Raw genomic sequence first — 60,948 nt, forward strand, 5'->3', positions numbered from 1 at the left:
CTTTTGCTACTCCTCCATCTTCAGTCTGCTCAAGGCCCTAATTGGATGACGAGATGACATTAGATTGAACCAATGATCAACTTGCTCCAGGAGCCACGCTGTAGTTGTGTAGGACAGAGGGCGTTTTTCTTGCTGCACCATGTGTTTCAGCCCAGCACTTGTTGCCTTACTGAATACATTTAGAGCAGGACCAACCTTCATCTTGTCAAAGTGACTTGGCTCGATGGCTGCAGCTGACGGATGTGGAGCTATTTTTAATGCCATCCCTTCCTGAAAGGCCACTAGGTCTTTAATAGGGACCACTGAAACCTCATTAGAGAGGAGGTTCTCTTTGTTTACAATGTCCTCAGGAATTTTGAACACATGTCCACGGACAAGGGCACTTTTCAAGCTCTTTACCAGATGTGGGACATCAGCAGGGCCGGCCCTTCCATTAGGCGACATAGGCAAATGCTAGGGGCGCCGGCTGTCCAGGGAGACGCTCACGTGCATGTGGTTTTTATTTTTATTTTTAACAAATGAACAATTAATAAATGTGAAAACAAGCAAAGTCCACATAATCATAATTTCATTGTTTAATAATATTAGTCAAATTAATAATTCTTATAATAACAACACACGACACCTATCACCCGCACGCCAACCCGCCCTCCCCCGCGCGCTCTGCGCACCTCGTTACTGTTTCTCTATACACCACAGAATGAGTGACATCTCCCTGTAAAGACCTCAAAAAGGCAGAAAAACAGGTAATATAATGGTAATATGTGGTGAATTAACACTATACCATTGGCGAATCGTCAGGGACTTCAACGCCTTCTCTGAAGGTTAATTGATCTTAAAAAGGATGCTTTATCTATTATATGTAATATATGTTAATAACACTTCATCAATAATTTGTATTTTTCCTATAAATCGGCTTTCAAATCCACTTTTCGTACTTGTGCTGGAAAAAAACCTCAGCAGTGAAATAAAAAATCTACCAATCAGAATATTTCACACCGTTGTTTCTAGGTAAAAGAGAGAAAGGCCCTTTTACATTGAGAGCTTTTATTATAGATTGGCAGTTTTATCAACCAATCATATTATCGAATTAAAATCGTGGGGGCGTGCTCCAATGGTCTCCTTTTTATTTGAAACAAATCCAAAATGTTGCCAATCTGTAGCTGTTGTGTTTTTCTTTGAAACCAGCTTGCTTGACTCACAACACTCAATCGTCATTGTGGCTTTTTCCCCTCTGTATGATCTTAGTGAAAAGAGTCATCATACTGCCCAATCCTAGGAGGTGCTATGATTAGCTTAGCTTAAAATAAATACATACTAACCCTCTGTTCATTGCGAATGCACTTTTGAAATAATAATGTTGCAGTAGGCAAATTGCCCTGATTTGCACTGGTGGTAGTTTTTTTATTTTTATTTTAAATTTATTATTAATATTTAAAAGTTGTTCTCTGCACTACGTTATGTAAAATAGTTTTAAAATATTTTTTGTGCAACACCTTTATATTTATTGCTTGTTATATGGTAATATTTAAGTCATTCGCTTTTTATTTGTTTCTTTAATAGTGACACAATCAACACAATGATTGATGATGCAGGGGGCACCAACCAAAATCTCGCCTAGGGCACCACATTGGTCAGGGCCGGCTCTGGACATCAGGCATGAAATAAAGTTGTCTGTCTGGTGTTGATGGATGTGGCCCAGATGTTTTATTGAGGTTGACCCCAAAGGATCTCCACATGGCCTGCTTAGGGCTGCCCATGTCAGTGGTGACGTTGAACACATGTAGCCCTATGGATGCTGCCCTTTGTATTAATTCAATAATTATTGGCCTGTACTGTGCTCTGTTGGTAGTATTGCCAGTGAAATGATATGCCACTACTTGATATGCCACTACTTGCTTCCACCATGTTTGTGCTTCCAGCCAGCATAAAGACACAAGCATGTGTTGCTACTCCTGTGTGACCTGGCAAAGTCACATCACCGTAGAGTTTGCCGGTAAGCATATGCAACTCCACACTTGGTGTGATTGCCATTTCATCCAAGGTCAACAGACATTCCCGTTCAATCTCTGTCAACCCATCTACCTTCAGTTTAAGGAAATCAAACACCTCTGTCAGCACACCAGGCTCAAATCTAACGCATTGCATCCTTCTCTGTAGGGTTCTTATTCCTGGCAGGGGAAATTGCAGTTCCTGCAGGGTCTTGTAACCTGTCCCACCAGCAGTAAAGCCAATTTTCAACGCCTTCTTAATTGTCTCATTGCTCCATTTCATCCCTTTTGTGGTTAGTCTGCCTAATGCTTTCATTTGATCTTTTGAAAACGTTTTCTTAAGTTTTGTGTCCCTAACTTTCAGTGTCTCTTGAGAGTGGCATTTTCCTTCCTTATTTTTTGTAGTGCTGCCTTTGTTTTCCTCATGATTCTTTCTAGTCTCTTTAATTTTTTCAATAGCTCTGATTGGCTGGCTTCTGGCTGATGGTTATGCTGACTGGCTGCTGGCTCACTGGGTTGTATTAGCTCTCCCTGTCTCTCCTCACTAGCCATGTTCTCTCTTTGTTCAATCTCACTTTCCCTTCTCTCTGTATCCTCATCCCTTATTTCCTCAGTTTTTGAAACTGCTGGATATAAAAGACATATACTATTTACTGTGATTACCTTTTAAATATTCTATCACTTAAAGAAATAATATAATTATTAGGAGTTCATACTTATTATACACTGCTCAAAAAAATAAAGGGAACACTCAAATAACACATCCTAGATCTGAATGAATGAAATATTCTCATTGAATACTTTGTTCTGTACAAAGTTGAATGTGCTGACAACAAAATCACACAAAAATCATCAATGGAAATCACATTTATTAACCAATGGAGGCCGGGATTTGGAGCCACACACAAAATTAAAGTGGAAAAACACACTACAGGCTGATCCAACTTTGATGTAATGTCCTTAAAACAAGTCAAAATGAGGCTCAGTATTGTGTGTGGCCTCCACATGCCTGTATGACCTCCCTACAACGCCTGGGCATGCTCCTGATGAAGTGGCGGATGGTCTCCTGAGGGATCACCTCCCAGACCTGGACTAAAGCATCCGCCAACTCCTGGACAGTCTGTGGTGCAACGTGACGTTGGTGGATGGAGTGAGACATGATGTCCCAGATGTGCTCAATCAGGTCTGGGGAACGGGCGGGCCAGTCCATAGCTTCAATGCCTTCACATTGCAGGAACTGCTGACACACTCCAGCCACATGAGGTCTAACATTGTCCTGCATTAGGAGGAACCCAGGGCCAACCGCACCAGCATATGGTCTCACAAGGGGTCTGAGGATCTCATCTCGGTACCTAATGGCAGTCAGGCTACCTCTGGTGAGCACATGGAGGGCTGTGTGGCCCTCCAATGAAATGCCACCCCACACCATTACTGACCCACTGCCAAACCGGTCATGCTGAAGGATGTTGCAGGCAGCAGATCGCTCTCCACGGCGTCTCCAGACTCTGTTATGTCTGTCACGTGCTCAGTGTGAACCTGTTTTCATCTGTGAAGAGCACAAGGTGCCAGTGGCGAATTTGCCAATCCTGGTGTTCTCTGGCAAATGCCAAGCGTGCTGCACGGTGTTGGGCTGTGAGCACAACCCCCCATCTGTGGACGTCGGTCCCTCATACCATCCTCATGGAGTCGGTTTCTAACCGCTTGTGCAGACACATGCACATTTGTGGCCTGCTGGAGGTCATTTTGCAGGGCTCTGGCAGTGCTCCTCCTGTTCCTGCTTGCACAAAGGCAGAGGTAGCGGTCCTGCTGCTGGGTTGTTGCCCTCCTACGGCCTCCTCCACGTCTCCTGGTGTACTGGCCTGTCTCCTGGTAGCGCCTCCAGCCTCTGGACACTGCGCTGACAGACATAGCAAACCTTCTTGCCACAGCTCGCATTGATGTGGCATCCTGGATGAGCTGCACTACCTGAGCCACTCGTGTGGGTTGTAGAGTCCGTCTCATGCTACCACGAGTGTGAAAGGACCACCAACATTCAAAAGTGACCAAAACATCAGCCAGAAAACATAGGTACTGAGAAGTGGTCTGTGGTCCCCACCTGCAGAACCACTCCTTTATGGGGGGGTCTTGCTAATTGCCTCTCATTTCTACCTGTTGTCTATTCCATTTGCACAACAGCAGGTTAAATTGATTCACAATCAGTGTTGCTTCCTAACTGAACAGGTTGGTTTCACAGAAGTGTGGTTGACTTGGAATTATATTGTGTTGTTTAAGGGTTCCCTTTATTTTTTTGAGCAGTGTATATTTGTAACCCCGTTTTGTCCCTTGTCTCAAGAATCACTGATTTGTAATTACACCTAAGCTGTAAGGTACTGGAAAATATTGAAAATAGAAATTGAAAGAAAATAGACATTGAAAGTGCCTGACTTTGACCAGGGAAAAGGTGTATGAAAGGTGTATACAAGCCAGGCTGCATCAGGTTATTGTAGCAGCCTGGCTGATTTGGTGTTTTGGTTAAAAAATTGGAAGTTGTGATATTACATGTGCTACTCAACTTTGGAATGTTTGGTTTAGAATGTTTGGTTGGGAAGGTGGAATGTTTTGATTTCAATTTTGATGCTGAAAAGCTCAGAATTGGTTGTATGAGATTTTGCTCTGTGACTTACAACCCTTACAAATCTTACAAATAAGATCTGATTTACTTTCTATTTTTTGTAGATCTTTCTATCTTTCTATCCTTTCTATTTTTCACCTTGAGAATGAGTTTTTACCCCTGCAGAATTGACCAGCCAAGGCCTGGGCAGGAACAAAACAACTTCATAGACACACCAGGTTGTACCACTCATGGTGAGAAAAATACATTTTCATATACTGTACATAATTTTATACTTCTATGTAAGACAGTATATTTAGTTCTTATGAGTATGGATTTCCATAGGCTTATTCATAATAATAAAAAATTAAATATACACATTTATGTAGTAGGTTTCTAAGGTTCAGAAAAATAACATGTATATTTATTCTATTGATGACTGTCAAGCTCTTTATTTCATGTGTACAGGATAATATAATTAATGGAGCATGGGTTATTTCTTTGATTTCTTTGACTCAATTTTCATAAATCCCACCATGTGTTAACATTGTCCATGTGGCCATGAATAAAGCAAATAAAAATAAACATTTTTAAAAAGAAACAGATTTCTAACATCACAAATTCTTAAGCATTCTCCCCACATTCTAATGACATCACATGGCACCATAGCCCTTCTTATAATTACTTGTTCATTGGGAAACACTTACAAGGCATTTGAGCCTCACTGTGAGGCGTGCTGGGGTTCACTTTACCTGCTGTGGGATTTTCAGGTGTGTCCTACAACCCCCAAGAGCCAGTGATCCACGGCGGAAGTACGGCCGGACCCTCAAATGTCAGCCATGTTAGCATGCCTGTAGAAGGACCATCTATATGGGACATCCACCAGCCCACAGGTCCACTCCACACTGGTACTGTGTAACACTGAAGATTACATGCATATTCAACAAACCAAACAACCATGCATGATAAAGTATAAAAAAAACATTTATTTGTTTGTAAGGTCTGGCAGAGGTGCAGAACCATCAGCTTTCTGCACATGACCTGACCAGTAAAACATCAGTTTTATCAGAAAATGAGACATCACATAGTCTTCAACATTGTAATGAATTCACATGGCACTGTAGCCCTTCTTATAGACCTGATGATCTTAACAGTACACGCTCATGCATCCTCTGTGCCCTGGGTTGGTGTTTTGCATTTAGGCCCTGACATGGAGAGGCAGAGACACCTTGCTCAACCCCATGTTCAAGGCGAGGTTCTGAGGCAGATCCTCTTCTTTCATATAGACATTGATAAGATATTTTTACTAGGCACGCGTACTGTTTTTACAAACATTTGTGAATGGGTCACTCTCAGGAGCTCAGTGCTTTCCAGCGTGGAACTGTGACAATATGCCACCTGTGCAACAAATCCAGTCATGAAATTTCCTTGCTCCTAAACATTCGACAGTCAGCTGTATTATAAGGAAATGTGAATAACAACAACTCAGCCATGACTGCCAAGTGACCATGACTACATATTTGTATTATGAAACATGTGGACAGTATTTATTAGAAACAGGGGAAGACAAATGAACGAACCAGATGGACCAGAGGAAGACAAATGAATTTGAATGTATTTCATTTTCCATTCATTACTTTGTTGTGATATGTTTGGTGTAGAGTAGAGCACTTTAGAGTGGGCACCTTGACGACCCACATACAGTGTGGGTGTACTGTGACACTCGTTATCTGCTAGGTGGGTGTGTTTAGTCTAAGGTGATAATGCTTCGAATCATTGTTATACCAGCATAGTATAATACTGATAATACGGGTAATACTGATAATATGGATTACAGATGTCATTTTTCACTATTTTAGTACACCCCCAAACAATCTAAACAAAACATTGTCATGCTGCTTTGCTGGCTTCTGATACCTCATCTGGACTGCTGCCAAAGCATATATCTATTAATCTTTGTAATCTATGTAACATGGCTTATTTAAGTATTGGGTATCACTTGGCCAGTTTTAAACAATGCAGCAGCAGTCTGTGTGATATAAGGAGTTTGTGCTTTGTACCCACTTCTGTGGGCAAGGACAATGTGAGCTTACAAGCAAGACTAGACTTGAATGTTTTATTGCAGTCAGTTGATTGTGCCGGACCTCCGTGAAAAAATATTTTGTTTTCCACTCTTTTTTAGACACTCGGCACTCCGTGTCCACTTTTCTTTTCTTTTCTTTGCTCCTCTCATTTTTACCAAAGGGCAAAACGGCAGCAGGAAAGTTACACTCCAACGGAGGTCAATGTGTCTGGATTAATGCGCCATCTATTGGGGAGACGATGGTATTGCAGATGAAAGCGTGAAAAGGGGAAAATGACGTTCTTACTATCATTTAGACAGGTTTGGCGGGTCGGATTAAAAAGCCTAAGGGGCCGTAGTTTGCCCGTGTATGGCCTATACAAACTAAATTGTGTTGGGTAATTTCCACTTCCACTGAGCTAACACATCCTACCTTGCATGTATCTTGCGATCGGAATTACTACTACAAATAAGCATACACACACTATATTTGCTCATATATATAATTCTCAGATATAATTATCGGGTGTGTTAGTAATGAAAGGCGTGGGAGTTTAAAATAAACTCTAGCTTCCGAACAAAGGCCTTATTCAACAAAATTCCACACTAGAGCCAACGGATGGGACTATTAACTTTTTTTAATCCACCTCACAAGTAGGAGCAATCCACCGAACACAACGCGAGCTGTAATCTCGCCACTCCACAAAACACAAACCCCCCAAATGTCAAAATAAAAGACCCCCAATATAAATGATGCATTAACACAAAATGGTCTCTAAAATTACAACTAAAATAACTAAAAGAAAGATGAAATTGTATTTACAGTGCATATAGTACATATACATTTTCTTCAAGCACACGAGTTACATTTTCTTCAAAGAAATGATTTAGAAATGATTGAGGATGAGAAAGAGAGGATGCTCACATTTAAAATTATAATTGCAGAAAAGCATGGGGAAACAGCAGTGATTAATATTTCAACTAGCATTTCTATTATATATCTAAATTTATTTGTATTTGATTATATTCTGTTTGAAATGTGGAATATGTTTTTTTTACTTGTATAATTCAGCTGTGTCAACCATTGGCTAATGTTAAAATAATCCTTATGTTACTTAAAGGTTACATAAACATTGTGTTCTCTTCATTTTAGCTGAGCGCAAGAGGAGCAGAAGCTGCAAGTTGTCTGCAAAGCGAGGGCGAGAAGAGGAACCTCTGAGGCGGAGTAGGAAGAGGAAAGGGGATGCTCCTCAAGACTTGACACCCCACCCCATGGAGACGCGGGCAAAGAAGAAGAAGAGAGAGAAGAGAGAGGAGGAGTGCAAAGGTCTGTCTAGAATAGCACCCTCAACACTACCAGCATTTTACACCTGCTGAAATTTATTTTGACTGAATCTTATGTTGTACAATGATGTAACTTGTTTTTGTTTCATGTAGTGAGCTTCAATTCACGCTACACTGTGGGAGATCTCCTGGGCACAGGAGGATATGGCTCAGTGTATGCAGGAGTCCGCAAGGCTGATGGAAAACAGGTGAGCATAAGCACACAATACAAGAATGATTGTGGGACTTAATTTCTGTTTTAGATTGTGATTAGAACTTTGAAAGGAGCTATGAGTTTTCCCTAGAGAGCCTTTCTTATTCACATGGCAATCAAGTGGTCAAATCTAATGTGCCTTGACCTTTTTCCACTTTTTGAACACAAAGATCCTGATTATACAATGTGATAAGCTTGACAATCTGTGGATGAGTATTTATCAGACTCCAGATTTATGAGTTACATGAGAAGCTGTGGCTACCATCTGCAAGCCCTTAGATATATGTTAAATGTACTGACTGTTTTGTGTAAACAACTTCACTTGCTGTGTTTTTTATGTGACCAGATCGCCATTAAATTTGTGCCGAAGCATCACACAGAACGGTTCATCACTGTTGTAAGTTCAATATCTTTACTTATGTAATATTGGAACAATGTCTGGAATTTTTAGATGGGTAAAACTGCAAAGGGACTATAAACGCAAAGCTGTTAATATTCCATTCAGTGACTCCTCCCAACACGAATGGAAAACAGTTCACTTTTTAGATTCAGGTTTCATCTAATGATTGGTACCAATCCAGATCCCTTTCATGTTGACCTGCTAACCATAATTCCACTATAAAACTTCAAACCCATACTAACCATGTGTTCCCTAATTTTAGCCCGGCGAAACTCGCAGTCTCCCCCTAGAGGTGGCTTTAATGGAGATGGTGTGCAAGCCACCTCGTTGTCAGCATATTGTGGAGCTGCTAGAATGGTTTGATTGCGACTGCTTCATCTTGATTCTGGAGCGACCCATCCCCTGCATGGACCTGTTTGATTTCTTGGACTTGCACCAATACCAACTACCTGAGCCACTGGCACGATTGATCATGCGTCAGGTGGTTCAGGCTGTCCTTCACTGCCGTGACCGTGGAGTTCTGCATAGAGACGTCAAGGAAGAAAACCTTCTGGTCAACACCGACACCCTTGACGTCAAGTTGATCGACTTTGGTTGTGGCGATCTGCTTAAGACCGAACCCTACAGGCGCTTTGAAGGTTATTCACCATAGGAATGAAATGTGCACCTCAAGTTAAAAAATGGGATCAAATTAGAGACTATTATAAACTTGTTATTTTGTTACTGATGATTCTCTCTCGTTGTCTTAGGCACCAAGGTATACCGCCCACCTGAATGGCTGATTGACAGGACGTATGAGGGCCGTCAAGCCACCATCTGGAGTCTGGGTGTGCTCCTCTACAGCATTATCTGTGGAGATGTGCCCTTTGAGAAGGAGGAGGACATTGTTGAGGCACACCTCTGCTTCAAGGGAAACCCATCCAGAGGTGAAAAGGCAGAAGCATCTTCAAGATAACTAGAAATTCTAAATTGCAAAATGATCATTTATGTAATTATTTCATCTGGTAATGTAATACACAACCACAGATTGATAAAATGTACTAATGAAGAATGGAGAATTGGCAATACAACATTTTGTAACCGTCTTAAAATTATTAAAAAAGACTTCTTCAATCTTTTTAGTTTTTGTTAGTGATGGAGGTTTCTGTACAGTTCTGTCATTTAAAAACTTTGAATAAGCCATTAGAACAGTCAGATCAGAGGTTTCAGATGGTAACTGATTTTCTTTCTCAACTAATCCCGTTGCTACACACACAGACTGCCGCCATCTGCTAACATGGTGTCTGCAAAAGGACCCTGAAAAACGTCCTGTGCTCGAGGATGTTCTGGCACATCAGTGGTTTTCAGAAGGCCTTCAGAACTAAGTCAGGTTAGTAAATGGAACTGGGCATGAGACTAGAGGACAGCCACCAAATTACATAGTCTGGGCCACTGATATTGAGTAATAAGCAAGGTGCAATGTAATATTGGATGAGCTTATCAAGTTGTTGCTTATGGACCAGAAAAATCTGGGTCAGGCATAGTGTACTATATAACAATTGAATGCTCTAAGTGGTATATGCTTATATGTAGTACTTTATTAATCAAAAATGCAATTTAGGATTGTTCTATCTGTACTGTTCCTCTATTTATTCTGAGTTCTAAATTGATTTTTCCCCCCTATTCCATAGATTCAGTTTTGAGGGCAGCAGATGGAGGCAGTAAAGGTGTACCAAACACACTAGCTGCCCTAATGATGCCTTGCTGGCTGTGTCAGGGCTGGCTTGGATGCCACACCTTCTACCTCCATAAGAGGCACTGAGTCAGTCCTAGTGCATTCCCGTGTGAATGTTTCTCTCCACCTTACTCTCTTTCTCTTGTTCTCTCTCTCTACCTTTTACTTTTACTTATTCGAGTATCTACCTCCTGCGCCACTTCTGGCCCATCTCAAGTTTTCCTCCAGTCTTATCTCTTCCTGTCAGTTACTCTTTTATTTTGGGAAGGGTTTTGTTTTGTTGCGGCGTTCGCCTGTTGCCGGTCACTTCCCCTGGCGTCCTTGGTTTCGTTTTACGCGTTGAGTTTCTTCCGCGTTCTTTCAGTTGCCTTTGTTATTTTCCTCCCGTGTCTATACGGTTTAGTTTTGCCTTTTCACATGTTGAGTATTTCATGTTGTTTTCCATTCTACGGTTGTGCTTTATTTTTACGCGTTGAGTTTTCCGCATCCTTTTGAGTTGCGTTTTGCCACTGTGTGTATGCATAGTGGTTTTATGCTGTGCTTTCTGTTTGTTCGCGTGTGTTTTATTTCATACACACAGTCCCAGTGATAAGCATTCATCCTTATTGGCTTCTAACGGCATTTGGGTTCAATTCTCCCTTCATTTTCTTACGGTGTGTACCGGTCTGTACACTACGGTGGCCGTGAAGTGCCAACCACAACGATACTTACTAAGCACAATTACAAATGACAAAAACACAATGTCATTAACAAAAACACAACGATATTAACTAAACACAATTACAAATTACAAAAACCCAACGACATTAACAAAATCACAACATTAACTAAGCACAATTACAAAGTACAAAAACACAGCGACATTAACTAAGCCCAGTTACAAATTACAAAAACACAACATTAACAAAAACACGACATTAACAAACCGGAAAAGGTAGGTCCCAGTGGGAAAGCCTGGGAAGTTGTTGATTGGACAACGCCACAACCCTGTGGTCCCTGATCCGTACACTCTGCCCGATCCGTACCGAGCTTGCGTGAGAAAATGTGCGCATGCGTGTTGCGATTGCCATGCCACCACATTGGATTTGAAATGAAATGCAGATTGTAACGTTTAATTTGAAGGGTTGAACAAAAATATCTGATAGAAAATGTAGGAGTTGTACACATTTCTTTACAAACACTCCACATTTTAGGAGCTCAAAAGTAGTTGGACAAATAAACATAACCCAAACAAAAGATTTTTATTTTCAATATTTTGTTGCGAATCCTTTGGAGGCAATCACTGCCTTAAGTCTGGAACCCATGGACATCACCAAACGCTGGGTTTCCTCCAATGCTTTGCCAGGCCTTTACAGCTGCAGCCTTCAGGTCTTGCTTGTTTGTGGGTCTTTCCGTCTTAAGTCTGGATTTGAGCAAGTGAAATGCATGCTCAATTGGGTTAAGATCTGGTGATTGACTTGGCCATTGCAGAATGTTCCACTTTTTTGCACTCATGAACTCCTGGGTAGCTTTGGCTGTATGCTTGGGGTCATTGTCCATCTGTACTATGAAGCGCCGTCCGATCAACTTTGCAGCATTTGGCTGAATCTGGGCTGAAAGTATATCCCGGTACACTTCAGAATTCATCCGGCTACTCTTGTCTGCTGTTATGTCATCAATAAACACAAGTGACCCAGTGCCATTGAAAGCCATGCATGCCCATGCCATCACGTTGCCTCCACCATGTTTTACAGAGGATGTGGTGTGCCTTGGATCATGTGCCGTTCCCTTTCTTCTCCAAACTTTTTTCTTCCCATCATTCTGGTACAGGTTGATCTTTGTCTCATCTGTCCATAGAATACTTTTCTAGAACTGAGCTGGCTTCTTGAGGTGTTTTTCGGCAAATTTAACTCTGGCCTGTCTATTTTTGGAATTGATGAATGGTTTGCATCTAGATGTGAACCCTTTGTATTTACTTTCATGGAGTCTTCTCTTTACTGTTGACTTAGAGACAGATACACCTACTTCCCTGAGTGTTCTGGACTTCAGTTGATGTTGTGAACGGGTTCTTCTTCACCAAAGAAAGTATGCGGCGATCATCCACCACTGTTGTCATCCGTGGACGCCCAGGCCTTTTTGAGTTCCCAAGCTCACCAGTCAATTCCTTTTTTCTCAGAATGTACCAGACTGTTGATTTTGCTACTCCAAGCATGTCTGCTGTCTCTCTGATGGATTCTTTCTTTTTTTCAGTCTCAGGATGTTCTGCTTCACCTCAATTGAGAGTTCCTTTGACCGCATGTTGTCTGGTCACAGCAACAGCTTCCAAATGCAAAACCACACACCTGGAATCAACCCCAGACCTTTTAACTACTTCATTGATTACAGGTTAACGAGGGAGACGCCTTCGGAGTTAATTGCAGCCCTTAGAGTCCATTGTCCAATTACTTTTGGTCCCTTGAAAAAGAGGAGGCTATGCATTACAGAGCTATGATTCCTAAACCCTTTCTCCGATTTGGATGTGGAAACTCTCATATTGCAGCTGGGAGTGTGCACTTTCAGCCCATATTATATATATAATTGTATTTCTGAACATGTTTTTGTAAACATCTAAAATAACAAAACTTGTGTCACTGTCCAAATATTTCTGGCCCTAACTGTACATACACATACATTTTATATATATAGTAGGGGTCTCAAAATCCTCGTACCTGGGGGCCGCTGGAGGTAGAGTCTGGGTGAGGCTGGGCCGCATCAAATATTCCACAATAAAAGAACAATCCAATCTTCTCTAACTTAATTAACATTAATAACAATTCAGAACATGAACAGTTCTTCAGAACATTGGCTCCTCTTTCTTCCTCCTACTCCTTGCTACCAGAGACCTGGCAGCACTTCATCTTACACAGCTGAGCCACATCTGGCTTGAGGGAAGAAGCAACTGAGACCCTCAGTATGGCTTGAAGATGCTCATCAGTAAGTTTGGACCGGAACTTTGACTTATTAAAGTTCATGGTGGAGAAGAGCTTTTCACAGAGATAGGTACTTCCAAAAAGGCACATGGTCCGCTTGAACATCTTGGAAAGCTCAGGGAAGGTGGGGGGCAATTCTCTCAAAAATTGTCCAAGGTTCTCTGCTTTTCCACTCACCTCCCTGAACTTGGCTTTGAGTTCAGAATTGCACTGCAGGTCAATTAGCTCCATTTGAAGCTCAGGAGGAGCATCTTTCACACCGAAGGAGAAGGGATCAGCAAAAATCTTTTGAAGTCTGCAAACCTGTGATCAAATTCTTCCTGCAGCTTTACAATGGCATCAGCATACTTCTCACCACTGAATGGTGTGCCTGAATCCATGAGTGCCTTGCATGCTGGGAAATGGCAGAGGTTTGTCTGAGAAAGCTGGGCTTTTCACAACCCAAGTTTTGTGGAGAATGCTCTGATGTTGTCATAGGCAGCACTCACAAGCTGCCCCTGGCCTTGTAACTTCTTGTTCAGTACATTCAGCTCCGGTGTGATGTCAACCAGAAAAGCTAAGTCCATGATCAACTTGGGATCACTAAGTACAGGAACAGCCATCCCATCCTTCTCCATGAAGGCTTTCACTTCTGCTCTCAACTCAAAAAACCTCTCCAAGACGTTTCCCCTGCTAAGCCAACGTATCTCTGTGAAGTAGAGCACATCCTCATATGATGAGTCTATTTCCCCCAAAACGGAACTGACGGTGCTTCAAGCCCCTGGTTCTGATATGGTTGATGCATTTCACAACATCAAACATCACACTGTCAAACGTCAGGCATTTGCTGCAAAGGGCCTGCTGATGGATAATGCAATGGAGAGCAATAGCCTCTTCCACACCTTCTTCCTCCAGTTTTCTTTGAACAAGTCCCACGAGTCCATTCTTCCTCCCTGTCGTTGATGGTGCTCTGTCGGTTGTTATTCCAGCAAAACTCTTCCATAGCAAGCCAGCATCCACAATGGCATCTTCCAAAATATCTCCTGAGCAGTGGTCTGGCCATGCATTGGAATCACTGTGAGCAACTCCTCCATTACTTCAAAACAACCGTCAACACCACGGACATAAATTGCGAGCTGCGCAGTGTCAGTGACGTCTGTGCTCTCATCAAGAGCAACAGAGTATGCATGGAAATGTTTAGCTTTCTCACGCAGTTGATCATAAATGTTACCTGACAGGTCAGAAATTCGCTCTGCCACTGTGTTGGCTGAAAGGCTGATGTTACTAAACTGACCCTTCTTTTCTGGACAGACTACTTGCAGCATTTAACATGCACTTTTTGATGAACTCGCCATCTTTGAATGGCTTTCCAGCCTTAGCAATCACCTGACTCATCACGCAGCAAACTTCGACAGCAGCATCACTTTCTTTGCTTGCCTTCTTGAAAAAATCTTGTTGCCGCAGTAGACATGTTTTAAGCTTGGTGGCACAGCACTTTCTCTCTTCTCCCTGATATTTTGCATATTCCTCAGCATGTTTAGTTGTGTAATGACGTCTGATATTGTACTCCTTGTGCACAGCAACTTTATCTGAGCATATAAGACATGTCGGGATGCCCCTGAGCTCTACGAAAAAGTAGTCTATCTCCCACTTCTCAAGATATTGTCTGTGCTCATGGCTAACCTTTCTGTTCACAGCAGGTTTTGAGAAAGACATGACATGAGCCGTAGAACAAGGCTCTTACTTAAACCTGGAGCCATAGAGGCAATAAAGTAAATTAAGTTTTACTTCGGTAAATATTATTTTATCTTAACCTAAATATAGTTAGTTCTGTAGGCCTCATCTCCAAAACCATCAGGCAGTAAAGAGTCTAGAAAAATGATCTCTTTCTCTGCTACCAGAAAAACCTGCATTGGGCATATTTAAAAATGACCAGATAGGCAACTTATTATTTTGTTCTATCAGAATCAGAAAAGAATCTCTAAATATCTATCTTAATAGTTGTAACTCAACGCATAGCAAAAAGTGATATGCCTGATCCTTTTGCCTATTCCATGCAGGAAACAAAATAGCATCCTTGGAGCACTGACTGTCCTGGTATTGTAGAGAAATACATATAAAAAGATTACTTCGTTTTTGTACAAAATTATGGGCATTCATGAGTGTGACTTATATAAGTGCCTTATAACAATATTACCGGTAAGCTTGACAGTGGGTCCACATCTGATGTCTTCCACGTGGGAATGACATACATGTCCACAATGTGAACATCTTTGCCCTATTTAAGAATAATTAGGAACTCTATAAAAATACCCATACAAAAAAAGGACATTAAACCCACAAAACAATAATTTGACTCTTGATTACATGTCTTCGAGCAGCAGTGATGAGCTTAAAACATGCATACTCAATCTATAAAAACAAAACGGAGTAAAATGCAAACAAAATCAATTTAGTTAGATTTTTCTTAGAGTAAACATTCTGCAACATATATAATATATACAGTAGATTCCATGCATCGGTTTAATCCGAGACTCCAGAAGTCCTCACGTGTTAGACAGACATCACCATCTTTAATGATAAGCTCTGTTTCTGGACGGCTAGTGTCCAAAATGTATTTCAGCTGAAATTAATAATAATAATCAGTTACTTAATTTAGAGTGTGAGAGACAGTGCTTGACAGTGTAAGAGTGAGAGTTAAATAATGTGAGGAAGCGAAGTTCACATGACGAGTTTAGATGAAACTGTTTTTCTTCAATAGGACCCAAGTATTTTTCCCATTTCTCCACAGAGAAAGCATATAAATGCTCATAATTTTTAGGTGTCCAGTATTCATGGTCCTGATGCGACATGAAACTGGTTGGTCCATAGTCTGACAAGAGAAATTAGGAATATTATTAAGAGTAGAAATTTCCCAATATACAATAATCTTGAACACCAATGACGACAAAACTTTTCAATTGGTAGAAAGGCCTAAGACGTGAGACATTAATGCAGCAACGAGTCCCTTAGTCTTTCACCACAGTTGCCACACCTTTAGCAGTGATGGTATCTACAGAAAAAGGCCCTTGATGCCGGTCTGCAAGGGAGTCTTTTCTGTGTTTTTTATTAGGGTTTTGGAATATCAACACCTCATCACCTGCACTCGAAACTGCACGTTTAACATTGCGAGCTGCAAATATGTTCTCGTTCAGCTGTGTAAATATCAAAGTAAAAATGTAAATGTAAAATGTGATATGGTAAATATGATAATATAAAAGTTAAGTTATACTGAATATTAACCTCATTAACAAACTCTCTTCCCTGGTCAGTAATAATTTTCTTGACCATGCCGAACAAGTACAGCTTCTTAATGATTGCAGCTGACACTTCACTTGTGATCTTAGATTGCAGAGGCTCAGCAACAACCCATTTTGTATACAAGTCCGTCATAGTCACATATTTGTTGTATGTACATATACATACATTATATATAAAATGTAAATAAAAATGTAATTGTGCCATATTTTGTCAATTGTGATTTTTCACCGCAATCGAAATTTGTCCTCTGCATTTTACCCATCTGTGCAGTTAGAACACACACACACACACTAGTTATTACTAGGGGGCTGTGGATCACATGTGCCCAGAGCAGTGAGCAGCCCTAGTCCGGGGAGCAGTTGGGGTTAGGTGCCTTGCTCAAGGGCACCTCAGTCATGGCCTCAGGTCTGTGAATCGAACCCACGACCCTCCGGTCACAAGACCAGTTCCCTACCACCAGGCCATGACTGCCCTGTATATACATAATAATAAAATATATATATATATAAATATTATACACGCACACACACACACACACGCACACACACATATATATATATAATGAGACTGTGGTTTCCTATTTGTCTGAATTTTCCCATGATGCCAAAAAAATTCTACTACCACCCAAGAGTGGGTAGTCTTTGTTTATCCCCTGGTGCAAATGTAGACAGATTCTGCTGTACCATTTTTCAAAAATCCACATTGAATTCTTAATGTTCTTAGGGCTTGGAGATACATTTCTCAGAAATTGGTTATCAGTTTCTCAGAAATCTCCCATAATTCCAAAAGACTGCTGCATGAGAGTATGAACCCTTAACTATCATCACAGTAAGTTTGCACAGATTGCACTGTACCATTTCCTCATAAATCTGTTTTAGGTTCATAATGCATTTAGGCGAATTAAAGCACTCATGTCAAATAGGCTGAATTAGGACATTAATTTATCAGAAATCATCCACTATAGTTTGTGACCCTCTCTTTAATTTCCCTAATCAACTATGTGCATAAGACAATCAATTTGTAAATTTAAAAATCAGGTTACTCAAATGATCATTTTTGCTTGCTGTGGAACTTTGATCATGATTACAATGACAAAGAACTCTAGAAGCTTCTCTGGCCTCATATACCCATGATGCCTTGCAGAGATATGCCAGAGAAAGGCTCTAGATAGAACATGCTGATGTAGGTTCACCAGCAAAAGACCAACTGGCCACATATCTGCATATTCCCACTGAGGCCAACTCTGATATGGGCAGAAATGTATTTAAATGGTTAAATACATGAGTACATGCCACACTGTGTACAGTAGAAAAGAAGAGGAAATTGCAGGCAAAACTAGCATCCACTTCTAAAACATGCCGTTTCAGACTTGAGGTAAGAAGTTTCAAGGAATACGTCACCTATAAACACAAAAAACAAAACATCAACTAACTAGTCAGGAGCAGCCAGCATAATTTCAGCCAGCTCTGATTTCATTATTTCTAGGAGGACTCCTACAATGTTCCTTGCCAAATGCTGGATGTGTTCAAAACATTCTTTCAGAGGACATACTGTAAACCCAAAGAATCATGGATAAAATAAGACCACCGTAGCTGCACCTCTCCAGGTGACCAGTAAGCTGTTGAGAACCTGACAAAAGAAGCTTCTGCAGGTCATTTCCTAGACATTGACCTACAATCTCATAAGCACAAAACCTGCTGGCACCCAAATGGGGCGTGTGATGGAGCTACCCTTCACCACAATGTACACAACATAAGTATTGACATTGATTTCATTATGTAAGTTAATAACTAAATGAAGACACATAGGATGCAATTTACTTTTTATTGAGTAATATTAATCAGCTTACCAAGGGAGAACCTGCACAGAAAAAAGGAAAGGTTATATAATGTATGTAATGAAAAATGTTCATTTTATTTGAGCAATACCGGTGACTGGTATGCAGAGAAAGGCAGCCATGTTGTTTTGTTGAGAAAACAGATTGGGTTCTGTAGAGTCAGGGTTGCCAGGTCCTACAAAAATATCCCGCACAAATTCAGTGTAAAACCTGCCCTTCAGTCAATAACTTTAGGGTTTGGGCTAGTTTAGGCTTCTGAAGGGCCTAAACTAAAATTGACTATTATATCGGGATCGATTCTTAGTTTTGATTTGTAACTCCTGCCCAAAAAACTGCACCCAGCAACCGCAGAATTTTTACCTGCGGCTGGATTTTCAAACCAGCCCAATTTGGCGTGAAAACTGCGAACCTGGCAACTATGTGTAGAGTGCTTTTATGGGTTGGGTTTTACCACCAAAAATCCAGGAAGTGACATCACACCACTTCCTGTGTAGCACTATAAAAGGCCTGATGAGAATTGTTTGAGCAGGTTTTTGGTGGGAGAGTATGTAATGCTGAAAGTAAGAAATGATCTTGATGCTTGAACTGTGCAGTGTGATAATTGATGTGAGGAACTTGTGAACTATCACATTTTGGGTTTTTAATGTATTGGTTTGTTTCTGTAAATAGTTTTCTTGCCTCTACATGGGGATTAAATAAACACATGCTACTTCTTGACACCCTACCTGAACCAGACCCTGTGCCTTGTCTGCCGGTCACTCACAGGGCGAACAGATCAAGGCCATGCAGAAGTGTCAGAATGTTATGTTTCTGTGCGGGATGCAGGATTTGATGTTCCTGTGTTAAACCATGAGTGGTAACAGAGGGTGGTCTTTCCCTGGAGGTCATACATAGGCATAGTGGGGGAAGTGTGACTCAAGGAGTCCCCATTGAAATGGGCTAAAACTGTGTAGTGAGAAAGACTACGTCTTCAGTTCAGAAAGAAGGTAGAGACACAGAGGTGGGGCTCCTGTGTGTAAATGTACTATGTTGGTTATATCATCAAACAGAATCCCACAGATTAACCTGTTTTTGATAACTGCGGTTCCTTTGATATGCGCCGGGTGTTAAAGGAAGAGGAGTTTGGTGTAGGGTCTCTTCTGTTTTCCTCTCTTCCCCTCTGCTTTCTTGCACATTGAGACACCCTGCACTGGTCTGTATAACTGTTTCCATGAGAATAACTACCTTTTCATACATTGATTTAGAATAGTACTGTTTGATAATAAATTAATCTAGTTGTTAATAGATAAATCTAGTTAATTGCTTAACCAACTTTTCTTAGTTATATCCATAGCAGGCCAGATTAACTCCTAATAAGTATCAGATAAAGGTAAATGTATAATAACACCTATTCCCTATAAAATACTTAATCTGTTGCATACGTTTTATATGCCAACCCCTTAGTAACTGTAGCTGTATAGTAAACCTCTGACAAAGCAGGCTACTGTTTATAGCAAGGAACTTTGTGAAGTTGGTTAGTTATATCCCGTAACCTACAGTGAGCTATTGGATAAGTGAGTTCCCTTAACCTTTATTTAAACCTTAACCAAAACTATTACATATTATGCACATTAGTCCTTCATCTGCACCTATTTCCATCTTTAGTTGTAGGTAAGCAGGGTTGAGGAGTTAAGCATCAAAACAAAAACCCATACAGCCAACCAAGGTGAGCTCTGTTCAGGCAGAAGACTGAGATGCAGTAGTAGAGATGGTGTACAGGAACCCAACCCTTTCTCCAAGACACAGCACACGCCCCCTACTGGCCTCCATAGGACCAGGACAGACTCCATCACATTTTCCTCCAAGATCTCCTGGTACTGAAGGGAATTCATGGTACCCTGCACACGTTGAAGCTTTCCTGTACCATTAGAAGCAAAACAGCCCCAAGGCATAATTGACCCCCTGCCGTGCTTCACAGTAGGCAAGGTGTTCTTTTGTTCATAAGCCTGGTTCTTCCTCCTTCAAACATAGCGCTGGTTCATTGGCCCACACAGTTCTAATTTAGTTTCATCTGACCACAGTACACTGTCCCAAAACTTTTGTGGCTTGTCCTCGTGACTTTTGGCATACTGCAGTCAACTTTTCTTGTTCTTTGGAGTCAGTCAGTAATAAAAACTTTTTTTTCGGCGATGATGAATAGTCCATGATTGGAGATTTTTTCTGCCTTTCCTCCATAGTTCCTTGCACGCTGGTGATGGTACTAATAATCCAGATGATTGGTTATTGATGGCGATCATCATCATCTGTCCTGATGCACAAACTGCAGTAGTCCTCTTGTGCTGGGAGCCTGGTTGAAGTTCGTTGCATAGCTGCCCGTGGTCTCTACTCCAGGATGAAGCACAGGAGACCTACATGATGGACAGATCGAGAGACAGAAAAGCAGAACAAAGACTAAACACAGTTCAATGTATTCTTGTGAAATCTGGGAGATGTGTTAGGGAGATGTGAACCGATGGAGTCTCCCTTAAACATCACGGAAACCCCCCTTTGCTGTGTCGTTGACGTTTTGAACCTTAGTGATGAGCAAGAATAGTCAGAAGCAAAGATATCAAAGTAAAATAAATTTTATTAAAGATGGATCAATCCAGAAATGTCCATTACAGAGTACACTGTATGGTTGCCTTTTATTGGTCTCAGTAACATCCCTCAGTGTCCAGAAGTAGTCTGCTGACAAAGAGGGTATTAGTAGTTTCTTTGTGTGATTTTGAATAAGTGTGACATGTTGCATGTAGGAGGATGCTCCTCTATAAAACTGAAGTAACAGGGGAATCTTAACAGGTCTTTAAAGTTTTGGTGATGTTAAAGAATGGTGAAGAATATGTTGCATCTGTTCCTACATCATCATCATGTGAGAGCTTCAGGATCACTCCTGAAATATGCAAATAAGAATACATGTCGGTTATTTCTCAAAATGGACTGAAGCTCTTCCTGTGTGAGTGAAGAACCTTGGCAGTGTTCTCCTATGTGGTGATGGCATGTAGAAGTGACATCCATGTAAATAGGAGGGTTTAAGCCCTCCCTCCTGCTGCTTGGACAAGAACCAATTCTTTCAGTGTTTGCAGTGTTGAGGACAGAGAATAGGGAGCTGTAAATCTCTACTGGTGATGACGGATAAAAATTAAGGATTATATCATCTGAAATAAATATGCTGATTTCAGGTATAAAATCAATTCTGATTTGAATCTGTGGGCATCTGAAATGCTGTTCCAACTATTGCCAATGGATGGGGGTGTGGAGAAAGATGATTCTTAATGAATCATCTCCTACGATTGGACGACAGAAACAGACAGGAGTAGACCTGAACTGAACTGAGCAGATGTGTAGCCTGTTTTGTTAAGTGTGGATGTAGGTACTTACATGTGTATCCTCACTTGGACCTGGCATGGAGTTGGGTATAGGGGGATACTGCCCCTACTGTACCTCAGTGAGAAGGTGAGCTCCTACCTTTGCATGTAGAAGAGCAGGTAGGCTGTTCTTGCCCTGCGCTTAAGGATTGCTGGCTCATTCATTTTTGAAACCTTTGAATCATTGAATGTTAACCAGCTTTCTCCTTTCTCCTCAGCTACGTCACTGATGTAGTGCCTTGTCAGGGTAGAGAGATGTCATTAGTCACTTTAGTTTCTACTGCATGTTTGTGGATAATGTCAGACTGCTCACCACTGAAAAATTTGCAACAGGGCAGATGTAAGAGAAGGAGGAAACCCTGAGTGTCTCTCCCTCCTTTTTCAGCTGAAGCAAACACATCATCAGGAACTCATGGGCATCCTGTGGAAGACAGTACATCAGAAGAGCATTGCTCCTGGACTTCAGCAGCAACAGAGTGAGAAAATAAAGAAGGTTGTGTGCAGTTCCTGCAGGCTACTGCATGTGGTTCTGATGTGTTCTGAATGGCTCAGAGGGTTGTTTAGCTGAACCTGTTGGTAGTCCTCTCCAAACGCAGGGCATCTGACTGAAATACAGGCATTCAGGGCTCTCAGCAGCTTCTTCTTCTGTGAAGAACTACAACTAGTGAGCCTGCCTTGCTGCAAATCTGCAAAACATCTACGCATGGTAACAGGGAGACCAATGTGGTTTATTTCTCTCAGCATCACAACACCTCCCTAAGCACTCATAATTGAACAGTTCATTTAGACACGTGAATCCTCTGTTCCTGATCCGGTACCTGAGCATCTGGCAGCTGGATGTCCGCTTAGCAATCGACCCCCCCCCCCCCCCCCCCCCCCCAACAACTTTCGTTCCATTGATGTGTATCAATCTGGTAGCCCTCCGCTATAATTGGTATCCAAGAAGTAGCTCCCAGTTTCAAAAATGTTGGTGACCCCTGCAGTGGACACTGCAGGATTCAAGATACCATTGAGTCAGACTACTACTAAACTACAGGAGTCCATGTCATTATCTAGTGTTTTTGTAAGTTAGACATTTGCCAAGAAGCACAAATAACCATCGACAGACATACCATTTAAAGAACAACCTCAAGTGGTATCAGCTGAGTTAGTGCTCTGGTAAGAACTCAACAAACAGGTGGGTCTTCAGTCTACGCTTGAAGATAGCAATAGACTCTGCAGTCCTAGCAGCTAATGGAATATCGTTCCACCATCTTGGAGCCAGGAAGGAGAATAGTCTGGAGCTTTGTCTTCCATGAGACTTTAAGCATGGAGTTTCGAGTCGAGCCATCTTGAGTTTCTGAGTATTCGCTGTACGGATCGGCTTTTGACCATGGACATCATGTAGGGAGGGGTTGGTCCATTTTTGGCTTTGTAAGCAAGCATCAATGTTTTATATCTGATGCGTGCCGCTACTGGAAGCCAGTAAAGAGAGCGTAGCAGAGGAGTCACATGTGAGAACTTGGGGAGATTGAAGACCAGTCGTGCTGCAGCATTCTGAGTTAGTTGTAGAGGTCTGATGAGGGTGACAGGAGCACTGATAATCAGCTGCTGATAACCAAAAATCCCATAACGGTCGAATCTGAAATCCTGATGGTTGTCCACGGTGATGATGAATAGTCCACGGATGGTGATTCTTTCTGGCTTTCCTCACAGTTCCTTGCACACTGACGATGGTGATTGTTCTAATAATCCCGACGATCAGTTCTTGATGCTGTTAAGTCCTTTGGTCTTGTCTCTGTTCTCTGGCGTGGACCATAAAGTCTCTCATTATCTTGATGCACATCTCATCAAGGCTTATTATTCTGTCCTGGTCCACAAACTGCAGTAGTCCTCTTGTCCTGGGAGCCTGCGTGAAATTCAGGTTGCACAGCTGTCGGTAGTCTTTAATCCAATAAGAAGCACAGGAGACCTACATGATGGACAGTACGAAAGAGACAGAAAAGAAGAATAAAGACTACACACAGCTTTATGTTTTCATGAGAAATCTGGAAGATGTGTTAGGTTTACACAAACCTCAAAAGAACCTCAAAACAGAGTGTGAGGGGAAAGAGAAGAATGGGCGGATGTAAAATTATCAGTCCATGTGATGTTCTGCTTCTGTGTCCCAAAAGAACAACATCTAGTCCTCATGTGATTATGGGAATACCTTCAGCATCTGAAAAACACACATGCAAACAAAAATATTAAATTACGTGGAACAATAAAACGCATGCCACACAGTCAAATCATGATGTGTGGGTGTTTAAAAGCCTGGAGGTGGACGTTGATGGGGTGCTCTTGGTGGGTATGGACTGGAGGAAAAAACAGCTGGGTTTGGTGTCTCCAGGGTCTGGGTGTGACTAGATTCGGATGATCTGAAAATGTCATCCGAGCCGATGGAGACACCCTTAAACCAAGTGGACACCTGTGTTTGCTACAACACACACACAGTAAAAATGCCTTTAGATATCATTTTCTAAAAACCTCACCACAAATAAGTCTAAATGCAATCAGAAAGGAAGAAGCACTGACCAGAAAAATATTCTGCGCCGATGTCGATTTTGAACAGGTGCGCAGGTAAATGTTTGCCTCCGTGATGCTGGTTCCCCTCCGCTGAATTAACAGAGGACATGCAGATGAGTGTAATTCAGAATGGGACAAGCTAGTTAAAGATGCTTATAGTCAAGACTCTTCGTTACCTTGATGCAGGCCACGGCACTAGCGCTGGCAAAGTGGTGAAGGGTAAGCTACAAATACAAAGAAAAGATTAGGTTGAAGGGACGTTGACAGTAGCATGTCCATTCTTACTGAAATTGTGAACCTGTTCCCATGACTCACCTCTGCATCTATCCAGTAGAATTGTTGAGCACCCACCAGTGCTCACTCTGCCACCCACTGTAGATGGACTTGTGCTGAAGCTTCACCTCCACCACCTGCATTTTATGGGTTTTGCATCGTCAAAGTAGCAAAAAACTCATTTTGGTCTGGGGGCCAAATACAACTTAATCGGACCTCAAGGGGGCCAGACCAGTAAACTCATTACAAAAAATTACATGGAACTAATAATAATCAATCAATCAATCAATCATCAGTTATTCATATACAGTGTTGCGAATAACAATAATTATTTATAATATAATTATTATTACAATAATAATAATGCGTTATTTTTAACGGTGTTAGGTAACGGCGTCATTTTGTCAGTAATGGGATAATATAATTAATTACTTTTCCTGTCGTTACAACGCCGTTGACGTTACTGGTCATTAAAAGCGGTGCGTTACTATATATTGATATACTAACAGTAATGTGAGCGGACCGCTCCCCAGGCTAGTGAGGAGTAACAGATCTCGATAGGTCACAGTTCTCGGTGTAACACCTGTTTAACTTAACAAGTCAGTAAGCGATTGGCTAAGGCAGCGTTATGGTAGCCAATCGGAGCCAGTGTTTTTACACGCGTGCCGAAGCACTCCAGTGACACGACACAAACGGAGAAGAGACAGAAATGGCGAGTCAGAAGCAAGCCGAAGAAAAATTTGCATATTCAAGTTGGCGATATAAACATTATTTAAGAAAATACTTGAAGTTTCTGAATGTCTACCAGACTGGGTATTTGATTTATTTAATTAAGAATAGAGGTTTAATTGTTAAGTTTACTTCTGTTGTGAACAAACCAGTTGTCTCAGGTTGAGAGAATTTAATTTAATTTGATAGATGTAAATGCACTTTATATAGTGTAACTGTTTACTTTTGTTTCTTTTTTTTTCAAAGATTTGGGATTATAAAGGATTTTATCCTGCACTGGTATGGTGATGTGCAATAAATGTCAAAATTTAAACACCTTTATGATCTACTCATTTCAACTGACTGAAAACTGCTTTTTCAAAAAATCCTTATTCATTGGCATACAATTTTTTTTTTACTGTAATGCAAATAGTTACTTTCCCTGGTAACGAGTTACTTTTATTATAGAGTTATTCAGTTACTAACTCAGTTACTTTTTTGAACAAGTAGTGAGTAACTATAATTACTTTTTTAAAGTAACGTTCCCAACACTGCTCATACCTGAATACATTTAGACTTACTTATGGGGAATTTAGAAAATGATTCCTAAAGGCATCTTCACTTATTTTTATTCTTATTTGTGGTTTTCAGCAATCAGAATTTTCTGTGACGTATAAGGGTGTCTCCATCGATTCAGATGGCCTTTTCAGGTCACATGAGTCTAATCACACCCAGACCCTGGAGACACCGGACCCTGCTGTTTTCTCCACCAGTCCAGACCCACCAAGAGGACCCCCTCCACGCCCACCTCCAGGCTTTTAATCACCTACACAGCATTTTAATAGATTCTTATACAAAGTTCTAATCTCACTATATATCATGCTTTTTACTTTTCCACATAAAAACAAAATGTTTTGAACTATGTTTAGTCTTTGTGGAGATGCCTTGGGGGGGGGGGGGGGGGGGGGGGTGTTTTGGATGTGGCTTCACAACAATGTATACACTGAAAAGGCCAGGGTTTTCCCCGAAAACATCAGGCTTAACTCCAACGATAGACTTCACCCATTGTTTTTTAATTTGTGCAGCACACACATGAACATAGTCCCTTAAACCGGATAAAACATTGGTAAAACTGTGCAGTAAAAGCTTAGCGGCATGTCTGGCCACACTCGCTGCCCCCGTGAAGTTCTCCCTTGAAAGATCCTATGCTCGGCATTTAAATGAGTAGCCCCTGCCCCAACTTTGTTAGACTCTACCACCTACGCTGGAGCAGGACTACATACGTCGCCATTGAAACATGTACAACATACACAAACATAACTGTATGCTATACATCACATTCAGCATTACAACTTTTCCTGTCCTCCTCCTACAGGTTCAGTAGGACCTGCCTCCCCCCCTTCTGCCGATGACCGTGGGCTCTACCGGCCAGCACCAGGGAAGCCCTGGAAGACGACCCTCCTCCCCTGAGGACGAAGGACCTCTAGTGAGTTATTCCTCTTATATATACACACATACACAGTCCAGGTGATGGGTCAGGTCTCTGACCCCATCAAAGTCTTTATTTTGCTTTTCTGTCTCTTTCTTCCTCTCCATCATGTAGGTCTCCAGTGCTTCTTCCTGGAGTAGAGACCACAGACAGCTGTGCAACCTGATCTTCACCCAGATTTCCAGGAGAAGAGGAGTAATGCAATTTGTGGACCAGGACACAATGCATATTGCCTTCTGTCATGCAGGTATCACAATGAAGCAGTCTGGTTCTCTTTTTTTTCTTCATTTTAATTGAATAACACATTTTCTACTTCCAGCAATGTCACCCAAGTAGGTGTTTTCCCCTCATTTTCTGCAGATCTTGGAGAAAGCCGTTGCCAATCTGGAACGCATCTGTGACGGGCAGGTGTGAGCAACAAAAAGGAAGCGATCACGCCAAGTCTCAGGGAAAAAGGGTGGTTTAATATAAAGTGTGCAAACCTAAAACCCGTGCACTATCTCCAAATTAAGGATATAATGACCAGCGGTCAACTGGTACAAAGACAAGACATATATAGGCAAACAAATGACCCTCAGGTGAGACGGATCACGGGCTCCGCCCACCTGAGGGACGCACATGACGTCAACAGACAATAACAACAACAGCCGCTGTGGACAGAGACGGCCGGTAGGGGGCCGCCTCACCGTGACAGCATCGACTTTCTTCTGAGCTTAGGGATGGTCTTGTCAGAGGTGGATGGTGCTTCAGCACTGGTAGACTGGAAACCTGCAAAGTCAAAGCAAATAGACGGCGTGAGAGGGATGCTGTGTGTAGTCTTCCATGCTGTTGTCATTATTGTTGTTCATGCCCTATTAGTTGTGCAGCAGGAAAGACTACTAAACCATGGAAGACTACTAAACCATGGAAGACTCAGTTCTTTATACATAATACTGTCATGAATTAAACTTCATGAAAGAAATACTAAAATGCGTACCATCTGGAATATGTTTGTCCACCACCTGGTCCTCCACCTGGTCCTGGACATGCACTTAGTTTGTCCGTTTCTTTAAAAAGAGCAGACAATTTGATATAAAAAAATCATTCAAAATATGATTGATGGTAGCATAAATGTATGGTTGAAAATCATTCAGAAGAGCATAGTCTAAAGCTAATGGTGTGACTGGGAATAAATACATTTTAAAAACAGATACCTTGAATCTCCGCTTCAGAAATCTTGGAAACCTGAACCACCAAGATTTCTTCTCCAGCCCCACGTCCACTGTCTGTGCTGCACTCTGCAGAGCGGAGCCTGTATGGTCCTGTTCTGTCCGAGAGATGGTGATGCCAGCGACATCACCGAACAGAGTGAGGGCAATCAGAGCTGACAGCTCTGAGCAGCATCTCTGTAGTGACAGCTTCACTTCCACGTCAGCCTCTGTCACAGATGCGCTTCTAGAACCGTAGTGATCAGTGTCAGGCTTGGTCCAGGATGTCAACCCAAGGCGTTCTTGGAGAAAAGTTTCTGAAGCAGTCTTCACAAATCTCCTCACGATGCCCGACTGGAGTGCCTCCTCAGAAAGGTCAGACAGCACTGACTGAGTCCCCCTGCAGCTCATTTGTGCCTTTACTTGGTCCAGAGCCGCAATCCTTTCCAGCATCAGGTTCCTCACTATAGGGATGAGGTCCTGAGCAACCACCTCCTTCACTGCCACTTTGACCCATGCTGAGATTTTTTCCAGCACTTCAATCAAATCCTCCATTTTCATCTAGTTAGGTTAAAGGAAAGTGTAAAAAGTTCATCAGTATCCAAAAGCTTAATGATTTTTAATTACTTTTAACCTTAAGCTGATTATTTCTTTAAGAAGTAAAATGCTAATGTAAAGAACATCTACTGTTGTGAAGGTCTGACCAGACATGGCCAAAGGCTCATGTTGCTATGGTAACTCAGACACACAGGCAGATAGGAAGACAGAGATACAGAGATTCGTACTCACATTGCTTGGCAGTGTATTCCTCAGCTCTTCAGTTAGAACAGCTGGATTAATCCCAGAGGTGGATTTGACTCCACCACTTTTCCCACATGGAGGAGTGTTGAGATCCTCAATCACTGCCTCCTCCACTCTAGTACAGCAAATAGCTGTGGTGAAAGAAACATTTACTTTAAGCATCTATGAGGCAGAGACTAATGATGCACATAAGCAATTGTCACTAAAAACATAAATTGTGGAAAATTATAGTTATGAATAAATAACCTCATAATGCATCATGTTTTGGTAACATGTAATCACGCTAAATCTCACCTGAAAACCATCTGCTATGGTCTTTCTTTGCCTGCTTGTTTTTCACGCTGGGGGCCGACACATCACAGAACTCAGGAAGCTCCTCTGCTGGCCCAGCTTTCTTAGACTGTAGTAGAGAAAATGAAGAAAATATGAGTTTCATGATGACTATCGCAGGGGTTCTCAACTGGTCTCAGCCCGGGACCCACTTTCTCTCATTGTCATTAAGTCGCGACCCACTTTAAAAAACGTTGTCGGTTGCCGTACACCATGCACTTTATGTAATACAACTTGTTTGGTGGTCTTATGAAGGACCGTTTATAAGCTATTGAAATTATTACAAAAAACAGTGTGTAGTGCTCTGGGGCCTTCACGACCGCCACTTGCGTCTGTGTTAAGGTCATTTGTAGACGGTGCCTTAGACGTTGCAGTGGTGAAAGTTGCACATTTAAAATACGTCTATTCCTGACGTAAACAAAGTTGTAGATGTTTGTCTTGGTTGCCAGAAACAAGAATTTTATTATAGCACTTTTGCCAATACTGTCTTAGTTATTGAAGAAAATTCCGAATACTCGAACGTGAAACAAACTTTACTGAAGTTTCCTAGTATGCATACGAGTGACTTGATCCCATTAAAATTAACTTAATTATGTACAGTTATAAAGAAGTGTGTCCTCTTTGTGTCCGACAGAGATGTAGACTGTGTGGGGAAAAAATGCGATATTTTTCGCTTGGCCATTTTCAACGCTTAGTTTTAGCTCCGTTTTGCGAGTCATGCTGGTGATCGGATTTCTGCATTTGTTGATGGGCAGAGACGAACACGTGAGCGGGAGCTGGAGTCTATCGTTTAACTTTTAAAATACAAACTCAAAAGAAAATGATGGATATTTTTCCAATTACAAAAAATCCTTACCCATAAAAAAATAATGCTGTCGTATCGGCTGTCGCCAGTGGCGAGTGAAATAATTATAAAGTAGGCTACATTATGCATTAAACACGTTGTAGAATGCTACCCTTTTCTGTGAAAATACAGGCTGCGGACATACGCGCAGACAGGATAGGGGGAATACGAACATTTCATAATTTTATTTTTTTTCTCAACACCGCTGGACTCTCAAGGAGAGAATATTGATCTATCTTAATGACCTCAGATGGTTAATAACCAATATTAATTGGTTACACATCTTAAATGTGATAAGAGGCCGTAAAATGAAGTAACTGGGATGTAACCGGATAATTAATGTTAATCTGAGTCGCCATTTGTGGTCGAAAGCAATTTAGTTCTATTTTTGTGCAATATTCTACAATCACTGTTGCTACAAAGCAACTTTAGAGAACTGTCTCGACGAGGAATGTCATTTTCAATAAATAGACTGAGAAGCGGCTCTCTCGAACTTACTCGGACTAAAGTGAGATTATGGAAAAAGCTCAAAGGAACATGAACTTACCCTCATCATTTGTTTAAACATGATCACTTGGAATCTTCACTCCTTTACTCGCACAAGATATCGCTGAACCGCTCTACTAGCTACTTCAACCTCGGTGACGATCAAACCATCTGTGGTTAAATTAAACACTGTCTGTGGCGACTTTTATAGGTCTCCTGCATTGTGACTTCATATGCCGTGTTGTCGTAGGGACGCAGTTAGATAATAACTAAAACTACTAATTGGCCGTGTTGTCATAGTGACAGTTAGATAATAACTAAAGCTACTAATTGGCCGAGTCTTCAAGTGCAAATCACATTGAGCTGGCCCATGTTAATCTCAGTAGTTTGGGCTGGGACATTTATCACACCCACTCTGGCCCTGGACGTGTATCAGATCCACTCCGGTGTTATAAAAATCTGTGCTACCCATCGAATGTCCTACTTAGGTATTTTCATGTCAGTGTACAACGTACACCTATAATTTTTCGTTGTCAGCATTTTTTTCTCTTGAATTCACAATGAGGACTGTCCATTTATTTTGCCAATTTACTTTTTTGTCAACAATTATTAAATATTTTTGTGAATATCCTCGGAAAGACCTGAGAAATATCACTACTGCTTTGTTTCTAATACGTGGAGGTTCCAAATGTCTGCTAATCAGTTTGTTTTATCCTTGCCAGTAAATAACTGTGCTCTCTTTTATCATTCCATCCTAAATGGTTTTAGTTGACTGACCTTGAAAATAGCACTTCGACGTTCGTTCAGTTGGGCTATTTTGCATTTTGAATCAATTTTATTAAATACAAGTAAATAACCATGAAATGGTAATGACGCTTGCACTCATCGCAGTCATTTCTGCGATACTCAGTTAAACGTGCAATTGAGGAGAAGTGGGACACGATACCTGTTTCTGATAAAGGGGACATACCCAAAGAGCTTCAACAAATCACAGAGGCAAAATCTCAGAAGTCCCTCCAAGTTTCAAATAAAAGGTCAGTAAAGTTCAAACATATGTTAGTCCAAACATGCTTCCAGCATTAATACTGTAGATTTTATGGTCTATATCGGTTCTAGACTGCGTTAACATCGTATTTGGACTGCGCAGACAGATTACATGGAGAAACCTGTGCACTTCACCTGTTCCAAATGCTCAATTCGGATAACCTCATATTAAGGCTCTAACGTTGGAGGATCCGTGGCTCCGTCCGAAATGCCGTGCAGTAGGCATTAGATTTCAATGCATTACGTTCTGCTCAAATCTTAAAGCAGTGCGTTCTTTCAGTAGGCGACTGGGCAGTTTTCATAACCTCGAACATACTACGTCCGTCATTTACCTATATCATATGATATGGCATATAACGTTATACCACCACAGTTTAAGGACCGCTATTAATTAAAAGCGCCATTCCATATTTGTGTTTTATATAGTTATATTGATTTAGAATCAGCATCAAGACGTCGTCTAGGACTAACAGAGTTACAATAACCATTAACCTCGATTTAGCCTTATTAATAATCCCAAAGCTAGATATATTTATATTTGCAAGGGTTATAATTTTTAAGGGGATAATTTGGCATTTCACTAGCATCACTAAGGTGAGGTGAATCCCCAACTTTGTTATATCAGTGTGACAATTAGGCAACCAAGATTTATAATAAACTAAAATAGAATTAACGTAAAATAATTTGACATACAAACCACTTCTAAACCAAATAAAGTTGGTCAAATCTTTAAAATCAAATCTTTAAATCACAGAAAGTAAAAGTGTCTAAAATTGATGTAAGTGTCATCACCATTGTAGTTTTTATTTTGTGGTTGTACAGGGTGTCCGCCGGGTCTTAAAAAGTACTATAAGTTGATAAATCAATATTGGAAAAATGAAGGCCCTTAAAAAGTATTTAAAAGCCTTAGTCGCGATTTTGGAGTAGGGCCTACTGGATTTTCGTTGATATTTTAGCTTTGCAACAAAAAGTATGCAACTATTAAAAATAAGATGTCCCTTTTTTACATCCGGTTTATGTAAAAACTTTTGGGAATCATTTTCACTATCAGTTCGTTTTTAAATTCTCTATTAAGGCTTTATTTTATTATTTTATTTTTCATACAGAAAATAATTCTGGAAATATAATGTGTCGTTTTGCAAATATAACACACGGCAAAGTGAAGGAAAAAAAAACAATAAAATCCAGTCAGCTCGCGCTCTCCAAATACTTGATTTAAAAAACAAAAATGCTTTGGACGGAACGTACACGTACCATAAGGCCCGTTAGGCTTTTTAAAGGTAAAAATGAGTGGACTAAAGAAAAGAAAGTGGGAACTGAGTGCCGAGTGCTTAAAAAGTGTGTTGAGTGGACAACAAAATATTTTTCTCACTGAGCTTTGATCAACGGCTGTATGTGTGATATGCCAAGAAACGGTTGCAGTTTTCAAAGAGTACGAAATCAGCCGTCACTTTGCTACGATGCATGCAGACCATGCTAGCAAGCAGTCAACAGAAGGACGAACGGCTACTGCTCAGAGGTTGGCAGTTTCTCTACTGTGTTATGAAAAAAAGCATATGGAAAGTTTGGAGGAGCAATGTGCGCATTTACGCACAGCAGGGGTACAGTAGCTTCATTAACTCACCGTACATCGCTCTCAATTTAAAGAGCCCTTTCTAGTTTCTGCTGCTGGCAGGATATTTAATGCAGTCTGTCTCTCAGGACAATCCGTCCATGTTTTTGCGAGGTTTAAAACAATTAGAAATTATTGAGCTTGAGTACACTGTAAAAAAAATCCTAATTTTATGGAAAATAACTGTAAATATTTAATGTATTTTAACATTTTTTCCAATTGTATGCAAAACTTTGTAAAATTACAGACATTTGTAATTTGACAAAATGTCTTTTATTTTAAGTATTATGACAATAATTACAAGTTACATGCTTTTCTCGTTTTTTTACGGAAATAATACAGTATTATTTATACGGTATTTTTCTGCTTTCTTAAATTATATACAGATTCATGTATAATTACAGCAATTATCTGCAATTAAACATTCGGTTGATTATATAAAGGTTTATGTCTGTAAGAACTAAAAAGTTTTTTTCTCTGTCATTTTAATCAAAATCTTATGTCTTTTGGCACTGCTGGTTTAAACATGATTTTCAATGTCAGAAATGAATGTGGCTTACATGTATCAATACTCGTATTTTGATTGTTAGGCGTCCTCGTAATTCAGAGGATCCATTGATGTTCAGGAGAAAAATGAACAAAATATATAGGTTCGGACATATTAATTTGCCACAGAACGTGATGGTAATTGAAAATAATTTCTGCAGTTGAAAATGCTCATTTTTATGATGCCTACAGAATGAAGAGTGACTTCCTAATGTCAGTTCAGACATTAGATTTTTACATTGGCATATCTAAAGTATGTAACTGTAGTAATGGCTGTAGGAGATTTCTGTTGATTGTTCCATCTCTATTGATGTCTGTTCTCATTTTAGTTCTTGTGCAGTCAATGGCAATAGAAAATGGCAGTTTGTTTGGGCGCTGGACTTTTAAAAGAAACATTTCTAAACACTGGGTCTATACTTGAACATAACCAAGGAAATAACCTGTAACACACTGAGAGACAGATGAACTGATATACTGGTAGACGTACATTGTAATGGAACAGGCTTTTAAACTTAAAAATGTGTGTGCCTATAGTTACACACTGGAATAAAAACACAAGTTGAACAACCACTTAAATATAAATGTTATCTCTAGGCTAGGGGCATAAACGTGATTTGAGCTCAACGTATTGCTTTTAACCATAATTGGTTAATCTGACTGTCATTCAGGAAACTGGCCAATGACAACTGTTCGCGCCTCTCAGGTCATGTTTGAACATTTCAGTGAGTGTGCTGATGGTCAGCCTACGAGCTGTGGTGGCTAGCTAGCTACCTGGATTATTTTACATCTACCTGCCAAATTATTATTTTGAGCGGATTATCGTTGGATGATTCAACAAAATAAGATGGAAACGGGGCACAGAGGAAGAAAATTTAAGTGAAGCATTATTGGTGACATCAGGTAAGAAAACGTCCTTACTTTATGTAAGCCAACGTTAGCTAGTTAACTAGCTAGTTAGCCCAGTTTAAAAACACATTTCACGTGAATGTTTCATTTGATAAAGATCGCAACACAGCCCAGAGCAGGAGCGCAACACAGCCCAGAGCAGGAGCGCAACACAGCCCAGAGCAGGAGCATAACACAACTCAGAGCAGGAGCATCACAGCCTAGCTCACAGTACAAATCAATCCGGCCATTATGCACTGAAGAAAGAAAGGGTGAAGGAGACCAGGTATGGTTTGTGTAAAAAATTAAAACACCATTATTGTGATCATTGTGAAGATTTTGTCCATTACATTTTAACCCTTAGGGAATAAATATGCTTTTCTCATATGTTAAATATGTAAAGCAAAAAAATTATATGCACCAAGTTTGGCCTACATTTTGTTTACTGTACAGAGCTAGAGCGCAACACAGCCCAGAGCAGGAGCGCAACACAGCCCAGAGCAGGAGCGCAACACAGCCCAGAGCAGGAGCGCAACACAGCCCAGTGCAGGAGCACCACACAGCCCAGAGCAGGAGCGCAACACAGCCCAGAGAAGGAGCGCAACACAGCCCAGAGCAGGAGCATCACAGCCTAGCTCACAGTAGCCTACAAATCAATCTGGCCATTATGTTGAGGTGAGTGACTCTCCCTGCTGCACCACTACACTGGATCTTCAGGATCTGCCACCTCCTGAATCCCTCTTCACTGTTTATGTGTTTTCCAAGATTAAGTGCTATCATTGTCATGATTCAACATAACACAGAAGTGTGATCCCTTTTTGAAATGGCTTTGCTATATATTTGTACTATAATATTTGTAATGTTATTGGCACAAAATTAACAGCAGCTAATTTTGGATTTTGTCTGCAACTTTTTAACAGGCAGACTTCAGCTTTTCACTTCTGAGAGGCCAATGACCAGATCCTGCAGATTTCTTCTCTGCAACATACGGAGAATACAACCCTTTCTTTCACAGGGAGCTACCCAGGTGCTTTTACAGTCTCTCATCATCTCAAAGCTGGACTACTGCAACTGCTTACTTACGGATCTTTCTCTATGGGTCATCAGACCTCTACAAACTGATCCAGAATGCAGCAGCATGACTGGTCTTCAATCTCCCCAAGTTCACATATCACTCCAGTGCTGCATTCTCTTTACTGCCTTCCAGTAGCTGCATACATCAGATCTAAAACCTCGATGCTTGCTTGCAAAGCCAAAAATGGACCAACCCCTCCCTACATGATGGCCATGGTCAAAGCCCCATCCAAACCTTGAGTACTTTGAACCTCAAGTACGGCTTGGCTTAAAACGCCATGCTTAAAGTCTCACGGAAAACAAACTTCAAGACCTGTCCTGGCTCCGAGATAGTGGAATGAGCTTCCATTGACTGTCCAGACTGCAGAGTCCTTAGCAGTCTTCAAATGACTGAAGACTCATCTGTAGAACAGACTAAATCTCTAGCACTTGTCATAGTTGTTTCCGTTGTATGATATAGTACCTATGTGAGTTTGCATTTCTTGTAGGTATCCATTTTAATTTCTGTAGTTTAGCAATATTCAGCCTATGTTTTTGTGTACTTCTAGGTATTTGCATTGATTTCTGTAGTTTAGTAGTATTCTGGTTCGAGGGTATCTTGAATTCTGACCTATCTATGTACTATTTAGAATTAATTCTGTGAACAGATGGCAAAGCACTTCGTAAGGCGCTCTGGATAAGAGTGTCTGCTAAATGCCCTACATGTAAATGAGAGGGAGTGTATCTTTCATGTCACATCAGTGTTATGTGTTTGTAGTTGTGTTCAGGCTACTGATATTGGTGATGGAGAAAGACACTGAGTACAGTCCTGGGGATTTAAATGATTAAAAGTGATGATAGAGGACATTGAGGTGCTCAACATTGGTATAATATACTTTTTCATTTGTATAAAATAACTTTGCAGTTTGCATTCCACATTTGAGTTTGTCCTGGAAGTCACGATGAATATGGACAGGAAAAATCTGTAAAATTACGGTACTTCTCAGCAGAACTTTTTGTGCTGTCACTTTATTGAAAGTGCTTAATTGTACTAATTCAGGGAAAAGTTGTAAAATAAAGGTATTTCTCTGCAAAACTATTAGTGCTGTCACTTTATTGAAAGTGCTTAATTGTAATAATTTAGGGAAAAGTTGTAAAATAAAGGTATTTCTCTGCAAAACTTTTAGTACTGTCACTTTATTGAAAGTGCTTAATTGTAATAAATCAGGGAAAAGTTGTAAAATAACGATATTTCTCTGCAAAAATATTACTGCTGTCACTTTGCTAAATCTAAAAGTGCTAAATCATAATAATCCAGGAAAAATCTGCAGAATGTTTAATGAATTTTTCTGTAAATTTATTGTTTTTCCACTTAATTTAAATCAGGGTTTTTTACTTTAAAATTAAAGTTTTTGTTTGGCAGCCGCTGCTGCCAGTCATTTACCGTTTTTTAACACTTTTGCAGGTTAGTACGCCTAAAAAATCAGATTGTGTATTATAAGGACATCAGAATCAAATTAACATGTGCATTAAAATATTTTAGTGAATTATCCACCTCTTAATAAGCAGATTTAGGGAACTAAATGTATGCTAAGGCAACGTGAATACGGTTAGCGAGATTTCACATTAACCACTGACAGCCTATTAATTGTAAATTCCACTCTTAATGCCATTTCACCTAAACGCGATGTTTTTGCGGGGCAGCTAAGTATTGGTTAAATATAACATTTGAGTGTGATTGTAGAGTGTGTTGGGTCGAGGAGCTGAAATGAGGATATCCATTTTGGAGTACCAGCTAACGGTAAGCTAACGCACAATAAGTAGGAGAGCCATTCTTGTGATACATCACTGCTGATATTGATTAGAATGCATATTTAAGACTTCTAAATAGTACACAACAGTGTAATTTATAGATCAAGTGTGTAGATTTTGTTATTCTGTTGACTATTATCTGTATTATGCTCAGCAGACTTTGGATTGATGGCAAAGGGAGAGGGAAGGTCATCAAGAGAGATTGAAAACACAAGGTAAGTTGAAACTAGGGTGGCACTTTTGATCAATGAATCTTACAAGACTAAAGAGGAATACAACATACTAAAATGTTATAGTACAGTATGATATATGTAATCATATGTAACCATACTAGACTTGTATTCTATTATTGTATTATTTATGTTGTATTTAATTTATCTTGTTGGTGTATATTAGTTGCCTGCTGTGGGATAATTGGGTGCTGACCATGATGAGATTGAAAACACAACAAGGTAAGTTTCAAATAGCAATAAGAAATCAATGTTTATTACACTGCCGTATGTTGGCTGTAGGAGTGTAGGAGTAGTGATGTTGGCTGGGGGGGCTGGAGCACTTGTAGGAGCAATGATTAGTCCAAATGTTTCTGTTGGAGTGACTAATGGGCTTGATGGCACATTTGGAGCTGTTTAGGGGTTGCCGGATTTTGAAGCTTGGCTCTTGGAGTTGTTTTTCAACTTTCTGGATTGGCTCTTGCTTCCAAAATGACCATCTTTTAACTGTTTCTTCTTTCTGTCATTTGGTATTGTTGCCGCCTCAATTCTCAACCTTAGCCGTATGAATCTTTTCATGATTTTGTCTTGTACTCCACAGCAAGCTGGAAGCTTACTGTAAAGTGAGCTTCCTGCTTTCCTCCTACTTCCTGCTTTCCTCCTGTACAGACGCTTTTCTGCCAGCTCTGCCTGTCCTTTACTGTTTTTTCATTTATTGGAGTTATAACTACAAGTTAAGTTATTTTTACAAGTTAAAAGGATCCATTACTCATTACTTCACTTGGTAAGCTTTTTTACATTTATCTGTAAAGGATAATTTAGCATTTTTGATACTCCGACAGTCCGACACTGCGAGTGAACTGTTTTTGTGCCTCAACCTTGTGAGTTAGTGGTTTTAGTGCACCGTTCTATCAGTAACTGATACTTTCCCAGCTGTGAAATACCTGCCAGAACTTCTTGGGTGTTAATTTTGCACTTGATTTTTAACTTGGATATTTGAGCCTTGTGTGCCCAGTTCTCTTGATATTGCCTCGATTATGGCTCATGCTTCCACATCATCTATTTGCTCTGAGTGTATCAAACTGTCTCAGAGGGTGGCGGAACTTCAGGAAAGAATCCATACCTTACATTCTATAAGGGAGGATGAGGAATATCTGGACTCGATTCTTGCCACACAAGCTGCTGATAAAACCGTCCCTGTAACTGGCAAAGAAAGAGACGTTTCTCTGCATTGTCGCAACACTACAGTCTGCAGTCTTGTAGGAACTCACTTACTTCTCCTGCACACTCAGTGACTCAGGTCTGACACACTAGAACCCATGCTCCTAGTAAGTGCTACATTCCAGTTATTTTAAATAGCCGGTGGCATGGCTCTCAGAATCGAAATAAAAATGTAATCAGAAGAAAACACAAGGGCACAAAACATTGTAACAAACAAAATTTGATCCCAGTGAAATCCACAAGTGATGTAAGTGATGCCGATCAAACACATCAAGTCTTCAAAGTCTCCTTACTAAACGACCTCTCACTCACAAACAAGACTTTTATAATAGCTAAATTAATTGAAGATTATTGTCTGGACTTTCTTTTTCTAACAGAGACTTGGCTTGATAGCAATGGAGCAATAGTGCTAAATGAAGCTTCGCCTCCTGACTTTAACTATTTTAATGTCTCTAGAGTAAATAAGAGAGGTGGTGGTGTTGCATGTTTTTACCATAAAGCATTCCGCTGTAAGCAGATCTCATTAGGGGAACATCCTACGTTTGAATATCTGGCAGTACAACTCAACAGTACTTATTCAGTTCTTTTGATTGTTATCTATCATCCTCCCAGACTACATGCAGACTTTCTTGAAGATTTTGAAGAAATGCTTGAAACCATGTCACTTTTCAATCTGGTTTCAGAGCTCTCCACAGCACTGAAACAGCCCTAGTTAAGGTAGTAAATGACTTGAGATTGAATAAGGATGCAGGCAAACTCTCAGTCCTTTTTCTGCTGGATTTAAGCGCCGCTTTTGACACGGTTGATCATGAAATTCTTCTTGATCGACTACAGAGTTGGGTAGGCCTTAGTGGCTTAGTCTTAGACTGGTTTAGATCGTACCTAACTGGGCGTGATTACTATGTAGCATTAGGTACCTCTTCCTCCACACGTCAAAAAATAACTTGTGGCGTCCCCCAAGGATCAATTCTTGGGCCGTTACTATTCAACATATATATGCTTCCGCTACCATATATCATTAATAAACATGGTATTAGTTATCATCAATATGCAGATGACACTCAACTTTACATTTCTCTAGAACCTAAGGCCCTAAAATCAATTTGCTCACTGTTTGACTGCATAGATGATATACAGACATCGATGTCTGACAATTTTCTGCAATTAAATAAACAGAAGACAGAGGTTCTTGTTCTTGGCAGTGATTCACAAAGGAATGATGTCCGGACTTATTTAAATAAAATGAATCTGAATGCCAGACAATGTGTTAAGAACCTGGGCGTCACCTTTGATAATGAGCTCAGCTTCAAATCACACATCATGACTACATGCAAGACAGCTTATTTTCACCTTCGAAACATTGCTAAGATCCGGGATATGCTCACTCCTGCTGACAGTGAAAAACTTGTCCATGCATTTATCACATCAAGGCTAGATTATTGTAACGCTGTTCTATCTGCTCTTCCAAAGAGCTCTATTTCGCACCTACAGCGAGTTCAGAACGCGGCTGCAAGGGTTCTGACCCGCAGGAGAAAGAGAGATCATATTACACCTGCACTCCACTCACTGCACTGGTTACCTGTCAGCTTTAGGATAGATTTTAAGGTTCTAGTCATGGTTTTTAAATGTCTTCATGGTCTTGCCCCTCTTTACCTCAGTGAAATGATGGTTAGATATGTTCCAGTCAGGTCTCTGAGGTCTTCAAACAGTAAATCTACTGGTGATTCCTAGATGCCGATTAAAGATTGGCGAGGGTGCTTTTAGCCACTATGGCCCAAAGCTCTGGAATTCTCTTCCTGAAGAGCTCAGATGCATTTCATCCCTGAATAGTTTCAAGAACAGTCTCAAAACTTTCCTGTTTAGATCTGCTTTTAGTTAAGAAATTCTAGTCTATTATTTTATAATTTGTCACTTTATTTAATTATTTCTTTTTATCTTTAATTTTAATATTTTATTTTTATCTTCTTATATTTACTTATCTTAATTAGTTTTATTTACTTTACTTTTTTATTATATTGTTTACTTTACTTTTTTACATTTTATGTTATTTTACTTTAATTTCTTTAACATTTTCTTTTTGTCTTCTTTTTATGTTTATTTTATTTATACTGTAAAGCACTTTGAGTTGCATGTATGTATGAAAGGTGCTATATAAATAAAGATTATTATTATTATTATTATTATTATAAAGTGCCTGAGCTTGTTTCTCCAAGACCCCTCACTGCATCAGGGAGTTCCATGAGGCAGGAACCAGTCTTGGTCCTAAATAGTTCCTCAATTTGGTGAATGAAATCATATGCGTCTTGGGAAGGATGACAAAGAGCACCTGCCTTGCTCTTTTAAGTTCAATAAGATGCTGTTTTCTCCAGCAGGACTGTCATCACTGTGCTGTGCTGCAATTTTGCATTTTTCACAGATGCTGGCAAACCTAATGACCTTGTGGACGATGTAGCCAGCAAGATGGAAGAGAATGCATTTCCCGCTCTTTGTGAGGTCAGGTGCAGCTCTGTTGACCGCCATTAGCTGTTCCACTCTGACTGATGGTATGACATTTTGCTCCACTGTGTCCAAGAAGTCTGCCAAAAAGCTACTGTTGTCTTCCAGGTAGCTCCCAAACCTGATGGCTGTGAGGAACTGTCCCACAGATATGATCCTCAGTGCACGATGGAATTCCACTGGAGTTGGGACAGGATTTTTAGACCTCACACAGCTGAAGGTATTTTCAAGGCAGTCTTGTGTGAATCTTGATGTTAACACAAACCTGTGTCCTCTAGTCAGCATCTCTTCTCGTATGGCTAAAATTGATGTTGTTGCCATTATCACCCCAGTCTGAACAGGCTTCCAGTGTCCCTTCTGACCAATCTTCATCCCACGGAACAGATGGACAATGTCCTGGAGGAAGGTGATGGCCTTTTGCTACTCCTCCATCTTCAGTCTGCTCAAGGCCCTAATTGGATGACGAGATGACATTAGATTGAACCAATGATCAACTTGCTCCAGGAGCCACGCTGTAGTTGTGTAGGACAGAGGGCGTTTTTCTTGCTGCACCATGTGTTTCAGCCCAGCACTTGTTGCCTTACTGAATACATTTAGAGCAGGACCAACCTTCATCTTGTCAAAGTGACTTGGCTCGATGGCTGCAGCTGACGGATGTGGAGCTATTTTTAATGCCATCCCTTCCTGAAAGGCCACTAGGTCTTTAATAGGGACCACTGAAACCTCATTAGAGAGGAGGTTCTCTTTGTTTACAATGTCCTCAGGAATTTTGAACACATGTCCACGGACAAGGGCACTTTTCAAGCTCTTTACCAGATGTGGGACATCAGCAGGGCCGGCCCTTCCATTAGGCGACATAGGCAAATGCTAGGGGCGCCGGCTGTCCAGGGAGACGCTCACGTGCATGTGGTTTTTATTTTTATTTTTAACAAATGAACAATTAATAAATGTGAAAACAAGCAAAGTCCACATAATCATAATTTCATTGTTTAATAATATTAGTCAAATTAATAATTCTTATAATAACAACACACGACACCTATCACCCGCACGCCAACCCGCCCTCCCCCGCGCGCTCTGCGCACCTCGTTACTGTTTCCCTATACACCACAGAATGAGTGACATCTCCCTGTAAAGACCTCAAAAAGGCAGAAAAACAGGTAATATAATGGTAATATGTGGTGAATTAACACTATACCATTGGCGAATCGTCAGGGACTTCAACGCCTTCTCTGAAGGTTAATTGATCTTAAAAAGGATGCTTTATCTATTATATGTAATATATGTTAATAACACTTCATCAATAATTTGTATTTTTCCTATAAATCGGCTTTCAAATCCACTTTTCGTACTTGTGCTGGAAAAAAACCTCAGCAGTGAAATAAAAAATCTACCAATCAGAATATTTCACACCGTTGTTTCTAGGTAAAAGAGAGAAAGGCCCTTTTACATTGAGAGCTTTTATTATAGATTGGCAGTTTTATCAACCAATCATATTATCGAATTAAAATCGTGGGGGCGTGCTCCAATGGTCTCCTTTTTATTTGAAACAAATCCAAAATGTTGCCAATCTGTAGCTGTTGTGTTTTTCTTTGAAACCAGCTTGCTTGACTCACAACACTCAATCGTCATTGTGGCTTTTTCCCCTCTGTATGATCTTAGTGAAAAGAGTCATCATACTGCCCAATCCTAGGAGGTGCTATGATTAGCTTAGCTTAAAATAAATACATACTAACCCTCTGTTCATTGCGAATGCACTTTTGAAATAATAATGTTGCAGTAGGCAAATTGCCCTGATTTGCACTGGTGGTAGTTTTTTTATTTTTATTTTAAATTTATTATTAATATTTAAAAGTTGTTCTCTGCACTACGTTATGTAAAATAGTTTTAAAATATTTTTTGTGCAACACCTTTATATTTATTGCTTGTTATATGGTAATATTTAAGTCATTTGCTTTTTATTTGTTTCTTTAATAGTGACACAATCAACACAATGATTGATGATGCAGGGGGCACCAACCAAAATCTCGCCTAGGGCACCACATTGGTCAGGGCCGGCTCTGGACATCAGGCATGAAATAAAGTTGTCTGTCTGGTGTTGATGGATGTGGCCCAGATGTTTTATTGAGGTTGACCCCAAAGGATCTCCACATGGCCTGCTTAGGGCTGCCCATGTCAGTGGTGACGTTGAACACATGTAGCCCTATGGATGCTGCCCTTTGTATTAATTCAATAATTATTGGCCTGTACTGTGCTCTGTTGGTAGTATTGCCAGTGAAATGATATGCCACTACTTGATATGCCACTACTTGCTTCCACCATGTTTGTGCTTCCAGCCAGCATAAAGACACAAGCATGTGTTGCTACTCCTGTGTGACCTGGCAAAGTCACATCACCGTAGAGTTTGCCGGTAAGCATATGCAACTCCACACTTGGTGTGATTGCCATTTCATCCAAGGTCAACAGACATTCCCGTTCAATCTCTGTCAACCCATCTACCTTCAGTTTAAGGAAATCAAACACCTCTGTCAGCACACCAGGCTCAAATCTAACGCATTGCATCCTTCTCTGTAGGGTTCTTATTCCTGGCAGGGGAAATTGCAGTTCCTGCAGGGTCTTGTAACCTGTCCCACCAGCAGTAAAGCCAATTTTCAACGCCTTCTTAATTGTCTCATTGCTCCATTTCATCCCTTTTGTGGTTAGTCTGCCTAATGCTTTCATTTGATCTTTTGAAAACGTTTTCTTAAGTTTTGTGTCCCTAACTTTCAGTGTCTCTTGAGAGTGGCATTTTCCTTCCTTATTTTTTGTAGTGCTGCCTTTGTTTTCCTCATGATTCTTTCTAGTCTCTTTAATTTTTTCAATAGCTCTGATTGGCTGGCTTCTGGCTGATGGTTATGCTGACTGGCTGCTGGCTCACTGGGTTGTATTAGCTCTCCCTGTCTCTCCTCACTAGCCATGTTCTCTCTTTGTTCAATCTCACTTTCCCTTCTCTCTGTATCCTCATCCCTTATTTCCTCAGTTTTTGAAACTGCTGGATATAAAAGACATATACTATTTACTGTGATTACCTTTTAAATATTCTATCACTTAAAGAAATAATATAATTATTAGGAGTTCATACTTATTATACACTGCTCAAAAAAATAAAGGGAACACTCAAATAACACATCCTAGATCTGAATGAATGAAATATTCTCATTGAATACTTTGTTCTGTACAAAGTTGAATGTGCTGACAACAAAATCACACAAAAATCATCAATGGAAATCACATTTATTAACCAATGGAGGCCGGGATTTGGAGCCACACACAAAATTAAAGTGGAAAAACACACTACAGGCTGATCCAACTTTGATGTAATGTCCTTAAAACAAGTCAAAATGAGGCTCAGTATTGTGTGTGGCCTCCACATGCCTGTATGACCTCCCTACAACGCCTGGGCATGCTCCTGATGAAGTGGCGGATGGTCTCCTGAGGGATCACCTCCCAGACCTGGACTAAAGCATCCGCCAACTCCTGGACAGTCTGTGGTGCAACGTGACGTTGGTGGATGGAGTGAGACATGATGTCCCAGATGTGCTCAATCAGGTCTGGGGAACGGGCGGGCCAGTCCATAGCTTCAATGCCTTCACATTGCAGGAACTGCTGACACACTCCAGCCACATGAGGTCTAACATTGTCCTGCATTAGGAGGAACCCAGGGCCAACCGCACCAGCATATGGTCTCACAAGGGGTCTGAGGATCTCATCTCGGTACCTAATGGCAGTCAGGCTACCTCTGGTGAGCACATGGAGGGCTGTGTGGCCCTCCAATGAAATGCCACCCCACACCATTACTGACCCACTGCCAAACCGGTCATGCTGAAGGATGTTGCAGGCAGCAGATCGCTCTCCACGGCGTCTCCAGACTCTGTTATGTCTGTCACGTGCTCAGTGTGAACCTGTTTTCATCTGTGAAGAGCACAAGGTGCCAGTGGCGAATTTGCCAATCCTGGTGTTCTCTGGCAAATGCCAAGCGTGCTGCACGGTGTTGGGCTGTGAGCACAACCCCCCATCTGTGGACGTCGGTCCCTCATACCATCCTCATGGAGTCGGTTTCTAACCGCTTGTGCAGACACATGCACATTTGTGGCCTGCTGGAGATCATTTTGCAGGGCTCTGGCAGTGCTCCTCCTGTTCCTTCTTGCACAAAGGCGGAGGTAGCGGTCCTGCTGCTGGGTTGTTGCCCTCCTACGGCCTCCTCCACGCCTCCTGGTGTACTGGCCTGTCTCCTGGTAGCGCCTCCAGCCTCTGGACACTGCGCTGACAGACATAGCAAACCTTCTTGCCACAGCTCGCATTGATGTGGCATCCTGGATGAGCTGCACTACCTGAGCCACTCGTGTGGGTTGTAGAGTCCGTCTCATGCTACCACGAGTGTGAAAGGACCACCAACATTCAAAAGTGACCAAAACATCAGCCAGAAAGCATAGGTACTGAGAAGTGGTCTGTGGTCCCCACCTGCAGAACCACTCCTTTATGGGGGGGTCTTGCTAATTGCCTCTCATTTCTACCTGTTGTCTATTCCATTTGCACAACAGCAGGTTAAATTGATTCACAATCAGTGTTGCTTCCTAACTGAACAGGTTGGTTTCACAGAAGTGTGGTTGACTTGGAATTATATTGTGTTGTTTAAGGGTTCCCTTTATTTTTTTGAGCAGTGTATATTTGTAACCCCGTTTTGTCCCTTGTCTCAAGAATCACTGATTTGTAATTACACCTAAGCTGTAAGGTACTGGAAAATATTGAAAATAGAAATTGAAAGAAAATAGACATTGAAAGTGCCTGACTTTGACCAGGGAAAAGGTGTATGAAAGGTGTATACAAGCCAGGCTGCATCAGGTTATTGTAGCAGCCTGGCTGATTTGGTGTTTTGGTTAAAAAATTGGAAGTTGTGATATTACATGTGCTACTCAACTTTGGAATGTTTGGTTTAGAATGTTTGGTTGGGAAGGTGGAATGTTTTGATTTCAATTTTGATGCTGAAAAGCTCAGAATTGGTTGTATGAGATTTTGCTCTGTGACTTACAACCCTTACAAATCTTACAAATCTTACAAATAAGATCTGATTTACTTTCTATTTTTTGTAGATCTTTCTATCTTTCTATCCTTTCTATTTTTCACCTTGAGAATGAGTTTTTACCCCTGCAGAATTGACCAGCCAAGGCCTGGGCAGGAACAAAACAACTTCATAGACACACCAGGTTGTACCACTCATGGTGAGAAAAATACATTTTCATATACTGTACATAATTTTATACTTCTATGTAAGACAGTATATTTAGTTCTTATGAGTATGGATTTCCATAGGCTTATTCATAATAATAAAAAATTAAATATACACATTTATGTAGTAGGTTTCTAAGGTTCAGAAAAATAACATGTATATTTATTCTATTGATGACTGTCAAGCTCTTTATTTCATGTGTACAGGATAATATAATTAATGGAGCATGGGTTATTTCTTTGATTTCTTTGACTCAATTTTCATAAATCCCACCATGTGTTAACATTGTCCATGTGGCCATGAATAAAGCAAATAAAAATAAACATTTTTAAAAAGAAACAGATTTCTAACATCACAAATTCTTAAGCATTCTCCCCACATTCTAATGACATCACATGGCACCATAGCCCTTCTTATAATTACTTGTTCATTGGGAAACACTTACAAGGCATTTGAGCCTCACTGTGAGGCGTGCTGGGGTTCACTTTACCTGCTGTGGGATTTTCAGGTGTGTCCTACAACCCCCAAGAGCCAGTGATCCACGGCGGAAGTACGGCCGGACCCTCAAATGTCAGCCATGTTAGCATGCCTGTAGAAGGACCATCTATATGGGACATCCACCAGCCCACAGGTCCACTCCACACTGGTACTGTGTAACACTGAAGATTACATGCATATTCAACAAACCAAACAACCATGCATGATAAAGTAGAAAAAAAACATTTATTTGATTGTAAGGTCTGGCAGAGGTGCAGAACCATCAGCTTTCTGCACATGACCTGACCAGTAAAACATCAGTTTTATCAGAAAATGAGACATCACATAGTCTTCAACATTGTAATGAATTCACATGGCACTGTAGCCCTTCTTATAGACCTGATGATCGTAACAGTACACGCTCATGCATCCTCTGTGCCCTGGGTTGGTGTTTTGCATTTAGGCCCTGACATGGAGAGGCAGAGACACCTTGCTCAACCCCATGTTCAAGGCGAGGTTCTGAGGCAGATCCTCTTCTTTCATATAGACATTGATAAGATATTTTTACTAGGCACGCGTACTGTTTTTACAAACATTTGTGAATGGGTCACTCTCAGGAGCTCAGTGCTTTCCAGCGTGGAACTGTGACAATATGCCACCTGTGCGACAAATCCAGTCATGAAATTTCCTTGCTCCTAAACATTCGACAGTCAGCTGTATTATAAGGGAATGTGAATAACAACAACTCAGCCATGACTGCCAAGTGACCATGACTGCATATTTGTATTATGAAACATGTGGACAGTATTTATTAGAAACAGGGGAAGACAAATGAACGAACCAGATGGACCAGAGGAAGACAAATGAATTTGAATGTATTTCATTTTCCATTCATTACTTTGCTGTGATATGTTTGGTGTAGAGTAGAGCACTTTAGAGTGGGCACCTTGACGACCCACATACAGTGTGGGTGTACTGTGACACTCGTTATCTGCTAGGCGGGTGTGTTTAGTCTAAGGTGATAATGCTTCGAATCATTGTATTACCAGCATAGTATAATACTGATAATACGGGTAATATTGATAATATGGATTACAGATGTCATTTTTCACTATTTTAGTACACCCCCAAACAATCTATACAAAACATTGTCATGCTGCTTTGCTGGCTTCTGATACCTCATCTGGACTGCTGCCAAAGCATATATCTATTAATCTTTGTAATCTATATAACATGGCTTATTTAAATATTGGGTATCACCTGGCCAGTTTTAAACAGTGGCATGCAGCAGCAGTCTGTGTAATATAAGGAGTTTGTGCTTTGTACCCACTTCTGTGGGCAAGGACATTGTGAGCTTACAAGCAAGACTAGACTTGAATGTTTTATTGCAGTCAGTTGATTGTGCCGGACCTCCGTGAAAAAATATTTTGTTTTCTTTTTTAGACACTCGGCACTCCGTGTCCACTTTTCTTTTCTTTTCTTTGCTCCTCTCATTTTTACCGAAGGGCAAAACGGCAGCAGGAAAGTTACACTCCAACGGAGGTCAATGTGTCTGGATTAATGCGCCATCTATTGGGGAAACGATGGTATTGCAGATGAAAGGGTGAAAAGGGGAAAATGACGTTCTTACTATCATTTAGACAGGTTTGGCGGGTCGGATTAAAAAGCCTAAGGGGCCGTAGTTTGCCCGTGTATGGCCTATACCAGGGGTAATCAATTAAATCTTTCCGCGGTCCATTTTTGGCAGATAGCTCAGACCTTAGGTCCGGGTCCGCGGGTGGCGAACGAAAGTTGTTGAGCGGGGGGGGGGGGGGGGGGGGGGGGGGGTCGAACGTAACACTCAAATGTGTGGTGAACGTAACACTCGTCTGAAAATAAAATTAAAATTTAGTCTCCCGTTAAAATTTTTTTGCCATTTGGGTCCGTATCCAGTTAATCAGGAATGTGATTGGGTCCGGACAGACCGGAATTACTACTACAAATAACGATACACACACTATATTTGCTCATATATATAATTCTCAGATATAATTATCGGGTGTGTTAGTAATGAAAGGCGTGGGAGTTTAAAATAAACTCTAGCTTCCGAACAAAGGCCTTATTCAACAAAATTCCACACTAGAGCCAACGGATGGGACTATTAACTTTTTTTAATCCACCTCGCAAGTAGGAGCAATCCACCGAACACAATGCGAGCTGTAATCTCGCCACTCCACAAAACACAAACCCCCCAAATGTCAAAATAAAAGACCCCCAATATAAATGATGCATTAACACAAAATGGTCTCTAAAATTACAACTAAAATAACTAAAAGAAAGATGAAATTGTATTTACAGTGCATATAGTACATATACATTTTCTTCAAGCACACGAGTTACATTTTCTTCAAAGAAATGATTTAGAAATGATTGAGGATGAGAAAGAGAGGATGCTCACATTTAAAATTATAATTGCAGAAAAACATGGGGAAACAGCAGTGATTAAGATTTCAACTAGCATTTCTATTTCAATTAAATTTATTTGTATTTGATTATATTCTGTTTGAAATGTGGAATGTTTTTTTTTTACTTGTATAATTCAGATGTGTCAACCATTCGCTAATGTTAAAATAATCCTAACGTTACTTAAAGGTTACATAAACATTGTGTTCTCTTCATTTTAGCTGAGCGCAAGGTGAGCAGAAGCTGCAAGTTGTCTGCAAAGCGAGGGCGAGAAGAGGAACCTCTGAGGCGGAGTAGGAAGAGGAAAGGGGATGCTCCTCAAGACTTGACACCCCACCCCATGGAGACACGGGCAAAGAAGAAGAAGAGAGAGAAGAGAGAGGAGGAGTGCAAAGGTCTGTCTAGAGTAACACCCTCAACACTACCAGCATTTTACACCTGCTGAATTTTTTTTTGACTGAATCTTATGTTATACAATGATGTAACTTTTTTTTGTTTCATGTAGTGAGCTTCAACTCACGCTACACTGTGGGGGATCTCCTGGGCACAGGAGGATACGGCTCAGTGTATGCAGGAGTCCGCAAGGCTGATGGAAAACAGGTGAGCATAAGCACACAATACAAGAATGATTGTGGGACTTAATTTCTGTTTTAGATTGTGATTAGAACTTTGAAAGGAGCTATGAGTTTTCCCTAGAGAGCCTTTGTTATTCACATGGCAATCAAGTGGTCAAATCTAATGTGCCTTGACCTTTTTCCACTTTTTGAACACAAAGATCCTGATTATACAATGTGATAAGCTTGACAATCTGTGGATGAGTATTTATCAGACTCCAGATTTATGAGTTACATGAGAAGCTGTGGCTACCATCTGCAAGCCCTTAGATATATGTTAAATGTACTGACTGTTTTGTGTAAACAACTTCACTTGCTGTGTTTTTTATGTGACCAGATCGCCATTAAATTTGTGCCGAAGCATCACACAGAACGGTTCATCACTGTTGTAAGTTCAATATCTTTACTTATGTAATATTGCAACAATGTCTGGAACTTTTTAGATGGGTAAAACTGCAAAGGGACTATAAACGCAAAGCTGTTAATATTCCATTCAGTGACTCCTCCCAACACGAATGGAAAACAGTTCACTTTTTAGATTCAGGTTTCATTTAATGATTGGTACCAATCCAGATCCCTTTCATGTTAACCTGCTAACCATAATTCCACTATAAAACTTCAAACCCATACTAACCATGTGTTCCCTAATTTTAGCCCGGCGAAACTTGCAGTCTCCCCCTAGAGGTGGCTTTAATGGAGATGGTGTGCAAGCCACCTCGTTGTCAGCATATTGTGGAGCTGCTAGAATGGTTTGATTGCGACTGCTTCATCTTGATTCTGGAGCGACCCATCCCCTGCATGGACCTGTTTGATTTCTTGGACTTGCACCAATACCAACTACCTGAGCCACTGGCACGATTGATCATGCGTCAGGTGGTTCAGGCTGTCCTTCACTGCCGTGACCGTGGAGTTCTGCATAGAGACGTCAAGGAAGAAAACCTTCTGGTCAACACAGACACCCTTGACGTCAAGTTGATCGACTTTGGTTGTGGCGATCTGCTTAAGACCGGACCCTACAGGCGCTTTGAAGGTTATTCACCATAGGAATTAAATGTGCACCTCAAGTTAAAAAATGGGATCAAATTAGAGACTATTATAAACTTGTTATTTTGTTACTGATGATTCTCTCGTTGTCTCAGGCACCAAGGTATACCGCCCACCTGAATGGCTGATTGACAGGATGTATGAGGGCCGTCAAGCCACCATCTGGAGTCTGGGTGTGCTCCTCTACAGCATTATCTGTGGAGATGTGCCCTTTGAGAATGAGGAGGACATTGTTGAGGCAGACCTCTGCTTCAAGGGAAACCCATCCAGAGGTGAAAAGGCAGAAGCATCTTCAAGATAACTAGAAATTCTAAATTGTAAAATGATCATTTATGTAATTATTTCATCTGGTAATGTAATACACAACCACAGATTGATAAAATGTACTAATGAAGAATGGAGAATTGGCAATACAACATTTTGTAACCGTCTTAAAATTATTAAAAAAGACTTGTTCAGTCTTTTTAGTTTTTGTTAGTGATGAAGGTTTCTGTACAGTTCTGTCATTTAAAAACTTTGAATAAGCCATTAGAACAGTCAGATCAGAGGTTTCAGATGGTAACTGATTTTCTTTCTCAACTAATCCCGTTGCTACACACACAGACTGCCGCCATCTGCTAACATGGTGTCTGCAAAAGGACCCTGAAAAACGTCCTGTGCTCGAGGATGTTCTGGCACATCAGTGGTTTTCAGAAGGTCTTCAGAACTAAGTCAGGTTAGTAAATGGAACTGGGCATGAGACTAGAGGACAGCCACCAAATTACATAGTCTGGGCCACTGATATTGAGTAATAAGCAAGGTGCAATGTAATATTGGATGAGCTTATCAAGTTGTTGCTTATGGACCAGAATAATCTGGGGTCAGGCATAGTGTACTATATAACAATTGAATGCTCTAAGTGGTATATGCTTATATGTAGTACTTTATTATTCAAAAATGCAATTTAGGATTGTTCTATCTGTACTGTTCCTCTATTTATTCTGAGTTCTAAATGGGTTTTTCCCCCCTATTCCATAGATTCAGTTTTGAGGGCAGCAGACGGAGGCAGTAAAGGTGTGCCAAACACACTAGCTCCCCTAATGATGCCTTGCTGGCTGTGTCAGGGCTGGCTTGGATGCCACACCTTCTACCTCCATAAGAGGCACCGAGTCAGTCCTAGTGCATTCCCGTGTGAATGTTTCTCTCCACCTTACTCTCTTTCTCTTGTTCTCTCTCTCTACCTTTTACTTTTACTTATTCGAGTATCTACCTCCTGCGCCACTTCTGGCCCATCTCAAGTTTTCCTCCAGTCTTATCTCTTCCTGTCAGTTACTCTTTTATTTTGGGAAGGGTTTTGTTTTGTTGCGGCGTTCGCCTGTTGCCGGTCACTTCCCCTGGCGTCCTTGGTTTCGTTTTACGCGTTGAGTTTCTTCCGCGTTCTTTCAGTTGCCTTTGTTATTTTCCTCCCGTGTCTATACGGTTTAGTTTAGCCTTTTCACATGTTGAGTATTCCACGTTGTTTTCCATTCTACGGTTGTGCTTTATTTTTACGCGTTGAGTTTTCCGCATCCTTTTGAGTTTCGTTTTGCCACTGCAAAGCAAAATGCATAGTGGTTTTATGCTGTGCTTTCTGTTTGTTTGCGTGTGTTTTATTTCATACACACAGTCCCAGTGATAAGCATTCATCCTTATTGGTTTCTAACGGCATTTGGGTTCAATTCTCCCTTCATATACGGTGTGTACCAGTCTGTACACTACGGTGGCCGTGAAGTGCCAACCACAATGATACTTACTAAGCACAATTACAAATGACAAAAACACAATGTCATTAACAAAAACACAATGACATTAACTAAACACAATTACAAATTACAAAAACCCAACGACATTAACAAAATCACAACATTAACTAAGCCCAATTACAAATTACAAAAACACAACAACATTAACAAAAACACGACATTAACAAACCGGAAAAGGTAGGTCCCAGTGGGAAAGCCTGGGAAATCGTTGATTGGACAACGCCACAACCCTGTGGTCCCTGATCCGTACACTCTGCCCGATCCGTACCGAGCATGCGTGAGAAAATGTGCGCATGCGTGTTGCGATTGGCCCAGGGACGTATCGGGCAGATATTTTGCGCATGCGTTAACACTTTACGACACTACTGCTACATTTTACGACACCTTTGTAAACTGTTTAAAATAATAACAATAGTAATAATAATAATTAAATAATAATAGTAATATAAATAATAATATAAATTATTATAATTGTAACTGCGGATATATACATACAGTTAGGGCCAGAAATATTTGGACAGTGACACAATTTTCGCGAGTTGGGCTCTGCATGCCACCACATTGGATTTGAAATGAAACCTCTACAACAAAATTCAAGTGCAGATTGTAACGTTTAATTTGAAGGGTTGAACAAAAATATCTGATAGAAAATGTAGGAATTGTACACATTTCTTTACAAACACTCCACATTTTAGGAGGTCAAAAGTAGTTGGACAAATAAACATAACCCAAACAAAAGATTTTTATTTTCAATATTTTGTTGCAAATCCTTTGGAGGCAATCACTGCCTTAAGTCTGGAACCCATGGACATCACCAAACGCTGGGTTTCCTCCTTCTTAATGCTTTGCCAGGCCTTTACAGCCGCAGCCTTCAGGTCTTGCTAGTTTGTGGGTCTTTCCGTCTTAAGTCTGGATTTGAGCAAGTGAAATGCATGCTCAATTGGGTTAAGATCTGGTGATTGACTTGGCCATTGCAGAATGTTCCACTTTTTTGCACTCATGAACTCCTGGGTAGCTTTGGCTGTATGCTTGGGGTCATTGTCCATCTGTACTATGAAGCGCCGTCCGATCAACTTTGCAGCATTTGGCTGAATCTGGGCTGAAAGTATATCCCGGTACACTTCAGAATTCATCCGGCTACTCTTGTCTGCTGTTATGTCATCAATAAACACAAGTGACCCAGTGCCATTGAAAGCCATGCATGCCCATGCCATCACGTTGCCTCCACCATGTTTTACAGAGGATGTGGTGTGCCTTGGATCATGTGCCGTTCCCTTTCTTCTCCAAACTTTTTTCTTCCCATCATTCTGGTACAGGTTGATCTTTGTCTCATCTGTCCATAGAATACTTTTCCAGAACTGAGCTGGCTTCTTGAGGTGTTTTTCGGCAAATTTAACTCTGGCCTGTCTATTTTTGGAATTGATGAATGGTTTGCATCTAGATGTGAACCCTTTGTATTTACTTTCATGGAGTCTTCTCTTTACTGTTGACTTAGAGACAGATACACCTACTTCACTGAGAGTGTTCTGGACTTCAGTTGATGTTGTGAACGGGTTCTTCTTCACCAAAGAAAGTATGCGGCCATCATCCACCACTGTTGTCATCCGTGGACGCCCAGGCCTTTTTGAGTTCCCAAGCTCACCAGTCAATTCCTTTTTTCTCAGAATGTACCTGACTGTTGATTTTGCTACTCCAAGCATGTCTGCTGTCTCTCTGATGGATTCTTTCTTTTTTTTCAGTCTCAGGATGTTCTGCTTCACCTCAATTGAGAGTTCCTTTGACCGCATGTTGTCTGGTCACAGCAACAGCTTCCAAATGCAAAACCACACACCTGGAATCAACCCCAGACCTTTTAACTACTTCATTGATTACAGGTTAACGAGGGAGACGCCTTCAGAGTTAATTGCAGCCCTTAGAGTCCATTGTCCAATTACTTTTGGTCCCTTGAAAAAGAGGAGGCTATGCATTACAGAGCTTTGATTCCTAAACCCTTTCTCCGATTTGGATGTGGAAACTCTCATATTGCAGCTGGGAGTGTGCACTTTCAGCCCATATTATATATATATAATTGTATTTCTGAACATGTTTTTGTAAACAGCTAAAATAAGAAAACTTGTGTCACTGTCCAAATATTTCTGGCCCTAACTGTACATACACATACATTTTATATATATAGTAGGGGTCTCAAAATCATCGTACCTGGGGGCCGCTGGAGGTAGAGTCTGGGTGAGGCTGGGCCGCATCAAATATTCCACAATAAAAGAACAATCCAATCTTCTCTAACTTAACTAACAATAATAACAATTCAGAACATGAACAGTTCTTCAGAACATTGGCTCCTCTTTCTTCCTCCTACTCCTTGCTACCAGAGACCTGGCAGCACTTCATCTTACACAGCTGAGCCACATCTGGCTTGAGGGAAGAAGCAACTGAGACCCTCAGTATGGCTTGAAGATGCTCATCAGTAAGTTTGGACCGGAACTTTGACTTATTAAAGTTCATGGTGGAGAAGAGCTTTTCACAGAGATAGGTACTTCCAAAAAGGCACATGGTCCGCTTGAACATCTTGGAAAGCTCAGGGAAGGTGGGGGGGCAATTCTCTCAAAAATTGTCCAAGGTTCTCTGCTTTTCCACTCACCTCCCTGAACTTGGCTTTGAGTTCAGAATTGCACTGCAGGTCAATTAGCTCCATTTGAAGCTCAGGAGGAGCATCTTTCACACCGAAGGAGAAGGGATCAGCAAAAATGTTTTGAAGTCTGCAAACCTGTGATCAAATTCTTCTTGGAGCTTTACAATGGCATCAGCATACTTCTCACCACTGAATGGTGTGCCTGAATCCATGAGTGCCTTGCATGCTGGGAAATGGCAGAGGTTTGTCTGAGAAAGCTGGGCTTTTCACAACCCAAGTTTTGTGGAGAATGCTCTGATGTTGTCATAGGCAGCACTCACAAGCTGCCCCTGGCCTTGTAACTTCTTGTTCAGTACATTCAGCTCCAGTGTGATGTCAACCAGAAAAGCTAAGTCCATGATCAACTTGGGATCACTAAGTACAGGAACAGCCATCCCATCCTTCTCCATGAAGGCTTTCACTTCTGCTCTCAACTCAAAAAACCTCTTCAAGACGTTTCCCCTGCTAAGCCAGCGTATCTCTGTGAAGTAGAGCACATCCTCATATGATGAGTCTATTTCCCCCAAAATGGAACTGACGGTGCTTCAAGCCCCTGGTTCTGATATGGTTGATGCATTTCACAACATCAAACATCACACTGTCAAACGTCAGGCATTTGCTGCAAAGGGCCTGCTGATGGATAATGCAATGGAGAGCAATAGCCTCTTCCACACCTTCTTCCTCCAGTTTTCTTTGAACAAGTCCCACGAGTCCATTCTTCCTCCCTGTCGTTGATGGTGCTCTGTCGGTTGTTATTCCAGCAAAACTCTTCCATAGCAAGCCAGCATCCACAATGGCATCACACAGCTTCCGAAATATCTCCTGAGCAGTGGTCTGGCCATGCATTGGAATCACTGTGAGCAACTCCTCCATTACTTCAAAACAACCGTCAACACCACGGACATAAATTGCTCTCATCAAGAGCAACAGAGTATGCATGGAAATGTTAAGCTTTCTCACGCAGTTGATCATAAATGTTACCTGACAGATCAGAAATGCGCTCTGCCACTGTGTTGGCTGAAAGGCTGATGTTACTAAACTGACCCCTTCTTTTCTGGACAGACTACTTGCAGCATTTAACATGCACTTTTTGATGAACTCGCCATCTTCGAATGGCTTTCCAGCCTTAGCAATCATCTCACTCATCACGTAGCTAACTTCGACAACAGCATCACTCTCTTTGCTTGCCTTCTTGAAAAAATCTTGTTGCCGCACTAGACATGTTTTAAGCTTGGCGGCACAGCACTTTCTCTCTTCTCCCTGATATTTTGCATATTCCTCAGCATGTTTAATTGTGTAATGACGTCTGATATTGTACTCCTTGTGCACAGCAACTTTATCTGAGCATATAAGACATGTCGGGATGCCCCTGAGCTCTACGAAAAAGTAGTCTATCTCCCACTTCTCCAGATATTGTCTGTGCTCATGGCTAACCTTTCTGTTCACAGCAGGTTTTGAGAAAGACATGACATGAGCCGTAGAACAAGGCTCTTACTTAAACCTGGAGCCATAGAGGCAAAGAAGTAAATTTTACTTCAGTAAATATTATTTTATCTTAACCTAAATATAGTTAGTTCTGTAGGCCTCATCTCCAAAACCATCAGGCAGTAAAGAGTCTAGAAAAATTATCTCTTTCTCTGCTACCAGTAAAACCTGCATTGGGCATATTTAAAAATGACCAGATAGGCAACTTATTATTTTGTTCTATCAGAATCAGAAAAGAATCTCTAAATATCTATCTTAATAGTTGTAACTCAACGCATAGCAAAAAGTTATATGCCTGATCCTTTTGCCTATTCCATGCAGGAAACAAAATAGCATCCTTGGAGCACTGACTGTCCTGGTATTGTAGAGAAATACATATAAAAAGATTACTTCGTTTTTATACAAAATTATGGGCATTTATGAGTGTGACTTATATAAGTGCCTTATAACAATATTACCCGTAAGCTTGACAGTGGGTCCACATCTGAGGTCTTCCACGTGGGAATGACATACATGTCCACAATGTGAACATCTTTGCCCTATTTAAGAATAATTAGGAACTCTATAAAAATACCCATACAAAAAAAGGACATTAAACCCACAAAACAATAATTTGACTCTTGATTACATGTCTTCGAGCAGCAGTGATGAGCTTAAAACATGCATTCCCAATCTATAAAAACAAAACGGAGTAAAATGCAAACAAAATCAATTTAGTTAGATTTTTCTTAGAGTAAACATTCTGCAACATATATAATATATACAGTAGATTCCCTGTATCGGTTTAATCCGAGACTCCAGAAGTCCTCACGTCTTAGACAGACATCACCATTGTAACGTTTGTGACGGGCAGGCATGACGCACATGCAGATTTCAGGAGTTTTAATGAAGAGAGTAACAAACACGACTAAACACAGAAGGCAGAGGGAGCTAGGCTAAACGATAGGGAGAGGACACCAACTACACGGGTAAGCTAAACTACAGAAAATTGTAAACGTCAAAACCAAAACGGACCGAGAACTATGAAACATACGTAAGGGGAGGTATACAACGAGGGGAGCAATGATGCAGGGATAACACAATAGCATAGACTATGAACTAAACAGACAATGAAACATAAACTACAAGAGATTACCCCAGATGAGGAACATGCACAAAGTAAACACAAGCACGGAACACGGGGGGAAACAAGACCAACATTCGGAGACTAGAAACGAAACAGAGACGGTACAAGGGCAAAGGCATGAATAGATCGTAAGGCACAATAGAGGACCAATGAGGGACTTACGTACAGGGAATGACCGACAAAGGAGAACAACACTAGGGGGTTTTTATACACAGAACTGGACGGTGAAACGAGACTCAGGTGTGTGTGCAAACGAGGAGGGCGTGACAGACAGAGGGGGGAATGAATGGGAGCGGGGAGCTAGGCGGGACCAGGGAGGAGGGAGGGGCTGGACGTGACAACCATCTTTAATGATAAGCTCTGTTTCTGGACGGCTAGTGTCCAAAATGTATTTCAGCTGAAATTAATAATAATTTAAATCAGTTACTTAATTTAGAGTGTGAGAGACAGTGCTTCAGTGTAAGAGTGAGAGTTAAATAATGTGAGGAAGCGAAGTTCACATGACTAGTTTAGATGAAACTGTTTTTCTTCAATAGGACCCAAGTATTTTTCCCATTTCTCCCCAGAGAAAGCATATAAATGCTCAGAATGTTTAGGTGTCCAGTATTCATGGTCCTGATGTGACATGAATCTGGTTGGTCCATAGTCTGACAAGATAAATATTTAGGAATATTATTAAGAGTAGAAATTTCCCAATATACAATAATCTTGAACACCAATGACGACAAAACTTTTCAATTAGTAGAAAGGCCTAAGACGTGAGACATTAATGCAGCAACGAGTCCCTTAGTCTTTCACCACAGTTGTCACACCTTTAGCAGTGATGGTATCTACAGAAAAAGGCCCTTGATGCCGGTCTGCAAGGGAGTCTTTTCTGTGTTTTTTATTAGGGTTTTGGAATATCAACATCTCATCACCTGCACTCGAAACTGCATGTTTAACATTGCGAGCTGCAAATATGTTCTCGTTCAGCTGTGTAAATATCAAAGTAAAAATGTAAATGTAAAATGTGATATGGTAAATATGATAATATAAAAGTTAAGTTATACTGAATATTAACCTAATTGACAAACTCTCTTCCCTGGTCAGTAATAATTTTCTTGACCATGCCGAACAAGTACAGCTTCTTAATGATTGCAGCTGACACTTCACTTGTGATCTTAGATTGCAGTGGCTCAGCAACAACACATTTTGTATACAAGTCCGTCATAGTCACATATTTGTTGTATGTACATATACATACATTATATATAAAATGTAAATAAAAATGTAATTGTGCCATATTTTGTCAATTGTGATTTTTCACTGCAATTGAAATTTGTCCCCTGCATTTTACCCATCTGTGCAGTTAGAACACACACACACACTAGTTATTACTAGGGGGCTGTGGATCACATGTGCCCAGAGCAGTGAGCAGCCCTAGTCCGGGGAGCAGTTGGGGTTAGGTGCCTTGCTCAAGGGCACGTCAGTCATGGCCTCAGGTCTGTGAATCGAACCCACGACCCTCCGGTCACAAGACCAGTTCCCTACCACCAGGCCATGACTGCCCTGTATATACATAATAATAAAAAATATATATATATATATATATATATATATATATATATATATATATATATATATATATATATATATATATATATTATACACGCACACACACACGCACACACACACACACACACACATATATATATATATATATAGGGCAGAAATTGGTTATCAGTTTCTCAGAAATCTCCCATAATTCCAAAAGACTGCTGCATGAGAGTATGAACCCTTAACTATCATCACAGTAAGTTTGCACAGATTGCACTGTACCATTTCCTCATAAATCTATTTTAGGTTCATAATGCATTTAGGCGAATTAAAGCACGCATATCAAATAGGCTGAATTAGGACATCAATTTATCAGAAATCATCCACTATAGTTTGTGACCCTCTCTTTAATTTCCCTAATCAACTATGTGCATAAGACAATCAATTTGTAAAAATTAAAAATCAGGTTACTCAAATGATCATTTTTGCTTGCTGTGGAACTTTGATCATCATTACAATGACAAAGAACTCTAGAAGCTTCTCTGGCCTCATATACCCATGATGCCTTGCAGAGATATGCCAGAGAAAGGCTCTAGATAGAACATGCTGATGTAGGTTCACCAGCAAAAGACCAACTGGCCACATATCTGCATATTCCACTGAGGCCAACTCTGAATGTATTTAAATGGTTAAATACATGAGTACATGCCACACTGTGTACAGTGGAAAAGAAGAGGAAATTGCAGGCAAAACTAGCATCCACTTCTAAAACATGCCGTTTCAGACTTGAGGTAAGAAGTTTCAAGGAATACGTCACCTATAAACACAAAAAACAAAACATCAACTAACTAGTCAGGAGCAGCCAGCATAATTTCAGCCAGCTCTGATTTCATTATTTCTAGGTGGAGGACTCCTACAATGTTCCTTGCCAAATGCTGGATGTGTTCAAAACATTCTTTCAGAGGACATACTGTAAACCCAAAGAATCATGGATAAAATAAGACCACCGTAGCTGCACCTCTCCAGGTGACCAGTAAGCTGTTGAGAACCTGACAAAAGAAGCTTCTGCAGGTCATTTCCTAGACATTGACCTACAATCTCATAAGAACAAAACCTGCTGGCACCCAAATGGGGCGTGTGATGGAGCTACCCTTCACCACAATGTACACAACATAAGTATTGACATTGATTTCATTATGTAAGTTAATAACTAAATGAAGACACATAG

The 60,948-nt window shown here is 40.7% G+C and overlaps 2 protein-coding genes and 1 long non-coding RNA gene across 3 annotated transcripts; all 3 read left to right on the top strand.

The window, feature by feature from the left end:
* Positions 1-6,553: 6,553 nt before the first annotated feature.
* LOC143496530 (serine/threonine-protein kinase pim-2-like) lies at positions 6,554-9,535 on the top strand. Its single transcript, XM_076992700.1, has 6 exons — positions 6,554-6,626; positions 7,797-7,970; positions 8,081-8,175; positions 8,527-8,577; positions 8,843-9,218; positions 9,330-9,535. The coding sequence occupies exons 1-6, from the start codon at positions 6,554-6,556 to the stop codon at positions 9,533-9,535; spliced, it is 975 nt and encodes a 324-aa protein (XP_076848815.1).
* Positions 9,536-33,428: 23,893 nt separating this feature from the next.
* Positions 33,429-35,142, top strand: LOC143496559 (uncharacterized). Its single transcript, XR_013125644.1, has 3 exons — positions 33,429-34,505; positions 34,609-34,776; positions 34,944-35,142. It is a non-coding gene; the product is annotated as an uncharacterized LOC143496559 (long non-coding RNA).
* A 10,443-nt stretch (positions 35,143-45,585) lies between these two features.
* LOC143496531 (serine/threonine-protein kinase pim-2-like) lies at positions 45,586-51,425 on the top strand. Its single transcript, XM_076992701.1, has 7 exons — positions 45,586-46,539; positions 47,056-47,193; positions 49,688-49,861; positions 49,972-50,066; positions 50,418-50,468; positions 50,735-51,110; positions 51,220-51,425. The coding sequence occupies exons 1-7, from the start codon at positions 46,452-46,454 to the stop codon at positions 51,423-51,425; spliced, it is 1,128 nt and encodes a 375-aa protein (XP_076848816.1). The 5' UTR covers positions 45,586-46,451.
* Positions 51,426-60,948: the final 9,523 nt, after the last annotated feature.

Source organism: Brachyhypopomus gauderio, unplaced genomic scaffold, assembly GCF_052324685.1.
Source record: "Brachyhypopomus gauderio isolate BG-103 unplaced genomic scaffold, BGAUD_0.2 sc96, whole genome shotgun sequence".
NCBI classification, from domain to species: domain Eukaryota; kingdom Metazoa; phylum Chordata; class Actinopteri; order Gymnotiformes; family Hypopomidae; genus Brachyhypopomus; species Brachyhypopomus gauderio.

Bases quoted from the DNA above. Each gene is read 5' to 3' on its own strand.
- LOC143496531 (XM_076992701.1), top strand. From the start codon at position 46,452: ATGAGTTTTTACCCCTGCAGAATTGACCAGCCAAGGCCTGGGCAGGAA. The intron at 46,540-47,055 runs GTGAGAAAAATA...TGGGATTTTCAG, and splicing joins ACCAGGTTGTACCACTCATG to GTGTGTCCTACAACCCCCAA. The intron at 49,862-49,971 runs GTCTGTCTAGAG...TGTTTCATGTAG, and splicing joins GAGAGAGGAGGAGTGCAAAG to TGAGCTTCAACTCACGCTAC.
- LOC143496530 (XM_076992700.1), top strand. From the start codon at position 6,554: ATGGCTTATTTAAGTATTGGGTATCACTTGGCCAGTTTTAAACAATGC. The intron at 8,578-8,842 runs GTAAGTTCAATA...CCCTAATTTTAG, and splicing joins CAGAACGGTTCATCACTGTT to CCCGGCGAAACTCGCAGTCT. The intron at 9,219-9,329 runs GTTATTCACCAT...TCGTTGTCTTAG, and splicing joins ACCCTACAGGCGCTTTGAAG to GCACCAAGGTATACCGCCCA.